Below are 72,089 nucleotides of genomic sequence, written 5' to 3' on the forward strand. Positions count from 1 at the left end.
GGTGTTTTTTTTAAAGCTCAAACTAGAGCATGACTCTTAAGAGACCAAGCAGCCTACAGAAAGGACATGCAGGCCGCTATGCATGGGGGTGTGGGGGTGACACTCCCTTCGTGATCCATTAAAAATAAAGAGAGAGAAATGAAGAGAAATAAAGCAGAGAAATGAAGATAGAGAAGGGAGAAGGGGCGAGAGTATGAGATGTGTCTCTCACACAAACTAAATACATCAAAAAGGTAACCAACCCCTTTAATAAATGACCAATATTCCAAAAGTGGAATATGCATTCAAAGCAAAATTTATTTCTGCGCAATATGACACCTTTTTCTATTTTGCTGCTATGGTCCTAATAATTGATGTCGTAGGGTATATTTAAATGAATGCAACCCAATATTTGAAAGCTGCAGCAAAATCCTATTGCCTTGTAGTCCTATTCGGTATCCATGGAAGGAAATCTCATTAAATCTCATAAAAAAGGCTATTATTCACATCAGTGGCTAAGGAAAATAATCCTTAGACATAGACCTCTTTTGAACACAATTTCCCCGCTATACGGGCAAAAAAATACTCACCATGTATGCTAATTTTAACCTAAAAACCCAATGGGTAAATTCGCGAGTTGATTTTGACAAAATTGGTAGTCGGAATTGAAAAATGGTCCAATCAAAACCGAAATTCTGACAAAACTATGATATATAGCTCAAATGTGCGTTAGAAAGTTTGGAAAAATCCTTCATTAGCGAACTATATTACTTTGTAAAGCAAAAATGTTGATCAAAGAAGAGCTCGCGGCCCAAGTTGAAGCCTATCAAAATCGAAAATCTTACAATAAATGACTGAATTTCGCGCCTATGTTTAACACTAGGATTTGAAAACAATAGTATCAAGCATTATAGCTTTTCGTGACATTTACTGAAAAAATGAAAATTATTGCTCTTTATTTGGAAGAGAACATTTTACATTGAAAAGGTGCAACTAAAAAGTATGCTCATTTCAACACCAAATTCGATCGTTTATGTTGGCTCATTAAATGACTGAGTGAGCCTTGTACAACAATAGCCATCGGTTGACTAGAGTTCTGCCTGAATCATGAGTATTTAATTACGAAATAAATCTCCCGCTCTGGTACATCTGTCATGCGCGTATTTGGTTGGGGGCTTTGGTCAATGCAGGAGGCTGCAAAAAGAGGTGGCGGCGGAAGATTAAGGGCAGAATGGTCGGCAAAAAGAATGATAAATTAAAAATGGCTGAAAATTATGGAAAACTAATGTAACTATATCTTTATGGTCGCCAACAGGGCCACAGCTCGAGACGGAGGGGGGGGGGGGAGGGGTAACACCTCTAATATTTAAATTAAAAAAATTAGCCCCCCTCCCTCCACTTTTTAGATTTTCTCGAGTCATCGTGGCTGGAAAATAAATGTGTCAACCTTTTTGGACTTTTTCTACAAGGGGCGGCAAAATTTACATTTTCTTTAGCCCCACCCCCCGGTAGGTGTGACCACGATACACGCATGTCTGTGTTGCCGTCAATAGAGAGCCAAATACAGTAAACGCTTCTCTGATTGATGTGTGATTTCAATGTATTTTGATTGTTTTTGTTTGTGTTTTGGAAACAAAAATTATTGGTTCAATTCAATTAATCACACCAACTTGAATTGTGTTGGAATAAACAGTACTACGAAAACCTGAATTGTGGAAATACCTGTATTTGCAAAATTGCTTCTTAAATTTACGCAAATTACATAAACCATGTAAACGGACAACTCCGTTATCTTTATGTTGAAGGTTTGTGTGTTTTTACACAATTAGTATATGCTTTATTCACATATTGTGTATATCTTACTTAATTTTTAAGGAGTTCAATTTTACATGAGATTATGTACAGGTTTTCGTGTTTACCCATTAGCTACACCATGTATATTTTGGTTGAAAATTTGCATTTACCAACATCCATCCTATTAGGAATTACGTGTTGTATAATTGAGTCGGGCTGATATACATAACGTAATTGTGGTATATTCCAGTGTAAATGCATACACCCCTATGGAAGAAATGACCTTAATCTGCCACACAGGTAGTGTAGATTTCAATATTCACCTATCCCTATGTGGAAGATTAAGGTTACGGTCTTCTATAGAAGACGTAGGGCCTATGGATTTCAACTGGAATAGCCCATTCTTCATCGTTATTAATCTGTGAAATTAATATACCAATACTGTTCACATTGGAATTGTGATTATATCATATTGAACAGCAAAAGGGCTACGGTACTATGATATACTTCGGTTCATTACCTATGGTATTTGGTCTATTATTCTTTTAACAATAGTTGGAAGGCAGTCAGACAGTTATTCAAATAAGTATTTCTTGCTCAATTTATGTACCATGGAAATCATTTCCAGGGTTAATGGTATAATGTCAAACAACAAAGCTCCCTTCTTTTATATATATATTTATTTGCCAAAGCTTTTCGCCATCAAGGCTTCTTCAGGGCAAAACTGAAACATGAAAAAAAGATACAGGAGAAAAATCAACTAATGAAATGCTACATAATATACGTTACAAGCAAAATGCGAATAATTTGGGTAAATACGCCTATAATACGAGAATGCATAATGACGTAACTTACAAGAACCCAAATAAGCATGGCTGGGATAACATACAAACAGAAAAATGTGTATAAACAAACATTTGAATAAAACTCAACTCACCCCTAAACGTGCAGAGAATACACGATACGACAAGATGATGATGTTAATAGGTAGATGATGGTATGATTAGTGCGGAAAAAGGGTGAAAAAAAGCGATGTGAACGGGTATGACGAGGCAACCGGGTAAGGACGGGAAACAAAGTGGGACAAAAGAAAAGACGTGGACAAGCTGAGGTTCAGCGATCGGCGTTGGTGCCATATGGTTTAAGAGTACGAAGTTTGGCTATCCAAAATGATTCACGTTTCAAAATGATATTCTCGTGGTGTTTGTTGATCATTTCAATACCCATCAAAGAGATATCGGAAATGGAATGGTCAGGGGAGCACTTAATATGCAGCAAATAGTGGATTTTAAGGTGATTTTCAGTAATCAACCCTATTTGACCCCTGCATGACCTTGAACTCAAAATCCATAATAACCCTATAGACACCAGCTAATGTAAGTGCATAATCAATCTCATCTCTGTACTATGTAATCTGTAGGAAAAGAAGCATTTTGAAGGTATTTGGTTATGTACCAAAAATCCCCTTAATGACCTTTGACCCCAAAACTGTTTTTAGCTTATAGACCCCAACCATAGTCGATGCCGATGACCAAGTCTCATTGCGTTACTATGTAATCTGTAGAAGAAGAAGCATTTTGGGTAAAAATCGCATTTTTAGCCAAAATTACTCATGCGTGACGTTTGACCCCAAATGGGTCATGCCAAATGTAGAGGCTGAGGCTGAGGTAGTGGAGCTTTTGCCCAAGTTTGATATAAAATTGAATTGATTGAGCCCATATTTATTGGTCTCGCTATGAGTTTTAAAATGTTTTAAATATTTAAAACTCATAGCGAGACCAATAAATCTTGGGCGTAAAGCATCCAGTTTTATCATTATTATGTTTTGACTGCAATATTGTTACACACTTGGATTCAACAAAACATAATAATGGTTATAATAGGTCAAATAATGAAGGAGCCAGAGCCAATTATGTCAAGGTTGACAGAAGAAATAAGAAACTGCCCAAATGACTAAGAAAGAAAGAAAGAAACTACTGAATGAAATACAATAGTCTAGACTAATAAACTACACAATAACTAGATATATTGCAGCCTCATAAGGCTACGAAGTCCAGCCGTGACCTTGAAATGACCTCTGATGACCTTGAAAAGATTTGGAACACAATTGCCTTTTAGTGAAAAATGTTGGCATTAAGTTTAATAACAATCTAGCTAATAAAATAATTTGAACTTTTTTGACCTCTGACCTTGAAATGACCTCCATTTTGTTTTAAATCATATTAATATTACAAATTCAAATTTATATTTATATTGAACGAATTTCGCAATTTGACCCATTTTGACTTTTGGTTGACCTCTAGTGACCTTGAAATGACCTCCATCATATTTTGAATCCTATCGTGATCACATATACTAATTTTCATGCGAATTGGACACATTTTAGAATTTTACCCCTTTTGACCCCAAAACAAACCTCTCCCCATGTTCAAGCCAAATCTGATTATAACCCTTATGCATCCAATGCTATAGGCATTTTGGCATTATTCTGATGATCCCAGCACTTAATCAGGGGTAGCGTTAAGAAGAAAAAGATGAAGAAGTAGAAAAGAAGAAGAAGAAGAAGAAGAAGAAGAAGAAGAAGAAGAAGGAGGAAGAAGAAGAAGAAGAAGAAGAAGAAGAAGAAGAAGAAGAAGGAAGAAGAAGAAGAAGAAGAAGAACATGATGCAGTTATGTCTACAGTAGAATTCACCTCGACCTTTGCAGGACTTAAACCCCATTAAAAGCTATTAAACCAAGATAACACTAATTGAAACAGCTCAACTGATTAAATCGGATCTTCTCTGGCTGTGCACATGCGTCTGTTTTATATGTGCGATATAGCAATGAGCTGCTATAATACAGCTTCAGTTGGGTAACCGATTATAAAGGAAACGCAAGGAAACAATGATAGTGGACCTTTGTTCACGAAATGAGACAATGGCCTGCTTTTTGTTAACCAGCATTCTTGAAAATGAGCAACATAATGATTGTTGACGTAACACGGTTTGGAAAAAATTTCTTCATATTTTTGGTGTTATCTGTCGTTTACATATCCTTCCTAAAACACAAAAGTGCGACCCTTTGTCAATCACCTACAGTACCCAATTTCGGCATACTATATAAGAAGAAGAAGAAGAAGAAGAAGAAGAAGAAGAAGAAGAAGAAGAAGAAGAAGAAAATACAGCTTGGAGACTCATCGCACCAATTTCTATTCTAAAATTGAGTTTTATATTTGACTCTGGACACGCAATATGAAACCTGCCCATTTCAAATGGGGTCAATCGTGGTTTTTGTTTAATGTTTGCAAACTTCTTTATGGGCCTACATACAATCAAGTATGTTTCCATCGATCGATCTTACCTATTTTCCAATAATATTTGTGACGTAGGTAACTTAGACAAATTGCAGGGTTGGCGCAACGTTGGTAGGCGTAGTAGTTGGCGTAAAGGTAGGCCGTAGCCATGTGAGCGATGGTTCGCTTAAAGGTCATATTATATATTGCTCGGACAACATCATATCATTGGCAAGCTAATATTATGAGGACAATGAAAATGACACTTTTTTGAGAAATAAAAACATTTAAAATTGATATTCCGCAAAAACCAACTGTAAGCGGTGAGTTCCTTCGAACGAGACAGGCTTGACCTAGAAAAAAGTTGACGTCATGAAATGATATGTGCCCGCTTTGAAAGAATGGACTGTAAACTTTCTCAATGCACAGAACGTATACTGTTGTTGCTCTCAGAAAAAAGTCTAATCAAGTGTTACAAATTTAATGGTTTTTAAACATATGGATAAAATCAGCCGCTTCTTTATTATATATTAGTAAATTGTGATATTACTATTCATATGTATATCACAATCATGAAAAATATTTGGACTAATAAATAAAAAAATATTCTCATTGTTCAATATTGTATTTATTATGCAAATAAACAATTTCAATGGGCCAGTAGCTAAGCCTTTGTTGACCATCGCGCATTTATACATGAATCATAGATCATCTGGATGATCTATGCATGAATGAACATGAAAAGAGCTCTAGGCCATTATGTTTATATCGTGAAAAAGCGCAGTGATTTATAGTGCGCTACGCACAGGCACAACGTCTAGACGTTGATCCACAAGCCTCAGCACACTTTACAGGTTGTCGCTGACCACTACGGCCAGACAGGGTCTAATTCTGCATAAAACCGGGCAACGTTATTTCTATAGATCTGCTGCGCATTCAAATTGCATTGTATTGCATCGTAATTTCATTTGTGTCTATGCTAATTATGTTTACACAACATGAACTCACGTGTTTTCAAGCAAATTCGCCGATAATAGGTGATCAAAAGCGATCGGAATGTTACAAAAGTACAGATCGCATTCAGCTTACTTCATATGAGATGATCTTGGGAAAAATACGGCATAATTTGCCTTCGTGCTTGCGGAATGCCATGCAGTAAAATATTAAAACGTTGCGGCAATTCATGATTGACAACTAGCAATCGGCGTGTCCTTCGTATCCTCCGCTGTCAATTTCTTATCCACTCACTAATCCTCACAAAAGCTTTGTGTTGATTACGTAATGTGTGGAGGCAAATTGCAATAAGTACAATGAAATAATGAGTAGGGCGGGCCCGAGGCGGGTTTCTTCTTCATCTTACGTAACAGTATTGTTCTCCAAAAAACCCGGAAGCTTGTCGTTTGGAGCTCTAGCTGAAATACAGCAAGATAATGTAAGATAGTAAATGTAAACCTGTATTTTAGCTAGAGTATCTCGAGCTAACTACGGCCCACGTACATCATTCCATAAACCATTTAACAGCATTGCAGGGACGTTGCTGCTTCAAGAGCGCACACCCTAGATATTCCACAAATAACCTTCGCAACCAGGATCAGCTCCTCCAATTTCGTACGGGTTACAACGAGTCAAATTAGCAGTGAGTTCCTTGTCCATGGGAATTTCAAGCTAACTCAATTTTAGAATTTTAGCTTAGAATTTGAGCGTGAGACTAGTATATTCAGATATTAGTCTCAGTGATCAATATTGTATTTATTATGCAAAATAAACAATTTCAATGGGCCAGTAGCTAAGCCTTTGTTGACCATTGAAGGTCGCGCACTTATACATGAATCATAGATCATCTGGATGATCTATGCATGAATGAACATGAAAAGAGCTCTAGGCCATTATGTTTATATCGTAAACATAGGGGAACGGCGGATAATCCCACTCTTGATATTGGTATGGTTTATTCTTACGTTGTTTTAATGTGTAGTATTATGCTTAAATGAAAAGATGTTCGGGATTACCCCACTCTCCCCTATAGTGTCCGCTTCATTTACTTACGTCATCAGCCCGCTGCCTTGACAATTAATTTCGCTTCGAACGGGGGAAGGACCCGAACGAGTCCGAACTTTACCAACACAATAATTTATCTTTTTTCAGGAGAGATACACATAAAAACATTGCAACGAGTGTCAACTTGAAATGTAATAATTATTCTCTTCGAATGGAGTTAAACTTGTTTTTGCAATAGATATGCCCTTTAAGAATTACGCCAGACCATAAGTAGTTGCCCGTCTGAACGCTTCCGCTTGGCACCAGGCATAATTCTGTCCTTTTCGTTGACCCGGCTTCCACACTAATGTGTGCGATTTGAATACTACCTGAAGAGAGTGCTTGGAGTCAGTTATCCAGCGCAGTGGTCAGAGTCAGTACAGTGCAGTACAGTGGACACGTGGTCTGATTATAATACATATAAACACAGCCAAAAGAAAGTCTCCAGTAGTGCCATCCCCATTTAATCAGATTCGGATGAGTTTATGGCAAAATAATTTATATAATAATTTTCTATACACCTTCCTGCGAAGATTGATACCAAATTTGATATCAAAAGTTTAATCATCATGAGCAAAGGAGCCGTTGTTTGGAAATTCGTGCAATTTTAAAAATGACAAATTACGAATTGACCACGCAAAAATCAATACATGGTATTAGCTTATTATGTGGCCTGAAGCATGCCCGTACAGGAATCATTGTACACTTGCCGGCGCACAATTGAAAGAGCGGGGTATTTGATTTGCATTTTGACATGCATGGGCAAACCTTTAACCTGCCGGCCTATTCAGGCGACGTAATTCTTGGCACTCACGCTAGCTCTGCTACGTGATACAATTCCCTATGTCATTTTTAAAATTGCATGAATTTCCAAACAAATATTTCTATGCTCACGATGATTAAACTTTTGATATTAAATTTGGTATCAATCTTCGAAGGAGAGTGTATAGAAAATTATTATATAAATTATTTTGCCATAAACTCATCAGAATCTGATTAAATGGGGATGGAACTACTGGAGACTTTCTTTTTTGGCTGTGTTTAGATTGTTATTGAAGTTATGGTAAGTTTAATCCTAGGAGATATTAGAGAGCTTGCGAAATGAAGTTACTTTAACTTTAACTTTAACGTCTAGAGGATTATAGAGGATTATGTATTCAAAACCACCTTGGTTTTGAATACATAATCCTCTATAATCATCTGGACGTTAAAGTTAAAGTTAAAGTAACTTCATTTCGCAAGCTCTCTAATATCACGTGAACACGACTCTTTTAGCACAATGAACCACAGTGGCAGTTACTGATTACACACTGGAACGACGCGGGGATATTATCAAAACACTTTTACCATTAATTTACCGACTGAGAAAGAATTATTATCATTGTGTTGGAGTTGTGATAAAGACTTTATGAATAGAATTTGTTAATAGAATATAGAATTTTGTTAAGATTGCAAAATACTTTGTGGTTTATTTTTTCAAACATAAACTCTCTATCAAATACAAAATGACAGGCTAGTCAAATTAAATTAACCCACCACTAATTGCAACAGAAACCATTTAATCACCATTCATATTTAATAACACATCAAAGGTCCCCAAAAATCCAAGTAGTGGAACAATGCCTAATTTTCGTAAATCCAAAATGGCCGCTTATGCAAACAAGGGTGAAATTTCAAAATTAGTCCAATCTTGGATAACAACCATACCAATGTATTGCTAGCATCGTAAGGATTCAGAAAAAGTATAATTTGACCAGTATCCGTTATTTCTTGAGTTATAGGCAAAAAGGTCAAAGGTCAGATTTTGGTCCACGGGCGTTTACAATTGAAATATGGTCCAATTTTAATCCAACTGGTCTCAAATAATTATGTTCCTTTGCAAAATATAAATCAAAATGATAAAAGTTGTATTGTTTTGGATGTTTTGTTACATAGCTAACACGGTAACACCACAACATAGATCAAGGTCAACACGGCTCAATGGGATTTGATCTTCTTTGACATTTTACAAGGTAACACACCACCTGAGATATGACAAACTATTTGAACCATTTGAAACTATTTTATCAAAATCAGAGATATTTTCATTTTTTGTCCCCCTGTGGAGTCCAACATTTGGCATTTGACCTTTCCCCTATAACTAAAAAAATGTACATCGGAGATAGGTCAAACTATACTTTTTCTATACAGTTGTGTAAGTTCATACTTTTTCTGAATACTTTTAACGAGAGCAATACATTGGTATGGTATTTTAGCAAGATTTGACCAAATTTGACATTTCACCCATACATAAGCGGCCATTTTGGATTTATTCAAATTAAGCACTGTTCCACTGCTTGAATTTTTGGGGACTATTTTGGGGACTTTTGATAATGTCTTTGTGTGAGCTTTTGGTAGATGGACACATGCAAAATGGATTCTGTTGCAATTAGTGGTGGTTTTTTTTAAATTTGACTAGCCTATTGTATAAAGGCCCGCGCTTCGGAATTAAATGCACATCATTTTAATTTGTTCCTAAACATACATGTAGGCCTAGTCTGTAAAAATCCATTAGATCGTAGGGTCATTAGCGCAAAAAAAGGGTTTGAGTTCAGGTTTAGGGCATTTTAGTTTAGGACTGGGTTAGTGTTAGGGATAAGGTAAGGGTAAGGCTAGGGTCGGAGTTAGGATTAAAACCAGGGACATGTTTAGGGTTATGGTTAGGGCTAAGTTAAGGGTTATGATTAGGGCTTGTGTTATAGATCAGGGTTAGGGTTTGGATGGCTGTTACACCCGGATGGCTGTTACACCCGTATGGCTGTTACACCCGTATGCTAAGAATGAATGGCCGTATGGCTGTTACACCCGTATGCTAAGAATGTATGGCTGTTACACCCGTATGCTAAGAACTGTACTGAATGTGCATTGGAAAGAACATATGTCAAATGCAGACCTATATGGAGATCTTCCCAAATTAAGCCACAAGATCAGGGAAAGAAGAACCCGGTTTGTTGGCCACTGTTCTAGAAGTGATGAGCCCGCATCAAAAATGGTTCATTGGACACCCAAGCATGGGAGGCGGACACCTGGAAGACCTGCTCTGACCTACATTGACATTCTGAAAAATTACACTGGACTGGAGGCAGCAGACTTCAAGACAGCAATGGAGGACAGGAAGTTGTGGAAAGCCATCACAGTTCGAGGACACCACTCGAATTAAGCAAGTAAGCAAGTTAGGGTTTGTTTGTTTTATCGGTAAGGATTGTGGTTCAGTTAATCAAATTATTAAGATTTCGGACTAATGACCCTTCGGAAATCGTTGAAATCGTGCAAATGTTTTTGCACAAGCGCAATGTGCAGTACACAACCCATCCACCATTAAAGTAAAATATTAAAGATATCCTTTAAAATAGTGAATAGTGAAATATTATGAACCTAACTTGAACTTTATTGTCATTTGGGGGTCATAATACATCTATTGACTATTAACAATTTCAATGCCATCGATTCCATGCTCATATTTTTCCACACATATTGAAATGAGGTTAATTTAAGGTGGTACTACACACCTTGATAAATTTGTGACTATTTTTACATTTTCTCAAAAACTAACTACACACTGGTAACAAAAGTGATGTATGTTAGGAAATGAGGTACATTCTGGCGGTACCCCTTTTCTTATCATAAAATGTACCGCTTGTCTTGAGGCACTGAAATTCCAGTGTAGTAACTGGATTCCTTGCCCCTATAATATACATAACTTTTGTTACCAGTGTGTTATTATTTTTTGAGAAAAATGCAAAAATGGTCACAAATTTATCAAGGTGTAGTACCACCTTAAATTAAGCAATACCCAAATGTATTGTTATTGCCTCTTAGGTGTATGGAACATAACAATGCCTGCACGTACCATACCTATAATGCATAAAAATTAAGATTTTCTTAAGGGTTGGGGTATGAACGTTTGGACAGTATTTATTGTAGGACATTAGAGCACATCAGACATATCGAATTGCATTATGAATACGAAGAATATCCTTCTGATATCAAATAATTTTGATTTTTTTAAATTCGCAATGTAATACACATTTTATGGCAAATGATTCAAAATTGATATTTTTGATATTTAACAGTTATTCGAAGTAAACTTTATAAATCTGATGATTTATACTTAAAGTGTATGTAGGTGGGATGAAAAGCCGACGATCAATTGAAAATGTTGACCTTTCGTATTGAAGATATGAATTTTTTTCCCAAAACACCAAAAACAATTAGGTCTTTTTGGAAAAAAAAACATATCTTCAATATGAAAGGTCAAAATTTTCAATTGATCGTCGGCTTTTTCTCCCAGCTAAATACACTTTAAGAATATATCATTAGATTTATAAAATTTACTTTGAGGACTGTAATATATCAAAAATGTGAACAATATCAAATTTTAATAATTTGTCATAAAATTTTTATTATATTGTGAATTTCAAAAAATGAAAATTATTTGATATCAGAAAGACATTCTTCGTCTGATCTCTCATGTCCCACAAAATACTGTCGAAACGCTCAAAACGCTCATTCCAGATCCCTTAACTTCCTTAACAGAAGATTGAAGCTTACTTCAATTTATTTGTCACACGGCGTTGCTTAATAATAGTTGTTAGTATTATCAGTAGTTGTGATGTTTTCCGACACCATTCAACATGCCCAAGCCATTGAATATTACCATCCCTATCGGGAACCATTTAGGTGCGAAAATGCATACAAATAAAGATTTCATTAACTTAGCATTACAGAAGAGTAAATCTTAATTTAATTTACTTGTCAAATGGCGTCGATTCCATGCTTATTTATCACTTATCAGTAGTTGTGGTGTTTTCCGACAGTATTGATCATGCCGAAACCATTGAATTGTTGTGTCTATTATTCCACTTAAATTGCCATTACGTTTGTGAAGGCATCCAGGTTTATTAAATATTAAGTTGGAAAATAAAATTGATCAACTGAACTAACATTTATTTGAGATGCTACAGTATCGCGCCTTATCCTAGTAGTGCATTTTCAAGCCTTCTGATGATCTGGTGGCAAAAGGTCGTTGACCTGTGACAAGGTGATAGTATGGTTGAAATAGGTGTCTCAAAATCAGAAAATGGCCTATAGATAAAGCCTAGATGTTTAATAATTGACTACCATCATTGGTTCACTGCACAAAATATGCAAACAACGATGATACCAAGGAGGTTATATAGAAAGGAGAGAAAATAGATTACGTAACGCCTATTGTTTCTTTGTGCCTATTTGAGTTGCCGAAACGCTATTCATCGAAAGGTACCTTTTGTTCAAGACAAAGGGCTTCCGCCATTAAATCGGTAACTGACCTGACAGCGTATTAACGCTATAATAGGCAGGCTACTGTCAATAAGTGATGAAACGAAAGTCACGTCCCCTTTGTTCTAATCCAACCCAAGGGTATGCTTGAGTTGTCGCATGCACACAAAACCAGGAGGGTGAAAGTGCATAGGAACAATGCCGGAAACTACGTCACGCTATTGTTCGACTTAAACTACATCATTTTTAACCCCTTCCGTTTCCGTTAATACAGCTTTAGTCTCCTCCACCTTCGCAACACGGTACGTGGAGTGACTGGAATCACAATGACAGCGGAGGAGAATACTAGCTGGTCAGACAATTTAATTCTATCAAGCATATAATACCTGAACAATCACCGTCATTTGATCGATTTACTACAGAATATATTGTATACACAAAATATAATTTTAAAATTGTAAACCTGTTAACTTATATACTTGTGTACTAAAGTATAAGGACACGTGAATAAAATCATGTAGAAGACAAATGGCCGCTAATCCGCCTATTGTCTAGACTTAAACTACATCTTCCGGTTTGTTACGTAATACTAGGATGCCATGCCCTGACAAAACAGAGGTTCGCCTACAATACAAACCTATTGCAGCGCCCAAATTGGTTTGGGCGCTCATTTGATTATACTCAGTGATTTATGTTGTAGGTTTCATATCGGGTTTTTTTTGCTGGCATGATATACGCCGGGGATATACGTGTTTATGCAACAACAATAACTAATGGTACTTTTGATATCAATATAATTTGCAAATACGTGGTTAATTTGAAGTTAGCAGACCATGAATTTATTTCATTCATACATAATACAGATTTTGCTAGAATTAGCAATTATTAATGAGGCATATGGCAAGGTGACACGGGATGTCAACATGCCCAAATAACATGTCAAACCAAATAATTGATCTACGTCGACATATTGTCTATCGGATAAGTGCATGACGAGCTTAAACTTGGCACATTGTTCAAATCTAAAATTAAATTATGTCTTTACTTTGATCTTTTCCTTCAGACATTACGACGCTAACGTGTAATTGTAAGTTTAGATTACTGGTAATAATAAAAAAATCTGGTAATAATAAAAAAATCTGCAACCCTTCGTATTGATCTTTTAATATTGCATCGCGTTCGTGTTTGTCTTTTCAAACTTTTTACAAAACGTTTGTTACAAAAATGGCACGCGATGCCCGGTCAACATGTTAAATTAAATGGTTGATCTACGTCAACATATTGTCTACCGAATACGTGCTTGAAGAGGTTAAATTTGGCACATTGTTCAAAATTCTTTTGAAAATCAAAAGTTAAATTCTGTCTTTATTTTGATCTTTTCCTTCAGACAATACAGAATTCGGTCATGCACTTCATGAACTTAGTTTGACTTCATATTAACTTAGTTTGACACTTTGCAATGATTATTTACCATTATCAATTATTATTACTATGGTGCTTAGGGTTAGATTACCAATCCTTCGTATTTATCTTTAAATAAATCGCTTAATAAATACATCGCTTTCTTGTTTGTATTTTAACACCTTTTACTCAAGTACGTTCATGTTTGTTACAAAAATGCAAACAAGTCTGTAACATGTAAAAGAAGAGGTGTGAAACATGATTATTATAAGCCTACCCTGACAGGGCCTTTTTCCTTGAATCCACCCAGGGGCGTAGCAAGAGTATCAGGGGCCCATGGACAAGGAGCAGTACGGCCCCTTTTAACCAGGGCAGGATTTAGCCTACCTTATTGGGGCCCTGGGCCAGGCCAAAATTTGGAGGCCCCGAATTCACGTGCCGCGGTAGGTATGTGCACTCAAGTCAGTGGCCAATTTTGGTTTAACTAATGGGGGACCAAGGGGGACTAACATATTGTTCAATTCAATTTCTGACTATTTTGGCCCCAGATCAACATAAATTTTGGTATTTGAATGCGCGCGAAGCTTGTAAAATTTTACAATTTTACAATTTTACAATTTTGCCCTATTTTGACCAAAAAACATGCTGCTATTGGAGTTAAAAGAAAGATGCATAGGGCAATTTTGGGGCCCAAAAAATTTGGGGCCCAAAATTGCCCTGGACCCGGGCCCACCTGGCCCAATGGTATAAAAATCCGGCCCTGCTCTCCATTATCAGCCCTTATTTAATTTTCGTTTTTGTGCTCGGGGCCCCTGAACCCTCGGGGCCCATGGACTTCGTCCACCCTGTCCCCCGCTTGCTACGCGCCTGAATCCACCTCTGTGTGCCCGTGCAACTGTGAGGCCATAGTTATACCCGAATTTGTGATCCTTGGGTTGCTTCCCCTTCTCCTCCTCCCTCATTAAACACACGAGTGTCAAGGCTAGAAATCCAGGCTCTACGTCTACAAAAGTCTCAGGCACTGTATGTACCACACCTAGGGCCCTATTCCGAACATGTGAGGAGAGGGGCCCAAATGTTATTCTATATACGGTGTGTACCGTTTCTCAGTCAATATCATCAGGACTCTGAGTTGGTATACTGATATCCCTAGAGCATTATACATTCACACAATATTAGGACCATACAGTTGGGTCATGGGCCCTAGGACTCCTAATATTAAACATAATCGGTATCACATTGAAAATGAAGGCTCGAAAAGTACAAAGGACCCATGGCCCATGGTAAAGGCCTCAACTCTTAGACGTGATTTCCAGTGGCCCAAATGACAAAACAAAGAGTCGGTGGTTCCTCAGTAATTAAAGAAGCTGGGCTCAACAGATATCACTGAGCATACATGAGCTCCAAATGGCCATCTATTTTAACATTTGGAGCCCGGAGCCCGGTGCCTAGGCCCCCAAATGTAAAAACAAAGTAATTAAAAAAATTATTGCATCTACATAATTCTGAGTTGATACACCCATATTACTTGAGCAGTATACCTTCACAGGTACATTGGCCTCGTATGTAAAATATTCTCATCCTACACAGATTCCCTTGACCAGTTGGAACTCCAACCCTTGAATGATAGAAGACTACATCTCTGTACACAGTTTGCTCAAAAATGTGTCGAATCTGATAGGTACTCAGAATGGTTTCCACACAATATGAGGACCCACAATATGACCCTTAGACAGTGCAATAAGTATCAGGTCCCCAGAACCAAAACAAAAAGATATGGGAACAGCTCAATACCCTATCTCACTCATCTACTTAATTAGTGCATCTCATTATGTTCATATTCAGCTGGTGTGTTTTAATGATTTTATGACAGCATTTTTATCTTGATGTATTCAATTTGTTCCTTATAATTTGGCTGGTCCAGTTTAAATATGTGCAATATTTTGTTATGTTATTTATTAATTACTGCTTTATAAAATGTAATTCTTTTGAGCATCTGTGGTGTGTGAGGGTGTGTGTATATGGAGGGCTGATAGTTTGGATGTGGGTGTATGTAAAGTGTGTGTGGAGATATAGGGGTGTGTGAGCTGTATGAGTGTGAGTGTGAGATTTTGCCTCAACAAGTGCAATTAATTTCTTTGAGTAATTTTTGGTGTTTTTATGTATATTTTATATGTGTTTTTTATGTCTTTTAATGTAAACAATGCAAATGTAATATTTCATGTAATTTGGCCTACGGGCCACGAATTTGAAATAAACTTAATCTGAATCTGAATCTGAATCTGAATCTGATTCTCCACGGGGCCGTGACGGGGGAGGCGAGATTGCCCTCTAACAAACTGAAAAAAAAGATAAATATTCTTTGTTCCTAGTACTGTTTAGATGCGCACACATTCGGTAAACACCTTGATGTGAGTACAAACTAAATTGTAAATTTTCGCACGGCTCGCGCGAAATGAACCCAATGTCTATCAACTTTTACTTCAAATAGTATGAAACGAAATGTTTTCGCGCGCTACTTGCGCAGATAGGCCGGAAAAATGCTCACTGGTCAAAATTTGTTTTCCCCCCTCCCCGATTACAAAAAATACAGGCTTTTTCCACTGATTTGAACTCCTTACTATCATGACTATAGGGCCCAAGGGCTATTTTGCTGACAGGGCCCTTTTTCTTAAACCCGCCACTGGTATTAGCTTGTTTTAACCAGGTACGTGGATAAAATCTTGATAAACGTATGCATTATTCATTTTCATGTTCCGTATTTTGGTTATAAAAGATCAATAGACCTTTTCAATCCGACTTTTAATAATAATAATAATAAAAAGACATTTATAGAGCGCAAGTAACAAGGTCTCAGTGCGCTTTACAGAAAACTCTTACTCTACAACAGCAAAAATATATATATAAAATACACAGAGAGGATTTTACAAAATCTTAAATTACAGCTGAACTACAAACATTTATCCTAGACAAAAGTGATAAAATACGCAATACCAATATACATAAGTTAAGAACATAAGTAAAAAACTGATAATAAGTCAGAGTCAAGATGGCCAGCATCGACACAATTGCACTCAAAAAACACATGAATTAAACTTGCAGGTATTTCACAGAAAATAAATGAGTTTTTAGCCGCGTCTTGAAGACTGTCACAGTTGGTGAAGCGCGAACAGTAAAAGGCAGATTGTTCCAAAGGGTGGGAGCAGCAGTAGCGAAAGCTCTATCACCATAGTATTTAGTGGATGACTTGCGAGTATAATCTAGAAGCAGTTTGGATGACGACCGGGTATTGTAACTAGGCTTTTATAGCAAGATGTTTTCAGCGATGTAAACAGGCGACATGCCGTGAACAGCCTTATAAGTGAGGAGAAGCAGTTTGTATATTGTTCTTTCATGTATAGGGAGCCAATGGAGTGTTTTGAGAACAGGGGTGATGTGTTCATGACGCGATATCCTGGCAACAAGTCTAGCGGCAGTGTTTTGCACTCTCTGGAGCCTGTTGATCTCCTGCAGTGGTAAGCCAAACAGGATGGAGTTGCAAGAATCAAGGCGAGACGTTACGAGGGCGTGCACAAGCCTAGCACAAGTTGCAGAGTTCAAGAATTTAACGATTCGTGTCGGTTAAATCTTCAGCCTCATGTGAAGTTCTTAATTGTAACCGGCATCATAACCACGATGAACTTTTGCGTTGTCAATTTTGGACGAGAGAGGTACTTACATACAATGGTAGATGAAACGCATTGAAGTTTTATAAAAAAATCTCTCTAATAATATCTTCCACACCTTTCTCTTTGGATCAACAATTATTTCTCAAGCAACAACTGCAGGGCTGGCCTTTATATTAAAGTGATTTTGTTTATACGTTTTGAACTGACCGCGACATCGGACGTTTATCCTTGGGGTGCACATCTGAAAGTGATACACAGCGACAACACCGGGTAAATAATTATATTGTACAGGTGGGAAACTAAACCAATACACGTGTATCTGCTATTACACCGCTAATCGCCATTTACAAAATAGAGTTGACATTTCAATTGGCTCATAATCAATGGTAACTAGCCTATTGTTAGTAACGACCAAACAGAATAAAAATCCAATTGTTGAGAGGACAATAAAATAAGCAGTGTCTCACTGTCTCTATATAGAGTTTAATTTCTGAACAATTATACCACATGGTTGCAATGAGATGTTTTGAAGTGTGCGCTCTTGTCCTTTCTAGGGGAATTTTGCATGTGGTAGAGTGGTGTATCTGCTATATAAAATTCAGACGATAGATCTTTGAATGATGAATAATTATCTCCCGTTATTTTTGGTTTCTATAAAAACCTATTGAAAGGCTTGCACTTGAAAATATGTGTTGAAAGAATAAGGTAAGCTTCAGTGTTGAAAACCAAGCCTGCGTATTGAAATCAAAAACTGACCAAAGTTTGTTTTTTCTGAAGTCATTAACGTTGCTATGCGTAGCCACCTATATCGTATTTTCTTATACTTATTTCTTTTCTTATGACGGAACAAAATGTCATGCGTGGCTTTTGAAGAATTAATGGATTCGCATAATTTCTGCCATGAAGATATCGGGTTGATGTCGCTGTGTGACACCGATATATAATTTTGGAAAACCTAAGCAGGGAATTTCATACACACAATCTGCTGTTGTTTTGGTGTCCCGTTTATCCTTCGGATGCAAACGGTCAAATTTGGGTGTTTTCTAAGTGTTTTGTGTGGTTAGTAGTTCGCTTGATAACCGTGTTTCTTGAAAGTTCGTCTTGTCTTTTCCGAGAGGCCCTGCTTATATGGAAGGAACACAAAACACGGCTTTTGGCTTGAGATTGTTTATTGACTTTTGGCTTGATAGGTTTCTTAACCGTTTTGATGGCCCACTCCCATAACTAAGATGTTCCTGAAAGAGCGCCACCTCCATTCCTATTAAGTTCTTGACTAGTCTGCTTCACATAGTGGGCGCTAAGAATTCCTGCTGCAATTGGTATCTCAAGCGCTAGGGTTTTTTAAAATCATTATACTGAAAGACAGAGATAGACTAAATCGCGTCAGGGCAAAGGCGCGCCGTGATTGGTTGGCGACCTACGCAGTACGGCATTTTCTGTCTAGTTGTCAGAATTTCAGACGCGAACTAGTCTTTTTTTTCATCTCTGTCTTTCATCATAAGAAACTTGCCTAGGTCTATTATTTATTTTTAAATATTGAAAAACATTTAATATTTGTTTCATATAACTCATATAAAAAATTTCTTCCACTTAGTTTTATAAATCACCAGAAAAACAAAATAAATTATATTACAAACTGTATTTTTTTATTTTAGAAGCTACACACATATCTATAATTGGCGAGTCGAGGTACTTCAGGGTCAAAGAAGAGATAAAATAATTATGTTCTGAATTCGCTTTGCAAGGCATGTGGCCAAAGCATCTCATCTCAAAGCCGACGTAACATGATAGCGGGAAATGTGCACCATCCCCTTTAAGTCATTTACCAGTGGGAAGCTATGCTAGACCAGCTAAATGTCATAAAATTGACCGATTTAAGTATTTTAGAAGAAGTATAGTATTCTGTGTAATAAGCTCGAACGTGAAGGTAATTTGTATTGAAGTCGAAATCAGTATCGGTTTTTTCTGTACGGTCAATATTACAGAAGTTTTTTGTAATGTATTAAACCAAACATCCCAGCAAACACAAAACGTTTTCGATCTCATTCGCAAAAGATTATAAAAGGTTGTCAGAAAACGTTTAAATGTCGGGTTATACGAGGGGCAGTCAGTATGTTTTAAGAGTTGACTCGTTACGTCATATGTGGATTGTTTTCATGGCATTTCTCAATGATTAATACATAAACACTGTACCTTTGTCTTTCAAACAACGCATGTAAAAATTATATCCTACACATGATTACGTAACAGCATTAGCATAAAATCAATAGACTAGGGACACTGCCAAATCACGCAAAAAGGCGGGCCTTTTAAATTACAGCAAAGACACGTGTTTAAAATGTCCGAGAACAGCAAAAGTACAGGGTGCATATGGCTAGTTTAAGGCGGGAATAAACACTAGGTCCTCAGTTTGCATTTGCTAAAATATGAGACTTGCCATTAAACTTTGGTGGATATGGGACGTCTGGAAACTTCAGCAACTTTAATGCTTGAATGGAAGCAAAATTATTCTGCAAAAATGGCGAAAATGAAAAAGCAGTTATTACACATGACATTAATTATCTCCAAAATGAAACAGACTAAAATATAATGACTGGTCACGTGTGAGAGCTGGTACTCAGTGCGATGATACCTGGTGCAAATCAAACAATAATCTGCGCATGCGTAGGTAGGGTGACCGATACAACATGGTGGAAATGCACAAAAATGGCAAAATTCCATGTAAATAGGGCCTAAAATATTATAAAATGCTATGAAAATTTTAATTTAAATATTCATATGAATTTTTATGGATGATCTCAACCTGAAATGAACAGAAAAGTTTTAAAAATAAATTTCTCATTCAAACGATGGCCTCTCTCTCTGTACCACTACTTTTGTATAAATGTAACAATGGTAGAATAACAGTTATATTTTAATCACGGATTCAAAGATTTTCTAGGGAGACTCCCGTTTCAATGTTTAGAGATTAGTCAACAGAACTGGCAAAAAAAATTAAATTTCCACGTTTGATATTTTTGGCAATATCAAGATTTTTAGAGAAAGAAAAGCCTTGTTTTTGTCAAAAATAAGACATATTTGACCACGCATTTTAAATAAACTAAAACCTTTACCGCCCAACAAACATGGTTTAATGAACTAATGGTTTGTGTTCTATTACTGTTCTAAAAGGCAGCATTCTCCATTCTTTAATTCCCGAGAAAATATAAAAAAATACAACAATACCTCATTTCAGCCTCTTATTTCACTTAACAAAAACGACTCAATTTCATTAGGTGACTCAAGACCATTGATTTTATGCTAATGCTGTTACGTAATCATGTGTGTGATATAAGTTTTGCATGTGTTGTTTGAAAGACAAAGGTACAGTGTTTATGTAATCATTGAGAAATGCCATGAAAACAATCCACATATGACGTCACGAGTCAACTCTTAAAACATACTGACTGCCCCTCGTATAAAGGGTATAAAACGTTTAATAACATTCCAAAACATTCATGAAAACTTGATACAAAACATTCTAAACAGAATGTTATTTTAGTTGAAAAAATATTTTGCGAAAAATGTTTGCCCAAAATATTTTCAATAACGTTTTAAAAACGTTTTCATGACCTTTATATAACCCGACATTTAAATGTTATTAAAAGGTTTTGGAAAAAACATTTTAAGAACATTTCTGTGTTTGCTGGGTTCAAATATTTTAACATAATGTTAAGTATTGATACAATATTTGACAAAATGTTTGCAAAAATAGTTTACAATAACATTTTTTGAACACATTTAAAAATATTGTTGTAGTGTGTTTTCATACAAAAACGTTTTAAAACGTTATCATGACCTTTATATAACCCGACATTTTAATGTTATTAAAACGTTTTTGCCTAAACCAAAAGCCAAAATATAACTTATTTAAAACGTTTTTAAAACGTTTTTGTGTTTGCTGGGATGATGTAATTTGGTTGAAATGACTTTACATGTTCAGCAATATCCCAGCGTCCATCTGAACAGCAAGCTAACAAGAAACCGGAATGTAGGTGGCGCTAGTATTCATCTAGTCATAAGGATTCAGAAAAAGTATAGTTTGACATATCTACGACGTCCATTTTATTATTTAATCATCTTTATTAACCAAAAGAAGAAGAACATATAACCCCAAGATCAACTGAGATCCATACCGATCTCAGGCAAGGGTAGACACAATTATTACAAACAGCAAATATACACATAAACAATGAGGAAATACATCATGGCGGTGAGAAAAAAGTTATATGACTTCTTGGACATTCCACTTTGGCTCATGTCTCGAGTTGAAGATTGAGTAAGATGGCATGAGAACGGACTTGGTTATTTTTTCTTTCAATACCTTGAATTTTTTGGGGGTGTTAAGTTGTTTTGACCCAAAAAGGTAAAATTGTGACGTCATAGGTCTAATTTTGGATCCATAGGAGAAAAAAAATGAAAAAATGCTCCGATTTTGTTGAAAATGGTCTCAAATTATTTATCTTTCCATTATAAATCAGAAAAAGAATAGTTTGCGCTATGTAGGATGTTTCATTACCTTCGTAAAACATTAAAATAGGACAATAGGACAATTATTATTGTGTTACCTAGATAAGAAAGCACTCTAGATAGTTTTAAATCAGAAAAAGAATATTTTTGAAAATTATTCTTTTTCTGATTTCTAATACAACAGGACAAATTATTTGAGACCGTTTTCATCAAAATCGGGGACAAAAATGCGGACACAAAATTAGACCTATGACGTCACAATGTTACTCTATTGCCCATATTAAACTCCATAATACTTTTAATCGTTATTGCTAGCGGATCACGATGGTGCGGGTTTTGAACAGGTTTGAGAATGTTTCTACTTTACCCTTTGTGCAAAGTTCAATGACCTTTTCCTACTAAATGGAGTTACTGTTAGAATGCCTCCATAACTTAGATTTATCGGTACTATAAGTGCTATTACTCTGCCAAATATGACAACTTTAGCATGCTTTACATGATTGTGGTGCATGTGAACTGAAATCAGTTGCACTATTACGGTCGTTTGATTTTATACAGTTCTTTTAACAATAAACTATGGTATATAGCTTTCACACAACAACACCGGCACCAACAAGCAAACACAAACCAATTTATTTATGGAATGAATGCTCTCATATAGTCTGGTAATACCGTATTCATACATATGTTAAAGTAAAAAACAAATCTTCAACACCAATAATACGCACGTGACCCCGTGGGCACGACATACCAAGACAAGGCAAACGTGACCAAATCCTCATGCATTGCCCACTATACAGAAAGGGATAGGAACTCTGTAGATAAATATCATCAAATTTAAATATTAAATGAATTTCAAAATTATTACACATTTTGCAATTCCGAATTTACTAGTCAGGCAGTTGCATGACTAACTTAAAGCTAGTCAAGCAGGTTAGTCCAGCCCGTCTGACCAACCTAACATTAGTCAAGCCCGTAGCTCAAGCTAGTCCAGCCTGCTGGACAAGCTTGCAATTTTGATAAGCTAGTCAAGCCTGCTTGACTAACGTGTAAGCGGTGATTGACTAGCTTACAATATCGATGGCTTGACTAATGTGAAGATACAAACCGGCTTGACTAGCTTTAGGTTAGTCAAGCCAATGACTTTCATAACTTTCATTTCACAATACTAAATTGCGCAACCGCTTTGCACGTGCATGTTCAACACATAGGAAATTGCTTTGAAATGGTTACCCCATATAATATTGTAGTTGTCTAGTAAAAGTTAAATCATATTATCGGAATGGATATTCACATGCGATTACAGAGTTTAAAATCTAAGGTAAGCATACTAAACATGATAAGTACTAATATTATGTTCCATGATTTGTAAATGCCTCCGTGGTCTAGTGGTGAGTGTATAGGGTTTGTAATCTCCAGGTCCGAGTTCAATTCCCAATGAAGGTAAGTGGTCATAAATGTGTTGTCATCATGATTACCAGGTAAGAGGATTTTCTTCAAGTAATATATCAGTTTCAAAACGCAAAACTATGAGAATAAATCCCACCAGACAAGATAAACATCCACATTTGTCTCTTTTTTTCAATTTTTTACCAGTAACGTGGTTTGCAGCACGCTATAGTCAAGCAAGCTAGTCAAGCAGCTGCCTGACTAGCTTAGAATTGCTTGACTAACGTTAGGTTAGTCAAGATGGACACCATGTGGACTAACTTAAAGTTAGTCATAAACTAGTCGAGCGACTAACCTAACGTTAGTCAAGCAGGCTTGACTAACGTCCAAGCTGTGCTTTTTATCAAGTTTAGTAAATTGCTGTAAACCTTGGACGAGAGTGTACTTTACTACGAACGTCAGTATTCACTGTGTTAGACGTACTTGTCTCTGGTTGGCTGCTAACACGATCTGCTGTCGAATTATGGCACGCCACACCGGACAAAAAACGGCGAGATTTAAAAATGACGTCCAGTTTAAAAATGACGCCGAGAATGAAAAAATGACGTCGAGAATGAAATGATAACGTCGAGTTTTAAAATACGACGTTGAGTTCAAAACGATGACGTTGAGATTGTAAAACCAACGCCGAGTTTGTAACGCCGAGTTTCTTCGCGTCCAGATTTCGCGTCAAGATTTTTTCGCGTCAAGAAGCGCCCTCTATAGTTTCTGATTGGCCATGTTGACATAGTCCAAATAGCTAGTCATTTTCAAAATCTGCAATGGCGGAAATAAAAGAATATGGCGAGTGTGGCAAATCTTATGAGTGAGATTCAGAGGACAGACATTGATTCCGAGGTTAATTCCGTGGAAAGACTAGGAAGAATATGGTAGAAGAGCATTTGTGTAATTAAGTTACGACCTTTTTAGCTGTATACTTGCCATAGTCAGTTCAATGGAATGACTCTTATGTCGTGTGAAATTTAAATCACCAGCATAACATGATATACAAGGTGTACCAGAAAATACTGGTGAATGAATTTGGACATAAGTCAAGAAATAGGCATCGGAAAAAATGTAAAAAGCGGCGTTTAGCTCGTTGTATTGTGCATCATATTATTATAATATTATTATGTACGCAAATTATATTTGATTCGGTTGACTGTTTGTGAAGAAATGAGCGATTAGGGCCTACATAATCATGATAATGCCCGCATCAATGCAATTTCCGCGGGGAAGTGACGCGTATGTAGGGCCATTAAGACTCCCTTTTCAGCACCGCAGTCACCCAAAGACCCCATTTTTTTATATTATCACATGCTCTGTCACCCAAATACTCCTTATATTTTCCTTTTGATCTGTCACCCAAAGACCCTTATACATGTATATCCATTTGAACAGCAACGAGTCATCTATCACTGATTTTGTTACTTATTTTGAAATAACAAAGCCATTTGAAGCCATTTAGAACTAGAAATTCAATTTTCGAGGGTCTCGTCCGAAGACCCTATTTTAAAAAAGGTCATTCTTACCCAATGCCCCGACTAATTTAGATCCAAACGCCAATATGTATGCTCACCCAATGACCCCATATTTTTTATATTTTGCTCTCACCAAATGCCCTTACTGTGAAAGTGTCAGCCCTACACCTATATCCATTTCATATTGAAGTGCCCCCCGCTTTGTGTATCTCATTAAATTTAGTCCTCTTATAATCCAACGGTGTTATGTTAATCCTGCTTTAAGCAGTCGCGGTGGAAGCATTAACATCTAGGGGGGCGCTAGTAGGGGACGAGCATTCCGGTTTCGCTGATGTGACTTTTTGTGCGCACGAAAATATTTCAATTTTGGACTATTTTAGCCCTAGATGAACGTGCATTTTGCTATTTGATGGGTCATCGCGCACGAAGCGAGTACAATTGTGTAATTTTACCCATTTGGGCCCCAAAAAGGTGCTAAAAAGGAAGATGCACATGGGAATTATTACTTTGTTTCTTCTATTATGATTTTTAAGGGGACGTGTTCAATGTGTTCTAGCCAATTTACAGTGTAATTGTTGATACTGTGAAATGTTTTGTTTAAAACTTTTGCATTCATTATTCAGGACAATTATTTAAAGTAACATTTTGTCCAGGAAAACTTTGATTTCTGCAACAAACTTATTGAACAGATTAAACTTATTAACAGATTATTTAAAGAACGAAAAGAATTTTACCAAAATATAAAGCCCATTGGCGTGTACTTTGTTTGAATTTTTGATATTGGCAACCTTAATGATAATAATAAGTTTATATTCATTATGAGCGATAATGAGAATGATGCCATCACTGATCTTGCTAATTTCATTCATTCTGCTTAAAAAAACGTTCTTTAAACATGTTAAATAATGATAGTTAATTTCTCATGTTCATAATAATATGTTGTATTCTCTATGTTCGATCCTGTATTTTCATTTAATGCCTAGTTTGACTTATACCTGCTTTGTTTGGGTGATTGTCTATAAAATGCTGATTCTGATTCTGAATGAACTTTCTTTCAAACTTGAAATGAAGTGATTGATTCATGCGTTGCAATCATTCAACCGATTCAAGTAAAATCATCGTATTATAATGGGCTATACGCTGTTTTTTAAATATTTGGATTCTGATGCCTATTTCTCAACTTAGGTCCAGTTTTTTATTTTTCTGGGACACCCTGTACACTCCCCAGAGCCAATTGGTCAAACATATGAATTATCACTCAAATTATTGTAACAGGTAGGCCTATAAATTTCATGTTTTGTCTTATGTTGCCTCCATACCCAATGTGTCTTTGTTAAGGGACGCACCATTAGATATTATCGGGGGGGCTAGGGAGTTTTTTGAAAAAAAAAGTTTTGCCTCACTGATGAGTAAAAAAAAAAAAATTTTGCCTCACTGATGAGTAAAAAAAAAAAAAATTTGCCTCATTGATGAGCAAAAAAAAAAATTTTCTACTACCCAGCTCTGTATAAAGGTATACATTAAAATTGAAAAATACAACTTCAAGCGCCAAAGGCGGCGAAAAAAAATTTTGCCTCCAAAGCCAGCGAAAAAAAAAAATTACGCCGCCTTCGGCGGCCAAAAAAAAAAATTTCTGCCTGACCCAAACTCCCTAGCCCCCCCGATAATATCTAATGGTGCGTCCCTAACCCATTTTGAACCTACCTGCTACCCATACCTAACATTAAATCACTGACCTTGCCCATTTCCTGTCCTATCCTTGCAATTTGACCTGATAACCATGGTAACCCACCCCATACTATGTGCTTTTTCATGTGCTAGGCAGTTCTGCACTGACCTCCACCAAGTCAAGACGATGCTGGATTCAACCATAGATAAGGAGACACTATCACTATCATGGACTTTAAACAAACACGCATAGCACTTACCTACAATGAAACATGAACAATATACTGCCAATAATCACAGCTCAAGTGCTATCTTTATCATTGTTGTTTCTTTCAAATATGAATAATATTAGTAAATAATCAATAAATTGCATGGTTTATAATAATTACTAGTATTGAGATATAATATATACAGAAAGACTATAGAGGGCGCTTCTCGGCGCGAAAAAATCTGGACGCGAAAAAACTCGGCCCGTTAGAAACTCGGCGTTGGTTTTACAATCTCAACGTCATCGTTTTGAACTCAACGTTGTATTTTAAAACTCGACGTTATTATTTAATTCTCGACGTTATCATTTCATTCTCGACGTTGTTTTTTATTCTCGACGTTAATTTTTTTATTCTCGGCGTCATTTTTAAACTGGACGTCATTTTTAAGTCTCGCCGTTTTTGTCTTGTCTCGCGTGCCATATCGAATCACTGAACTACGCTTCGTCCGCGTTGTTAGTTGAGCTTTTTCAATATCTCGAAAGTACGCCCTCGTCAAGGTTTACAATAATATACTTATACATGTATGCACAAAATGACACGTAGGGCCTTTAATATGATCCATGCGCCCATACTCTAATGTAATCCACCTGCATGGCAGCGCCCTCTCCGTTGTTAACATCTGGATTCCACGTGGGATACCATTCGTCTTTGGCTAACCAGAGATCTTTGGGTCCTGTTGGCGATGAGTCAACCCATGGCTTTGGATACGGTTGATTGGTATTACTGTCATCCCAGTAACCACCTGTGCCGCCCACAGCGACGTTCATTATGATGTAGAACTAGAATAAGGAAGTTAAACAATAAGTGTAAGCAAAATGATTATTATACTGACATGTCAAATAAATTTATATAATCATAAATTATACAGTGTACGATGCCACAAGTAGTTTAGGTTTATACCTGTAGGTCCTTTTACGCTTGCGTAATTTCTGATTAAAATGACAGGCGGGGGGGGGGGTTAAAATATTGTATTTTGCCAAATGAAACATGGCTAGTAGTGAAAAATTCAATTAAAGAAAACAGTCGTCAACAGCTGGCCATTCTCCTCCTACACTGTGTGATGAACGCACGCGTGTGCGTAAACGTGGAAATGAATACAACCCATAACATGCTCAATCGGAGGCTATTGACGGACGTGTTGATGCTACGCTTTATTCCGTACAGTGCGCGTATTGTCATAGAAGGCCATAGTATCGGCTGTATCCGCATTGTAATGTACAAAACGTAGCTTAGGTTCGAAACCTCAGATCGTGCACTGTCAAATCCAACCATGCCAACTCACTCATTATTGGTTAGTATTTTCAATATTGTATCCATGGTTGTGCTTTCGCGTTGTGTTCATTAAATTGGAATTTTACTGTAGTTCCTAATTTTTTAGGCCTAGCATGGTTGGTTCTAACTGGCAAATGAAAGTCAAATTTTAATATTTGGCCAGCTTTGAGAAATAATAACTAAAAACATGAGTTTTTAGGGTGTTTGTCGTATGCCATAACAATCAAGCCCACAGACTTGTACTAAGACTAATTTCAGGTTATGCATTCTTATTTGTCTGAACTAATGGAAGGATAAGTACACTCATAGAAATGACTTGTTCGCCTTGTTGGCGCAATTCAAAAGGAGCAAGTTTGGACAACTCAAAAATAGTGTAAAAGTTGCCAAAACAAAATTCATTTTAGTTATCCGAACTTAAAAAATGCTGAAAAAGCTCAAAAAGTTCCGTCAACTAATCAACTTTGTTGGCATTATTTAAAAAGTTGATGTAAGTCGTTGCGTCAACTTTTTAAGTAATGCCAACTTCTGAATTCAAGTTCAGGGAACTTAGAAAATAAACAAGGTTCAAAGAACCAATTAGTTGAGTTTTGTAACTCAACATGTAAGTTGATGTAACTCGTTCATATTAAGTGACTGGAACTTATTGTTTTGAGTTATTCCAATTTGGTACTTTGTTACTTAATTCACGTAATTGGATCATTTTCTGCACAATTAGTAGTATTCAAATATTTATTTTTGTAATCAGTGCAAATTTTGTATACTATAGCACACCTCTAGAAAATTATGCTAATCTAGGCTAGTTTCATTTTCTGAGTTGTAACAACTCAATAAAGTAAGTGCAAATTAGGGCGACCAACATAATGATATCGAGTCAGCGTTACTTAAAATTGTACGCGTTGGCATTACTCGGAAAGTTGACGCAACGACTTACATCAACTTTCTGAGTAATGCCAACGAACAATTTCTATGAGTGTATTTAGTTGTTTTTATTTGGCAAAGCAGGATAATATTATTTTAATCCAGAAAAATTACTTGGTTGTACAAATGGTTGTACGTATATTATGGACCGTTCACAAACACTTGATAGGGGGGCTTGATGCAAAAAAATTTCATCGCGAACATGTTTGCCCCCCCCCCTTTCAGATCCAAAAATGTCTGCCTCCCCTTTTTTTAAATTATGGGTTCACCCCATAGAAAACATATAAACTCAATTTTCCCAGGTCATTTTTTTCAGCACCTCCCCATAGGAGGGTCAAAACTTTTAAGGGCCCCCTTTTGCATCAGGCCCCCTAACAAGCGTTTGTGAACGGTCCCTTATGGACCCACTGGGTCACATGTTGTGACATATCACTCAAATTGTGAAGTGAAAATGAACACTTGGTTAATGGAAAGGTATATATAATTTTGATCCTTACATCCTGATCGAAGGGCGCCATCTTGTTGGGTGAGTTTGCCCATGGATTGTGTGTGTTAGGGAGTTCCTCTCCGAATTTCCCGAAGTCATAGAAACCATATGGACCAGGATCGGCTTTCAGAATCTCTTCATCATCAACGAAGAATCTAAGGAAGGAACAGCTGTGAAAGGTGACTAATAGTTCACTACGACATAACTTCAGATATTGGCCCAATGGGTACAATTTACAGAAATTCTCTATGTACACTGTATTTAAACCATTACGCGTCACTTAGGTCTCTGTACAGAAACAGACCCCTAATGAGCATATATCTAGAGGTAAAGACTGAAACCGGTACAGCTCCTAAAATTTCTTATGGTATACTGAGACAATAAGAGATCGCAATGTCTAACGCTTACGCTTACGGATTCCAAAAAGTAAAGTTTGCTGTATCTGCGAAGTTTAGTTACGACGCTATGGGCAGGAACGTGTCAAAGGTCAACGCACTTTAGGCTATTCCAACTTACTAATACGGTTAAGATTATCCAATTGAAATTGGACACTCTTAACCGTATTAGTAGATTTGCCCAGCCAAAAGTGCGTTGACATTTTTTGTACAAGTTTTGTAGTGTAGATAAACCGCCATTGTATGTGTGCGTTATTAGTATGAGAGCCCAGAAAGGTTCTTCAGTCGATAAATTCTCCGACCGATGTCCATATTAAAAAGAAAAGAATGTGTATGGGTTCACATGCATGTACGCTCTACGCGATCAACGTTATGTGCTCGAGATACACATCTACGTCACTACCAACCAATGTATACATTTTTGGATTCATTTATGGCTAGACGAATAATTAAACATACTTTTCAAAAGGATTAGGGTTTTTTTTTATTTGGACCCCTGTTAAACTTTAATTGACCCCTACCAAATTAGACAGAACTTTGAACAAATTGAGAGGGCAGACCAAGCCAAATTGTTCAACATTCTTCAGGCAAGTCAAAAACACTTCCGAACCTTAATGATATAGTCACAGAACATTACCACTGTTTCTCTACTATTATTATACAACATGCAAATACAAAAACAGCAAATGCAAATGAACTTTAATGCACACCCATTGTGAATAAGCACCACCAGCGTGATATCATAGTGGATATAGATAGATTTTGTGGGTTGTCTTAATTTCCAGGCTCCAACTCCTGCACACCCTCGTGATACTTAACAATTTATTCGGAAGTTGTAAATCATTATATTAAAATTTGGTTATTCAAAGTCTAGAACTAGATCTTACTTAATATTGAAAGGAGTCCACTCCAAGCCGTATTTGTGGAAGCCTTTTCCGAAGTGATCTCCGTTTTCTAAATTTCTATAAAAGAAAACAAAATCATTAATTTCAGTCGTAAAGTCATTTATGCAGGGTGAAGACGAATACTATTGCTTGAGGCTCTCATCTTCATTCATTTTAGTTAATAAATGTAAACTCAGTATAATCATTTTTTTAGTTATGTGACCCAAGGAACAACATTTGCCAGAAAAAATACCGAACTAATTTTTGTTCTTGTTTTGCCAAAAGAAACATAGCAAAACCCTAATCCTTAGTTATAACTGACAGTAAAAGTCACCCTTTTTATAATTTTTATATATTTAAAAAAAAAATTTGGTCAATTGCAGGGAAAATGGGCCAAAAACATACAATTTTTCACGTTTTTATACAATTGTAGTCACAAAATTCGAACATTTTGCATAAGTCTAAGCATTCAAAATCTTGAGTATTAGCTATGAGTTAGCTCAAAACCTATCTTTCAAAATATATAATGCATAACTTGAAATTAGTCTTTATACATGTCACACTATACAAAAAAGCCCTAAAAACACGTGTTAATTGAACCCTGTTTCGGAAAGTTAACAAAAATAATATAATGTCACTTTTTAATTAAAGGATTAGTATTTAGTATTTGACAAAAAAGATAATAGTTATTATTTATAATTAAAAATAAAACTAAGTGCTATATTTTTCTGGAATAGAAAGTAGGTTAGTTCTTTGAGGTATACCATTACAAATAAAGAATATCTAACTTACTTGCTAGCATGCGTCAATGGATATTTGTTGTTAGGATAAAATGGCCCCCAATGCATTGCAGAACCCATTTGATCAACTCCTACTGAGGTACCGCTAGGGTCAGTGTAAAACAGATTACCTGAAGAAAAAATAGCCCAAAATAATGGATTAACACTCGTCATCATTCTACGAAGGGGGGGGTTGTATCACCCCTCCCCGTGACTTCTCTTTAGTCCGAAGGGTCGCTAGTCCGAAGGTTCTCTAGTCCGAAGGTTCTCTAGTCCGAATATAGAATAAGGGTTGGGGTTAGGGTTAGGGTTTAGGGATAGGGTTATGGCTTAGGCTTTAGAGTTAGGGTTAGCGAGCCTTATTCTATATTCGGACTAGAGAACCCGATATTCGGACTAGCGAACCTTTTTCGGAATTCGGACTAGCGAATGGTAAACTACGTGTTCGGACTTGCGAAACCTCGGACTAAGGAGCCTTCGGATAAGGGAACCTTCGGACTAGAGATTTGTCACCGTACCACCCATAGACATATCACCTAGTCTTATGAGTGCCCATCCCTAACCACAGCGGGAGGTGAAGCCACGTCTCCATGAGCGCTTCAAATTGCAGTATTTTGGTGACAATCCTAGAAGAGATGGTGACAACACTGAGAAGATAATTATGCAAGGTCACATAGAATGCAGTCATAGAAGAGGTAGACTTAGGCATAGATGAATTGATGGAATTAAACAATCAATAGGCATTTCTCTCTCGTTACAGCTCACTGTCTTGCTGAAGACAGTAGTTGTTGTAATACAACAGGGTTATAAATGGTCAGGAAATAGGATCACGACGACGACGACGATCATTATTTAGGAGACAATACGGTGAAAATCGTATGTTCATATAATTTTTAGCCGAAAATAAATTTTTGAACAGAGCCAGAATTGCCCAATTCTGAGAAGGCGCGCTCCCATTATAACGTCATAGCGACTTTACGTGGACAATATTTGTACTTACTTTAATATCAATCAATATAAGATATTTGGTACCAAATATAACAGTATTATGACGGTTGGACGAGGGTTACAGGTTAATTATTGTGAATACTGTGTCTCACTTACCACGAGATTCAACGATATCGATTTCACCTGATGCGGGCCATTCTCCGTAACTGTTACGACGAGGTAATAGCCAAATAGCTGCAATGGAAGACAGAAACATTGAAATGAGGCCTTTATTATTTACCCGTCAAATAGTTCTAGTCCAAAATTTAAAAACGAAAGGGAAAATACGCACTCAATACATGGATCCTAAGTTTCTCTACTGTAAGTCAGTTTGCCGAGGTAATATGCCTATTGCATAACAAAAGACACAGCTTGTCATCTACTTTGTTAGGCAATACACATCGGAGGCACACCACCCTACGCCATCAGGGCCGGATTTACCTTTGGGGGGCCCTGGGCCAGGCCAAAATTTGGAGGCCTCCAACGCACCGTGAGGAAGGCATGTTTACTCAAGTGGTCAAGGTTTTAGATTTTATTAGGACATTTGTGCGTGAAGCGCGCGAAAAAATCAATTGAAGCTGATAACAGGCCAGTGCGTGCGAAGCGCGCAAAATTTTGTAATCTTTGCACCTTATTTTGGCCCCAAACATGGTGTTTTTCTGCTAAAATGGAAGATGCACAATTCACAGGGCAATTGTGAGGGCCCTGAGCCCGGGTCCATCTGGCCCTATGGTAAATCCGGCCCTGTACTCCATACATAAGGGAGCGATCGTTATTTATGGCAGGGGGAATGGGAAAATTTAGGGGGAACACGATATTATAGGGGGCTTGAGGGGGAACCTGTAATTTTTAGTTGAACCAGTAGGGGGATTGTTAAATTTTAAATGGAGAAAATAAGGGGGGACGCGAAAATTGTGAGTGAACGCGAGGGGGTAATACGAATTTTGTTGTCGATATTTTTTCCTAAATGCCCATTCCCATGATCGGATGCCTCATTTCCCTAAAATGAAATGAGGGCAGAGGTGGACCTCGAACCAATTCCGCACCCAACTCGCGTCCGCGTCGTCTGCGTGATTTACTTCGCGAGAGCAGCTTCCAGAACGAAGCAAATCACGCAGACGCGTCGGACGCGAGTTTTTAAATGGTGATGAACAACGGTGAAACATGATTGAATCCCTTTCAACAACGAAAAGAAGCTAAAGATCGTGTAATTCACAAGATTATTTCACGAGGAACGTCACTTAATCATTGCCACTTAGCCTTGTAAAAAGATCGGTGATTTCTCTGTTGATCAGCAATAAAACTACAAAATAAAACTGCAATGTTTAGCCGCTACCTCCAAAAATACTGAATTCAATTAGCATGCGCACACAGGTTCCAGGCATGACGAATTTATATACTGTTCTCTTTTATTAGTGAAAATTAGCTAATCAATTGGCAATTAAGTAATTAAATGTGGCGTATAATAGTAACAAAGTGAAATTTTGAGTTTTCTATAGTGGCGTATTGACCATACGCCACTTTTTATTTTATAATTAAGAAATATCGGCAAAAATGAACATTGCATGTCATAGTGGCGTACACCTCGCTACATGTCATAGTGACGTAATGGACCTATACGCCATTATGGAATGAAGCCGACGAAAAGTAACGCCATAGGGATTACACTGGGATCTAGGTGGCGTAAGGTTAACATTAGGTTAGGGTATTGCGTTTTGCGTATTTCCATAGTGACGTATAGCTTTGTACTATAATTGTTTTCAGTTTGCCAGCAATATTATGTATGTATTTCTTTTGATATATAAAAGTTAAATCTATTTAGTTTACTACAGAAATTTCACATCATTTACATAATATGATGAATATGATGAATGTCTCGGTTTTAAATTGGCATTTCTTCAAAACCGATTTTCTCGAAAGGTTGTTTATTCGCGGTGCCCCACTATACGCCACTATGGAATACAGTCGACGAATTTAGCCCCACTGCACCCACAATTGTTGAAGTCTCCCTAAAATGTTTTGAAAAAGTTTTGATTTTTGTTACATTAATGTGGTTACAATCTCAGCTTACCTGGCCACAACCAATCACCTACAGGCATCCTGGCCCTGACTTCGACTTTGCCGTACTTGAAGGCAAATGAGTGGACAGTTCGTATGCGAGCTGATTGAACCGGGTTGATATAGTTGACGTCATTACCCTGTCTTTGGCAACCATACCAGGCGTTGCCAGTGCATAGGTTAGCGGGAGATGAACCTAATAAAAACAATCAATTAAAAAAATGTACATTAAACAATTTTTTCTCTTGCCAGAAATACAAAAAGACGTAATATTGGTTTAAGTGCAGGCCCGTACGCAGTATGTAAGGGGGGGGGGGGGATTTTCAAAACGTGGAATGAAAAGTGCGCTTGCGCATATTGTTGGTTTTTTTTATTTTAATCGGACGTTTGTCCACTTGTCTCCCAACTATTGACCACACACCCCTCCTGCATAAAGTACGGGCCTGTATAAGTTTGTGATTATAAATTCCTAAATGGCGCGATTTCAGTGACAGCGCCTATTGATGTTAAAGTTTGACATTCTAGTTATGGTATAGTTTATAGTTTTTAATAGGCACACATGAATTCGTAACACTCTTATGCCCCTGTCATACTTGCATGCCGCTTGCTGCTGCGGCAAACGGCATAAAGTATCAGCCGATCATAAAATCTTGATTGTGTCCGTTTGGCTGCACTGCTCATGCGTCATACCTTTGTCTGAAGAACTTTTGTCCAAGTTTATGCAGAAGTATCAGAAATCCTTAATTCATTAATGAAAAACGCCAAATATTTGATCTGAGGTGAGCTCTTCACATTGACATTGTCGCACCAGGGATTAATATCAACGGAGGGTGAAATAGCGCACAGATATTGACAAACAACTGATAATATGTTTACATTTAATGCGAGAGTTCAAATATTAAACTCGACTACCGGACCCTGGTACACCTGTAAGTTTTTCACATTACACCACTTTCGCCCAATAAAATCACAGGCATATTACGAGTCATAGGCACATTTATTTATTATGTTTCACTTGTTTTAAAATTCACCTTTCCCTCACATTTCGTGACATTTATATGTCATAATCTTCTTTTGAATGGAACACTTTTTAATGAATACGTGCAGTCAAAGAATGAACTGTTAATTGCCATGTCACGTTAGGCATATTATTGAGTCCCGGGCGTGGTGTTCAGACGGGCACGAACATGTTAAGAAATCAGGGTTAAAAGGTAAACACATTGCACTGCATGCACTCCCAAGTTGTGTATTCCAGGTTTATTGTCCACACAATGGTCTCGACCACTAAAATTAAACCCTCCGAAGTCTATAAACACTATGAATTGGTGTATTCATAGCAGTCAAGTTAGCTCAATCGATAAGGCGTTCAACTTTGATGCGAGAGATTGCGGGTTCGAACCCTGGCGGTGCCTAGTACGCTCTCGTGGAAAAATTTAGTAAGCTTGAAATTTCCTTGGACAAGGAACTTACTGCTAATTTACTCGTTGTAACCCGTACGAAACTCGGAGAGCTGATCCTGGTTGCGAAGGTTATTTGTGGAATGTCTAGGGTGTGCGCTCTTGTAGCAGAAAAGTCCATGATTTGTTGTTAAATGGTTTATGGAATGATGTGAGACCATAGTGGTCAGCGACAACCTGTAAAGTGTGATGAGGCTTGTGGATCAACGTCTAGGCGCTGTGCCTGTGCGTAGCGCACAATAAAACACTGCGCTTTTTTATTCATAGGAAAGGCATATCAAAATATCCAGACTCTTGAAGTACATTCTGTGCGATTTACGGGTAATATCACTGAGTTGCACTAACACCATGAATTTAATCAAAATTCAGATTGTTATATGCTTTACAAATGGTATCAGGGTGTGTAAATACCCGTGTTGATTCAGATATATTGTTTTTGTCATCTTAATTGCCATTAAAAGGGAATTCTCAATTTGCCCATTACTCATCTTAAATTTAGACTCTAAATATGTCAAAGTTATAACAATGGTGGATAAGAAATGGTACTAACCCTTATACGGCCAAAATAACATATAGCTTATTTAGCCATTATCGCCATGGATTCAAATTAAAACCTCAGCTATTTGATACTTCACAATATGAAACATAAAGTACCAATGTTCGTCATATTTCCAGGCACAGAATTTGACTTGACAAAGTAACATCAATCTCTTACTGTCACAAATCACTCAAGTAAGTATCCTGCGCTCGAGCCACTTCTGGTCCCCGTGTCAATGCTCCCCCTCTTCGTAAGGCATGTCCTCGCGCCTTACTTCCTCTAACTGGTCGCCACAAGGAATACTCGGCCAGCCTGATCGTCCTTGCTACAAGGAATACTCAGCCGAGCATTTTATGAATGCCTAACCCTTTCCAATGGATGGATCTGCCTGGTGTTAAGAAACACCAGGGACCACACAAACCACTCACGGAAGTATCCTGCGCCTTCTCGAGCCACTTCCGATCCTGTAGGGACTCGAACCCACGATCTCGGGATTAAAAGACGAGCGCGCTAGCGTATACTCCAAGGACTTCCCCGTCATGTCTATAACACTAACGTATACCTCCGTGACAATACAACACGCTTGATTGTGCAATGAGTCTAGAGGGACTGTGTCTTAGTTTACTATAAAGCATAGATGAACTCCTGGATGGGGCAGCTTTAATTAGCTAGAGGCCGCATTGATATGTAAATAGTAGCGTATTGTTATTTAAATTTGTGCCCAGACGTATTGAGGGCGACAGTCATGTAATCCAGACGGAGAATGGCTGCATATGCCGGGCATGTCAATTTGCTGAGTGAAGGCTGATAATCACCTTTCTGTATAGGTAATAAGCTAGTATATTTCGTGTACCAGTTGGTTATAACAAAAAATTAGTATCATATTAAATATATTAAATGTATAAACTTTGAAAGTTACATGAATTTGAAGAGCAGAGCTTCGAAATCTAGCTAAGTCAGGTGATGTGAAATTCTGCTGCGTGACCCCCTCTGCGTGGTAGAATTATATTCATAAAACATTGAATTTAACAGATATCATGGACAGCCAACCACGATTTATCAGCATTTAAAATATATGTTAATTAACAAAGATAAATAATAAAGAGTACAAATGGCAATTAACTAGTAAACAAGCCTGAAATCTTAAAATGTTGCCACGTGATTTCCCGAACACATGATATGTCAACATGTGACCACTATTCAGATTTACCGTAAATATTTGGCGTATGCTTGCACATCATGCACATACACTGTGCATTTCTTTACCTCCGTATAAAATCAATAATTCATGCTGGGAGCCAAGTAACATTGTCTGCTCAGTGCAGATTGGTATTTTATTTTATTGAGAGCATGATAGAAATACATAAGACGATTCATGGCGCCATGATGGAAGGTCAGGTCGGGTATCAAAGGTTATTATAACTTAAACACTACTTGTATTTCCCACCTTGCCTCTGTCACATATTTCCTTCATATTATTGACAGCCAGTCCTAATTTTGACTTTGCTATTGCAAAATGTCATTCCATGTCAAATTAGTAGACTTTCTTTGAAAAACATATCACTGGTGCCTGATGGGAATACCCGTCCGCCATTTCATTAAACTGGATCGTTTTCGCCTGGTTTGTGCCCAAATGTATTGGGGGCGCGCTATACTCTCATTGAACAGGCAAAGTTTGCAAAACTAACAACGTTGTTATTTGCCAAACTCAATTAACATGATCCAAGGGGTCGAACATGAATTATTCATAACGAGCTATAACGGATCGATAACTGGCCTCACTTTCTAGCTAGTAAACCAGCTGAATTTTTCATAGATTTTGCGTTGCTAATAGAACAACCGTGAATTTAGTGTCACCCCCTTGCTATAAAGTCTAATTGACTACGTACGCATGGTTATACATTTATTAAACGTAGCAAATCTTACCCCAGAGACTGAGAGTTCCAGTATTAAGAAATCCTGGTCCGAAGAGGTCTTCTGTCAGAGTCTTATAAAATGGATCAAAAAGAACATAGAAGAGTACAAAATAATAGCTTGTTTATTTATTTATTTTTGTGGAGTTGGCATGTTTTTCACCTTTTGGTTTACAAACAAAATACTAATTCGTCGTAATATATTTACGAATTCTGTTACCACGAAAACAACTAAATGACATAAACGTCACAATAATTCAAGTTATGATTATTCTAAAGACATATTGTAACCAAATGAACAACGTCACAGATGATGGTCCTCCATACCCAACTACATCGGTATACTTAATAAGATACTATGGTAAAATTTGAATAGTAGTTTATTAGATACTGGTTGGGGTCCAAACTTAATATGGTAGTCAAATGAACCACATATGAAATATGTCTCCAAACGAAAGAACCGTATACAAACAACCTAACGGACAGATCGCCCTTCTACGCGTATTTTTACGCCCAACGGAATTAGGTTAATGTGATTCGAAACTGTCAGTCACCACGAAATCCATCCATCCTTACTCTCAACTTGAGACGGTTCATACTATAATGTTGCATATACTTACAGGCTTGATATATAGGCTACCATCACGCACGTAGCTGTTACTTCGGTTATTGATATAGTATTGGAACTCCCAATTCTGTTAAAGAAAGCAAAACAAGGATATAGATTTTACTTGCCGATAAAACATTTCTGCGTATTCTGCTTGATTCTATTTAAGATAAGATAAGGTGGATCCATTCATGATTACTTGTCCCTATGTATTTCATTGTTGTTTGCCTGTATTTCAATTTTAAAATTGTCACCTTTGCTCTGATTGGTTAAGATAGAGTCACAAATTATTATATTGGGTGCCAATATTTCTGAATGTATGAGTAATCGTTTTTGGTATTAATATAAGTTACATTTTGTTGATTACCAGTAGAAGTGATTAAAATGTCCTTAAAACAAAAATGAGTTTACGGTCAGTCATAAAGGGGTAGAACAATATAGTTATGTCTCATCCACCATTTTAATTTGTTGTTGTTATTATTATGCCTTTCCGATATGACTTCATCGCCAGACCAGACAGTAACGCCGTTACATTATGTGTACTTACCCCTCCACCACCAGCTGTAATCTCATGTTGCCATGTATCCAAGTTTAAGGTATCAAAGTTGTCTTCGAATATGAGGCCATTACATGGTGGTTTTTTCAGGTCACATGACACTTCACATGGGTATCTGTTACACGAATCTGGAACAAAATATATCGATAGAGAGTCATCGAGGAAGCATTGAATTCCTCTTTATTGTATATACCGAAAGCCTTTGCGATTGAAACCAGGAATACGTTACATCAATGCGCATATCAACACTGCGCAGGTTTGACTGAGTGCGCAGTGATGATGTGCGTGTCGATAATCTCGTTGTCTCGTTTCAAGACTTCGGGAATTACCGCAAAGGCCAATTAAAGAGGCTATGGATGACGACAAATATATGGAGAGTTGGCCAGTTCCAGGTGTAGTACAACAACATTAGCTAGGAGTTGTTGAGGTAAAAAAAACCAGTAGGTTATGTTGCCTCCAACGGACGATAATCTTGTCTTTGTCTTGTTCCCCATAACAAGTTAGTATACCTGGCTCGAATCTTTCGCAGTTGTTGAGGTGTAAGAAAAATAAGCATTTACTTACCATATTAAGAGTTATATTTAGGCAATAAATAATCGCTTAATCAGAACGTCGCATGTCATGTTGTCATTGACGGAAATGAAATAATATCACCAATGATCATGATTGCTTTAATATAAAGACTGCACAAAAAGTAACGCAGCTGTTATAAATACGCCTATTGTTTTCACAATATTGCAAAAAAAGAAAGGAGGGCGATTTATTTACGCGCATGTTGATACATCATTTGTTCAATTTCGTTCAACATTAAGGGGGTACTACACCCTTCGATAAATTCGTGTCTATTTTTGCATTTTTCTAATAACACAGTGGTAACAAAAGTTATGTATATCATTGGGGCAAAGAATCCAATTACTACACTGGAATTTCAGTGACCCAAGACAAGCGGTTTGTTATTTATGATAAGAAATAAGGTACCGCTAGGATGTACCTCGTTTCCTATCGTATATAATGAACCTCTTGTCTTGAGTCACAGACATTTAAGTGTAGTAATTGGATTACTTGCCCCAATAATATACATAACTATTATTACCAGTGTGTTATTATTTGATTGAGAAAAATGCAAAAACAGTCACAATATACCACAGGGGTGTAGTACCCCCTTAAATCACAGCAGTGTTTTTAAAAAAAGATACCCGACTCTAAAAGCTGCAGTTATTTGTATTGATTTGAAGTCAGCGCGAAGATAAATGGAGGTTTTACGTGCCACAATGCTTGCGTAATAACCATTGATCGCTATAAACTGCAACTTTTAAATTCGGGTATTTTTGATTTTAATATTGAATGACGTTTGACAAATGGGGTATGCTATCAAAATGCGCGTAAATAAATCACTCTTCTTTCTATGTTGAAATATGTGACCCGGCAGCACAAATGAGCCGTAAATTCCCTAAATTGTATTCTGAGTTGCGATGTAAAATGTGTACGAAGGTCGTATTCATCGGTAACTTAAGCTGGCCCGACATCCGTCTCATTTTGATAGTAAAAACTAATCAATAATCCTATTGTTGAAGTGGATAATAAGCTTCTACCTTAGATGGCTATAGAACTTTTAATAGCTCTGGTCTTTGTTTGCTTTTGCTAAATCCTGTTCAAGTGGTGGGTTACCAGGCATTGTATTTTGTACAGGTATTCATAACCAACAATTAACAATGAGAGAACTTTCTTAAACCTCGTTGACTTGGGGATGATTTGAAATGACCGCCAATTATGACTGTTTGATATTTATTGCCAGCAATGTGGAAAAAGAGACACATGTAAAAACGTAAAAAGCTACAATTTTGTTGACGGAGCAAAGTTTAACAAACCATAACCCCGCTTCTGGATATCGTTTGAAGTCAAATGATATACCATTTTTAAGTTTATGATGTTTATTTTTTTTTTTTTTATTAAAACAAAATTGACCGGCGGAGGAATTTACGGCTCATTTGCCGTGGACGGTCACATATTGTGAAAAAAATATTAGTTCTAAAGCTATAGGTAGCTACGTTACTTTTTGTCCAGACTTTAAGTACACGTGTCATCGCCGTGCTACTGTATTAATGAAATGTTGCCATAAGACCCATTGGCGCATGACAAAGTAAACCAGGAGTGAACATGCAAACGTGGCACAAGTAAAGAGGCTGTGTACCTCTTATTCATTTCAGATATTTACTAATTAAACAAGTAAGTTGGTGAAAATCTTATCGCAGTTAGAGTTACAGCATAGGGTTGAATAAAATGATCACGACAACAGTAAAGAATTGAAAAGTTATGTTGACTACAACCCAATCGGTATGATCGTGTCAAAAGTACCATGGCTAATGTTGACTCTTCTGACAAAGCTCTGTCTTTGTCAGTGTGATATATACAAGTGTAATGTAGGTCAATTGTTCCCAGATATGTATGCAGGCTACCAGGCGAGCCCTTGGAGTTCTTATTGCCAAAAGCAGAACAACATTTGATATACTTTTGCAGAGACTCTCGGATAGAGAGCTGCACCTGGATACACACACAAATAGAAGGCTCTTATTGACAAACATTTTTCCTACCAGTAGCCACCATAACCACACTAATGTGGTATGTTATGATGGTTGCAATTATTTCAACAAGCGCGCTCAGATTCCATAATGGTGTTAAAACATTATGTAAATCTTAATTTTTCCTTCCAAGATATCGCATTAGTCGACTTGCTCACACCATTTTAATCTGAAAATAATTATTAAAAAGTAAGGTTAAAGTTGGGCAAAATATTTAGAACCCCATTCGTTTGATCAACAATATTGTTTGCTGCCACTAATTTGTGCACTGAAAAAAGATGTAGCTACCGAACTTGTACATATCAATACAACTTGACATTCTATGCATGAGTGATTTCGAGTGACGAGGCATTTTGGTAAACTGGTAAATGGCAAAAAGGTAAAATAACCTTTGTTAAAGTAATATAATGAGATCTGCCCTTTTATTCAAAGGTTGACTGCTTTGGCAGCAATGTTTGTGCTACAGAGGAAATTTGATACAAAATTCTGCAGAATATTGTTTGCTGTCGTGGTTTTGTTGTTGCTGCTGTTGTTGTTGTTGCAACTTTTGTTGTTGTTGTTGTCATTGTTGTTGTTGTTGTTTTTGTTGTTGTTGTTGTTTTTGTTGCTGCTGCTGTTGTTGTTATTGTTGTTGCTGTTTAAAATCCGGTCATCCAAAAAAGGAATGATTTAATATGAAAATTCTGTGCATGAACTACAATTGTTGAAGGGACAAAAAGGACAACAACCTTTAAAGTAAAATTATTGGGATCTGCATCATTAAACGTAATTTCCCAGCAAACACAAAAAATGTTTTTCAAACGTTTTTAAACATGTTACATTTTGGGTTTTAGTTTAGATAAAAACGTTTTAATAACATTAAATGTCGGGTTATATAACGGTCATGGAAACGTTTTAAAACGTTTTGTATGAAAACACACTGCAACAATAGTTTTAAAATGTTTTCAAAATCTTATTGTAAAATATGTTTGCAAATATGTTTTGCCAAATGTTTTGTTAACACTTAAATAACATTATGCTAGAATATTGTAGAATTAAAAAAAAGGGAAAATATGACACAACATCAAATGGGGGAGTAACATAAGACGTATAAACAAAGTTAAAAACCCGACGTTTCGAAAAGACAAGACTTTTCTTTCTCAAGGGATAAAATAAGAGACCTGCTCTCAGTATAGTATCTCTCACTCTGTACCAAAACCTTTCGCTTGTATAAATGTAACAATAGTGGAATAATAGTTATATTCTAATCACGGTTTCAAATATTTTCTAGGGAGACTCCCATTTCAATGTTTGGCAATAAGTGAACATATTTGGCCAAAAAATTAAATTTCCACGTGTGCTATTGTTGGCATATCAAAATGTTTATAGAAAGAAAAGCCTTTTTTTGTCAAAAGTAATACATATTTGACCACACATTATAAATAAACTAAAACCTTTCCAGCCCAACAAAGGGGGTTTGGTATGAGCTTGAGGTTTGTGTTCTACTAATATCCCGATGATTTTATGCTTATGCTGTTACGTAATCAAGTGTGTGATATCATTGGTTACATGTGCTGTTTGAAAGACAAAGGTACCGTGTTTATGTGATCATAGATGCCATGAAAATATTTGTTGGCAAAAAACGTGGTAACTCGTTCTACAATTTGTCCGCCCAAAAAGATGGAAACGAATTAAGTAATAAGTACATAACAACATAAAAAACCTATGAAAAACATCATAGAATATGTACATAGTCAACTATTTATTGAACAAAAAACATGACATGAAATAAAACTTTGATGAAGATGTGCAAAGGTATCCAAAGTGTAAGAGGACTTTAAAGAGCATGTTAATCTCTTGCATTTTTAACATTTGCTATTGCCCATGCATTTTGACCCATTTTTGACAATTTGTGTCTAATTTTCCACTAATTTCGCCTTATACCCCTTCCCATCCGTGTAAAATATTGGCGTCCTTCCTGGTGCCTTAGCGCGGTTGCGCCACAGGTGTCCCAACAAACCGCCCTTGTACGCATTTCTCAGACAATCTAGCCTACGCTCAGCCTGGATTTGGTCACGAGCGTTTCAATACTGATACCAGGGAAATATGCACAAGACTCGAGGTGAAATGTAAGATCTATAAAAAAGTTAACATAATCATTAGCCTGAAACCGACCTATAAATGTATACCAAAATAGGTTTACTTACCACCACGACGGTATTGTTCACTTGTGTCACCATTAACTGGGTTGCTGGTCCCTTTCTGTAGCAAGCTTACAACACCAATAATAACGGCAACTATCGCAAGCAATAGCGCCAAGACGCTCAGAATAATTGGTACTACGTTACTTGAGCCATTAGATTTACCCATTTTGCTTGCGTGCGTCTCGCGTTCTCTCAAGTGATAACTTGTGGGAAAATTAGCGAGATTCCCAACTTTTAACTATGTTAACACGCTCCTGAAGCATGAACAACTCAATAACTTTTCATTTATGCAAGTGTTCAAGTTCATTAATTCTGTACAACACGACTAAATGAGACAGGTGGCGGTAGAGGGTAAAATGTGCATGATGATAATAGTCCTATTCCTATTTTCTTGATACAACTGACAATAAATATTTTAATGTAGAAATGGATGTTTTAAACAGTATTTAGCCTTGTTACAAGGCTTCGGCACTTCACCTTTTTCAATGTTTAATTATTTTCATTTGATCACTACATGTACTTTTCAGTAGGCCCATATCATATTTAAATATCACATTTAATCCATTTGCCCATAATGAGCTGTGTAAGTTCTAAAGCAGGACCTTCCGAGATCATTATAGCATCATTAGAAAGAATAAGCATAAGACGTTTACGCGGTACCTATGCACTGAACCATAGATGTCAAAGAACAGGGATAAAGACCTGGATCGTAATTCTATAGAATATTCATATCCTGCTGATCACTCGCACCTGTACGATTAGTTTCTTTGAAAAGAGTGCAACCTGCTTGTAGTGCAGGGCGATATATTCAAAACTGTTTTCGGGGCACGGTACTGTGTAAACGTGCCACATAAATGTATGCTTAAAATTCGAGAACTGCTGTATATTCATGTATTTAGAGACGCACAATTTGACCAAAAATCGACAGTGTGTTCCTTCATATTACTACATTGATTCTATGGCGGATTTAAAATCGAAAGTATGACTTTATGTCAAAATTGCTCTGTTGACCACATCAAATTTGACTGATTCCATTTTGGTGCAAGTTGGGACATATGTAAACATTACAATAAAAAATGCCAAAAATCAGGTTACAAAAATTACCAATTTCATATTATAAAATCGTACATCATGGCTTTAAAACAAACCATTGCACTCTTTAAATTCAAACACTTGAATTTAGATGAACCATCATTATTACGATGATTCATCATTATTGCGATAAAAAGATCTCAACCGAACCCGGCTTTCCCTTTTAAAGGGAAATTTATTATGATATGGATACTACAATTATACCCAAACATAAAAATTACTGACGTCTTATTCACTGGCGTTGTGTCACAATCGCCTGACGTATGACTATGAATATGAAATTCTCAGGCCAGTAGTTCTTTTGTGATTTTTGTAAATACAGACCTCGGGATACAGACCTAAATTTAAGTTTTATTTCATGTTTAACACGGTTTAAAGACCTTTTTAACACTGTTTAAAGACCTTTTTGCTGCGTATCATAGTACAAGTTGCAATCACCGGTACATAAATGATTTGTATTTTTATGATTATTCTCTACGCAAATTAAACTCTTTTAGTCAGAGATAAAGATTTTGTAAGAAAAATAGTTATATATCTGGATTGATCCACCTCTGTTTAAATTATAATGTCTTTACTGTTTGTTTTCAAATCATTTTTCGTGTCCTATATTTTAATACTGCCAGTTTGTTTTGCTTTATATGTATTGTTGCTACTTAATTTATACATGTATCATTTATCACTATTTTATACATGTATCATCGTGGAAAGAACATAAGACCAACGAATTTGTAAGAAACCAAATTGGAGACCATGCTTCCGTGTCCAAAAAAATAGATCGTTTTAAACTGGCGTATTTTGGCCACATTTCTAGAAGAGATGGTGACAGCATTGAGAAGATAATTATGCAAGGTCACATAGAAGGCAGTCGTAGAAGAGGTAGACAGAAGCTTAGATGGACTGATGGAATTAAACAATTAACAGGCCTTTCTCTTGTCGCAGCCCACTGTCTGGCTCAAGACAGAAGCTGCTGGAATACCATCATCAACAGGGTCACAAAGGGTCAGTCATGACCCATAGGACCACGACGACGACGATCATTAATTGCCTTTCTAGGTGTGATTAATGTGAATAAACTGGATGATTTAATAAAACATATTCAACAGTAACAACCGTATCCAGATAAGCTTATTTGATATTACGGCAAGCTTTTTTTGGCCGATAATATGGTCCAGGACCATGGTATAGGAGCATGTTTGACTTATAAATATTTTCGATTTAAGTTCATGCTCCAGGAGCAGGTTTGACTACTTATAAATATATTCATTTTAAATACGTGCTCCAGGAGCATGTTTGACTTTGAATGCTCCAGGAGCATGTTTCGGGAGCATGTTTCTAATTCAAACATGCTCCTGTACCATATGGTTCAGGACCATAATGGTGCAGGACCAAATAGTCCAGGACAATATGGTCATGGACCATATTATCGGGCCAAAATCGCACAAAAGCTTACGTCAACAAGTATTAACCTAATCGGCGATTGGTATATTGAAAAAAAATATACACACTTTGATCACAGAATGCAGTCTGGAAAGAAAATGATAGAAATTGAAACGTAAACAAGTCGTCTGTATCCCATTGATATAGCCGTGAATACGGGAAACACAACAATTTACCGGAACTACATACCAAGGATAATAGAAATCAGGATGTGGCAATAACTAATTTGCATGTGTCCAATTCTTATGTTAATAGCGTATTGTTATTAAAATGACGTCGTGATCTTGCTAGGGATATCCACAAACAGTGCTTGACTCGAATTCTATATAGGTTAAAAAAAGTGGTCGCTCAGGCCTATAGTAATAACCACAGCTTGACAAATATTGTTTGTATCTAAAACAAATATCAGGTCCAGAGCCGATTCGCTGGTATCTGTTACTCTGGTAGATTGATTAATCAACTTAGTGATATCAAAAGTGCTTCATTGCCTTAACAATACTGTCCTTAGTGTTTGTACTTAAAGCATCAGCATTAAAGTCACCGAGGATTATAACCTCTTGATCATTAAAACTATCACATGCATTACAAGAGTCTTCAAGATCACTAAAAACTTATGATGTTTTTGCGGACGGTAACATGTACCTACCAAGATAGGTTTTGTCTTTGGAAGGAGAATACTAACCCATACACTTTCCATATTTGCATTACTAATGTCCGATCTGATATAAAAGGCTAATTCAGCTCTGATATATATGCAACCCCCTCCCCCTCCCTCTCGATTACGGTCATTTCGCACAATATTATAGTTAGGTATGCTAATTTCAGAATCATTTATTGTGTCATCAAGCCAGCTTTCAGTCCCCCCCCCCCCCCAATGACAGCAGCATTTGAATTACTTGCAATTAATCTTAGTTTATATAATAGGGATGGATATGTTCCCTCCATTCAGAGACGCTAAAGAGATAGATTTGACTAAGAATATTTATAGCGGCAGAAATATGCAATCCTTCAAGTTTGGTAACAGACTGCGTGCAATTTATGTGAATGCAGTGTAGACCTCGCTTTTTGAAACAGTTAAATGTATCCGGCTGAGCCCTTGACGGACGAGTCACTCGATGAATTTCTCCCGCTGGTTCCTCGATGTCTTATGGGCAATTGGGCAGTTGGGCAACTGGGCCAACATACATTTGCGGCATTCATAATTGAAATCATCTTCAGATCTGATCAAGTCTTCATGTTTTTCTTGAGAAAAACTACAGCACTTAATATGTACCCAATTGTCACACGTGTCACATGACAGTGCTTTACTAGATTTAATCACCGCCTTCTGACACAAAATTCTTGGTCCTGGGCATGGATGTATGTCACCCGCTAAAAGCAGCCCCATAAGTACCGCTCGGTCCAAACCATGGTGTTTTGGGGAACATACCTTAGGCTATTTTAGGGAGCCTGGACCCGTACCCATCTGGTCTAATGGTAAATCCGGCCCTCAGTTTAAAATAGCTCAATGGTAAATGACTAAATCGGCCAATTTTGTGTCGATACTGAACATTTTCGGTTGGGGCATGCAGTACAAGAAACATGTCGGACACAGCCTTCTTGACCACCTTTTTCGACTTTTCTGTTTGGGTTGGCCCTTTTATTGTTTTATTTGTTTTAGTCAATATACTGCTCCTATAGGTGCTTTTGTGCAATTAGCATTTCAAAGGATTTCTTTTTCTTTGTCTTCAAGAAGTCATGTATATTGTCGAGTATATTGATAATATTAAATCGTATGACACTACATATCGTATAGGCCTATTGATTCCCTTCTTTTTTCTGCTAGACGAGAACGCCCATCATTTTGTACGCAAAAACTGCGCGCGAGTGCAATTATGCAATATTTATACATCCGCGTATTTTGTTAGCGGCTTTTCTGATTGGTTATGTGGTTGAAGAGTGTATGAATGTATAATATTATATACAAGAATAAATAATTGACGTAAATTTCGTAATCAAAATATAACGGTTGTTTTCTATGAAATTGTAAATAGTAATGTGTACAGCATGAATATGAATATATTTTTAGCCTGCAATTATTAAACTGAAACTGATTTTAAATAATTCGTAATAAGTTTTGTTTTTGTTTAATAAGCGAAGGTCAAGTCATGTCCATATATGCGAAAAATCCGAATAAAAGAGCTTTTCCGACAGTGTAACCTCCAAAACGCATAAAAAATGTATAAAGCCCAATACGTAACAAAAAAATAGAACTTCTCGATTTTTTTCTTTCTTCGATAAAATATTAACTTAAGGTCAAGTCATGTCCATATATGCGAAAAAAATCCGGATAAACGAGCTTTTCCGACAGTATGAGAAAGGTTTTTAACACAAGTCAGCACATACATAAATGACAGCCAGTGAAAAAACTTCACTGACCATCCAGGATTTGAACCTGGGACCTTCGGATCACCGGACCGATGCTCTACCAACTGAGCTAATGAGTCAGATGGAGAAGAACAGTGATGATATTGTCTATAGGCCTTCAGTTCAATACCTTCAGTTCAATGTTCAGTTCAACAATTGTGTTAAGGGGTCGATCTTTTGTGCGTAATTATAGAGGGCCAGGGGATTCACTCTATCATTAAAAAAATTATTTGAAGAAGTCAAAGAGCCCTTGGAATAAAAACTATATTGTAATTCACACCAGATACAATTTCTTTATACGACAAAAATAATTTTTGTAATCGATCAAAAAACAAACGTTTTATATCAATTTTAAATTTAGCCTGAATCCGTAAATATGGTACCTCTCACCCTTTTTTAGGTCAAGGCTATTTTTACCATTATGCAGCGAACCATTGTTGAAGCTATTTCACATACATGTACAAAACATTCTAGAGAAAGAGTGTTGAAATATCTTTTGTTGATTTCGAATGATAATGTTATGAAGTCGTAAATTTTAAGGTCACATTCCTAAAACCAAAACAAAACATTGCGACGCAGATAATTCCCGACTTACGCAATTTCATCATCACATCAGTGTCTTTATTATTTGTTTGAAACCTTTCCCAAACGTTCGTGCTATTTATGCATAAAACGGCTAATCTATCTTTATAAAACGTGTCTTTTTTTAGTAAACAAAAGGCTATTTATCTTTTATCATCACACTCCTCAGCTCAACTGCCATGGTGGCCGAGCGGTAAAGCGCTAGACGCGTAATCGAAGGAAGTTTAGAATCGCTGGTTCGAGTCCCGACGAAGCCTGTGGAAACTTTTTTTTCTTCAAAATTCATGATCGCATTCCGAAATGAGTCACTTGTCGGTAAATCATATATCGTATCCTTAAAACCCTTTCTCATATTTAATTTACCACATAGTTTGACTTTATTTCTCCGTCTTTTCCGACAGTGTAACCTCCAAAACGCATAACGTAACAAAGAATTAGACCCACTAGATTGTTTTTCTATCCCCGATAAAAGAACATTTCCGATATTGTAACCTCCAAAGCGCATAAAAAATGTATGGAGCCCAATACGTAACAAAAAATTTAATTCTAGAGAAAAAACACTGTCAAAATTTGTTTTCTAAAAAGACTTAAAATTGGTTACTGGGTCAATATAAAGTAATTCTATAACAAAAACATGCACCTAATACTTTAATTTGCTTCAAAAACAACCGGAGCCAATACGAAACAAAAAATGTATGGAGACCAATACGTAACAAAAAATGTACAGAGCCCAATACGTAACAAAAAAATCAAAGTATCCAGAGGAAAAACACAGACAAATAATATATAAGTAATTATATGACAAAAGCATGCAGCTAATAACCATAATTAGCTTTAAAAACAACCGGAGCCCAATACGTAACCAAAAATGTATATATAGATGCCAATTCCAGAGGAAAAACACTGACAAATAATTTGTTCTAAAAAGACTCAAAATTACTCAAAATTAGTTACTGGGTCAATATAAAGTATTTCTATAGCAAACACATGCAACTAATACCCTTGATTTGCTTTTAAAACAACCAGAGCCCAATACAGAGGGAGGGAGTATGAATAATGCAATTTTAATTACTATTAAATTTAATAATTTTTTAGTTTTGTTACATATTGGGCAGGATGATATATTTTTTTGCCAGTTTTTAGTATAGGTTGAAGAAATTAAACCAATACGTATCAAATTGACAGAGGGAGGGAGTCTGAATAGTTTCATTTTAATTAGATTTTTAGTTTTGTTACGTATTGGGTGGGATGATTTATTTTTGTCACTTTTTGTTCTAGGTAGAAGACGTTGAACCCAATACGTATCAATTGTTACGTATGGCTTTTGTTACGTATTGGGCTCTTACATACGTAAACTGTGTGTCAAAATAGACACTTTTTGCAAGTAAATCGATAAATAGCTTTGCAGCTTCCATTAACTTTGCCCCTTTCAGATCTCTTTATTACCATTTAATTTAATGCAAATGGTAGAGGTAAGTGTCTTTGGATTACCAAACATCAGGACAACAACCTGAAAATATTACCAAGTAATATTGATTCTTGAAAGTTATTTTAAAACAACTTCGGGGAATGATTTTAGACACTCACGTCAGCTTTGCGAATCAAAATAGACACTCTTTGCAAGTAAATCAATATACTAGTGAAGCTTCCATTAAACTTTGCCTTTCAGATCTCTTTACTGCTGTTTAATTTCATGCAAATGGTAGAAGTGCGCGTCTTTGAATTACCATACCAGGACAACAACTATAAAAGTATCACCAAGTAGTATTAGGCAAGTTATTTTAAAACAACTCCCGATCCCGATATTTTGTTTTAAATTTAATTTGAAAATCAGATATTTAACTCAGGAAAAAAAACCACTCACCGCACACCACGCGCTCACCCAATCAGAATTACGAGAGTGATACTTGTATCATGCTGAAACGTCTGTCGTTGAACTTACAATTTTCATTTTTGTGCGTATGTTTCAACCAGTTACTTGATGCTAAACATGCTAAATATCAGTCTTAAAAGGTGCTCGTAAACTGTACTTCACTGACTCGTATTACTATAGTTGAAGATAATACCAGCTTGTCGTAAATGAGACGAGATAGAGGCTACCATCAAAAGAAAAGTTTTTTATCTATAAAGAAACATCAAAATACGGATTGTGCACTGTCAACTCACACCGAACTGATGACGCCTTATACTATAAATGATTACTTGTGAATTTCTTTGCACCTACATGATTTTTGTAAAATACCGTTTTGATTATTGAGCGCTGTTTCCAGTGAACATCCATGTACATTGACTCCGACCAGTGAACATCCATGTACATTGACTCCGACCAGTGAACATCCATGTACATTGACTCCGACCAGTGAACATCCATGTATATTGACTCCGACCAGTGATTTCCGATTTCCGTGTTTTCAGACATTTCAGACCTAATATTTATATTTATATGGAAAATCATGGACAGAAGAGCACTTATCATGCATGCACTGAAAATTGTTTTCTTAACGGCTCAGTTCCATATTAAGTGAAAATCTACATTTAATTCGACTATCAACAAGTACCAGTCATTTCTAATTTTCATTTTTCACCATCTATAATGAGAAACCAACGCGGGCAGAAGAGTACATATCATGCATGCCCAGAAAACATCAACTAGCGACAGAAATCCTGATAATATATCCTATAACATTTTAAAATTCTATTAAAATTCGAACGTCGAAGAGCGCGTACACTGCATGCCCAGAATGGTACAATTTCGCAGACCAACAAGCTAAACAAATTTAAAAGCAGTTGAATATGAACACTAGTTGAACTTGGTTTATTGTTCTTCAGCACAAGCAGCAAAATGGCGAGGCATGGATACCTGTTTTATTTTTAGAATCGAACAATTTTGTTATGAGTTGTCGAATGTGCTTTAAGTTTCTTATATCAAAACTTAACCTAGCACGGCGTGCTTAGTACATGAAATAGAGTATATATCCCGGTTGATCTTTCGCGAAGTCGCGTGGATGCAGAAACGTAATCGCATTCTGTGGCATCGTACGAGTGAAAACAATCACAAGTAGGCCTATACAGTGTCTGTGATTTAGATCATACCATACGTGAATATATTGAAACAGGACTGAATGTTATGGATTTGGGAATGGCCATGCAGGACGAAAGGACTTGGCATGCTGTTGTAGTTCGAGGACACCACTCATCTTAAGCAAGTAAGCAAGATCAAAAAACAATTTCCTAGAAATGGCTGACATACGCAAAATCAATTATTTCCGTTTCATCTTTAGACTTTCTGTCATTATCATGACATTGTCGTTTAACAACAACACAATAATGAATAGAATGATCGTTACGGCTCAGATGTTGGTTGAACCTGTTTGGGATGGAGACCTCAATGTAACCAACCCATGCTTTGTAGATAACCTGGAAGAGACAGACGGAGTTTTCTTCAAAGGGAGCGCTGATCACATATGTATCGTTCAAGTAACAGCATCACAAGGAACCCTCGTTGAGCTGCAAATACACGGATATAATGACTCTACAGAAGCGACGTTTCTTTATATTGAACGAAATGGAGACTCAGAAGACTGTATGAATAAGTATGTAGTATTAAATGTACAACCAGAAACGTGTAGTTCAACATTGTTCGAGTCCAACTTCACAGTTAATTTGCAAGGTAAGACAAGTCTTAACATAGATGTGGCACTTACTAATGATACCTTATTTGAAGATGAGGAATGTATACAGAAAGAGAACCATGGTAACAGAGTAAGTAGCAACCGATGTAGTAATATTAAATGGTACAATAACAAAATTATGTGTGATCCAAAAGTTATCAATAAATGTAAGCTCAAGTTTCCACCAAGTTGTGCAGCTTATCTTGGTACCAGGGAAGTAGTGTTTGATGATTGCGCACATGCTCAAAATAGCACGGCTTTGATTACCTACCCATTTTACACAAAAAGTTTAGATGTATCAGGGAATAGCATTGTGCACGTGTCTGAAAACTTCATTCATGATTTCAAATATTTAGAGGTATTAAATCTGGAGAGTAATCGTTTGTTTTTGCTTAATCCCAAAACATTTGTGAGGTTGTCATATTTGGAACAACTTAACCTTCGTAAAAATCAGATATCAGAACTGAAGGTAGAATCGTTCCAAGGTTTGTACAATCTCAAAATACTGCGGCTTGATTACAATTGGTTAATCACATTACCTCATGAATTATTTCAAGATTTGAAGAATTTGGAACACCTGTTCCTTGATAACAATCAGATTTCAGATCTGGAGATGGCTATGCTTCAAGGTATGAACAACCTTAAAGTACTGCAGCTAAATAACAATTTCATAAGTTCATTACCCGATGAAATTTTCCAAGATTTGATAAACCTAGAACAGCTGTACTTGCATTATAATCAAATAAAGAAGTTGACTGCTGACAATTTTAGTAGATTAAGTAAACTTAGCGTTTTGTTTATTCGCGGTAACGAATTAGAGACACTACCCATTGGGTTATTTCAAGGTGTGATAAATGTGAAAAGACTAGATCTGCATCAAACTACATATCAGAACTAGGCATATTAATGTTCCGAGGTATGAATAATCTCACAATACTGTGGCTTAGTGATAATTTCGTAAGTAAATTACCTAATGGGATATTTCAAGATATGGGAAATTTGGAAGAACTCTATCTTAACTTAAATCTGATATCAGATCTGGAGGTAGATATATTTCAAGGTATGAAAAATCTTAAAATACTGCAGGTAAAATACAATATTTTGAGTGCATTACCTGGTGAAGTTTTTCAAGATTTGATACATTTGGAACACATTGACTTGACTTTTAATAACATAAAGGAGTTGGTTGCTAATATATTCAATGGTTTAAGTAGACTAAACGTTCTTATACTTCGCAGCAACAAATTAAATACAATACCCATTGGGATATTTCAAGATTTAACAAATTTGAAACGACTAGACCTCTTTGAAAATCAGATATCAGAACTGGACACACAGATGTTCCGAGGTTTGGGGAATGTGACATCCCTCGTACTAATCCATAATTCATTGAATAATGTATTACCTGGTGAGGTATTTCGCTATTTGATACATTTGCAGGGTCTATGGCTAGACAATATTGGGATATCAAATCTGGATGTAGAAATGTTTCGATATTTGACAAAGCTCACAACACTTTCCTTGAGTACAAATTTATTAAGTAAATTACCTGGTGGGATATTTAAACATTTGATATATTTGAAGCAACTAATGCTCTATAGAAATAGGGTATCAGAACTGGATGAAGAAACGTTCCAAGGTTTAAACAATCTTACCTATCTCAATCTTAATTTTAATTTTATAAGTAAATTACCTGTTGGGATATTTTAACATTTGGTACATTTAAAATCACTGACCATCGCCGATAATCAGATATCAGATTTGGAGGTAGGAATGTTTAAAGGTTTGAAAAATCTCACAGGACTCGGACTCGGACTGTTTGGTAATGTATTAAATAAATTACCCGGTGTGGTATTTCAATATTTGATACAGTTGGAGAATCTTAACCTCGGCAGAAATACGATATCAGATATGGATGTAAGGACATTCGAGGGTTTAAACAATCTCAAAACACTCAGTCTGTCGGGTAATTTATTGAGTAAACTGCCTGGAGAGGTTTTTCAATATTGCATACATTTGGAGCGTCTACGCCTCGATAACAATCAGATATCAGATATGGATACAGGAATATTCCAAAACTTGATACATTTGGAATTTCTAAACATCGGCACAAATCATATATTAAATCTCGATGTAAGAATATTCGAAACTTTAACGAGTCTTACATTTCTTATTCTTTCTGATAATTTATTGAGTAAATTACCCACTGCGATATTTCAATATTTGATAAATTTGGACTATCTATTTATAAATAAAAATCATATATCAGATCTGGACGAAGGAATGTTTCAAAGTTTAAAAAATCTCAAAACACTCAGGCTTGACGGAAATCGAATATCAGAAATTGATGTGATAATGGGTCCGAGTTTGAAGAATCTTGACATACTGCGGCTTGCTGATAATTTGTTAAAAAGTGTACCGGATGGGATAGGTCAAATGTTGATACATTTGAAAGAACTTTACCTTGATGGAAATCAAATATCAAAAATTGACATGATGTTTAAAAAATTCAAAAATCTTAAAATACTCGGGCTTTCTAATAATTTGTTAAGAAGTGTGCCTGATGGGATATTTAAAATATTTGTACATTTGGAAGAACTTTACCTTGATGGAAATCAAATATCAAAAATTGACATGATGTTTCAAAATTTGAAAAATCTTAAAATACTCGGGCTTTCTGATAATTTCTTAAGTGTATTACCTAACGGGATATTTCAATATTTAATCAATTTAAAAGAATTGAACCTCGATGAAAATAAATTATTGAATCTGGACTTGAGAGTTTTCCACGGTATGAAAAATCTCAAAGTACTGTCACTTCAATATAATGTCTTAAGTTCAATACCTGAAGAAGTATTCCAAGATTTATTTAATTTGGAAGCACTTCTCTTGAAGGGCAATCAATTGACTTTTTTACATAGAGGATGTTTTAAAGACTTAGGCAAGTTGTATTTACTATCATTGAGTGAAAATGAAATTCTCAAATTTGATGTGGATTTATTCTCCAATTTAAAGTGGCTAGCCATACTAGCAATCAATGGAAGCAGGTTAACTGAACTCCCTAATGATATCTTCAAAAACATGTTAACTTTGAGGACACTCTACGTTCACTATAACCAGATACGATCGTTGAACCAAAATGTGATGGGAGGTTTAGTGAAGCTAGAAGTTCTCAATATATCCAACAATTTTCTAACACATTTAGATAGTGACATATTTAAAGACACAGTCAGACTTCTTCTTGTTGATTTGTCAGCAAATAAATTAAAGGAAATTCCAAACATACAGCACCTGGTGCGTCTGAGTTCCTTAAAGCTCGTAAACAACTCGCTAACCAGAATAAATCGCGACTCATTTTCTTCCTTGTCAAATAGGTTAGAATTGCTTGTTAGTCAGCATGAAATATGTAATTGTTATGTGCCTGATCGTATCAAATGTATTGCTACAGGGGATAGATCACCATATCTTACATGTGATAGTCTACTTTCGGATAGACCGTTGACGGCGATAATGTGGCTCATTGGTTTTAATGCACTTGGAGGTAATCTCTTTGTGCTAGTTGCCAGAAAAAAAATTGAACAGAAAAATAAAGTGAATGCAATATTGCTGAGTAATCTTGCCGCATCAGATTTGCTTATGGGAATCTACTTGATTGTCATTTCTTCTGCTGATATATATTTTGGTGATTATTTCCCAATGCAATCGGAAACCTGGCGATCTGGCATTACCTGCAGAATTGCAGGAGCTTTGTCAATAATATCTAGTGAAGCTTCAGTGTTCTTTGTGACATTAATAAGCATAGACAGGTTTATTGCTGTCAGGTTTCCTTATTCTACTCGCAAATTAAGAAAAAAATCTGCCACATTTGTTGTAATTTTGACATGGATTATTTCATTTACATTAGGAGCTGTTCCATCTGCTTTGTCAGAAAAAAGTTTTAAATTTTATGACAATTCTCATGTTTGCATTGGTCTACCACTAACTTTGACTAAATTATACCGGACCGAAAAAAGTGATGCTATACGGCACACTGTGGATTGGAACTGGCATACCCAGGACCTTTTTAATACCGAATTCAAGGGTCAAACTAATGGTCTCTTTTATTCAACAGCCGTTTTCCTATGCCTCAACTGTGTGTGCTACCTGGTAATATTTGTCTGTTACATTGAAATAGTGAGGGAAGTTCGCAAATCTGCCAAGCGATCTGGACGTACCCTTGTAATGGCAGAACAAATCAAGCTCACAACAAAAGTATCAGCCATAGTTGCCACGGACTTTTGCTGTTGGGCTCCTATAATCATCCTCGGAATCTTGGTTCAAACCAGGGTAATTACTATGCCCCCAACTGTATATGCATGGTGTGTTACAGTTGTGTTGCCTATTAATTCTGCCATTAATCCATATCTGTACACCATTGCTGACCTCATTTCTGATTATAGAGATGAAAAACGGAAATTAAAAACACGCCACATGTTAACACGAACAAACACAGTGAGTGGTTTTTAAAGCTACGATGGGCAAACTAGTTGGATATCCATATTTCGCGGTTAGCGGTTCTTTGTGGGTTTAAAGATCTTCTTGTTGTGTCCTCTTGTGCTGCTGTTTTCATCCACCAATTGAAAAAACTTATCTGCATTTACCTTCTCTAGCCCATTCATGATTTTGTACACCTCTATCAGGTCAACGCGCAATCTTCTTGTCTCCAGTGTTAATAGACCCAGTGCCTCTAATCTTTCTTCATATTGAAGATCTTTCAGTTCTGGAATTAATTTGGTGGCTCTTCTTTGCACTTTTTCAAGAGTAGTAATATCTTTCTTCAATCCTGGATTCCATACTGGAACACAATATTCAAGATGAGGCCGTCAGAGTATCCCTGAAACGCGTACGCATGTTGCTGATTTGCCTTTTTGGGTGGTAATCACATAATTATTTCAATCGAGATATATTAAAGCTTTGACATTAACAAACAAATTATGACAAATTTATCTTGTGAACTCAGAGTATTGTATTTCAAATATACTGTTGTACATTAAAAAACGCAATGTTTGAAGTTGCGTTATCTTGTTTCTTTATCTGCTACTGCATAGAATATTTACACATTTTGTATTATATGAATTTGTTGTAATTGTATCACGAAAGTGTCACTAGGGGATTCTAATTATATTGCTAATATAATAGTTATTTTAACGACTTCCAGGACAATACGTTATCTTGATAAATGAAGCTTATCATCTACTTGCTATTACCTGTTGTATCATTCGAATTTGATAAAGGAAATGCACAATAATAATAACGGCTGAGAGTTCAGCAGCATTTTGTTGTATATTTATATGACATAATATAATAATAAAAGTTGTTTTTACAACATATAACATGTATGATTTGTTTAATAGTATTTGTATTTGTCACTATTCTGCGAGGTGCAGGAAATTGTAAATAAATAAATAAATAAAAAAGAAAGAAAGAAAGAAAGAAAGAAAGAAAGAAAGAAAGAAAGAAAGAAAGAAAGAAAGAAAGAAAAAAAGAAAGAAAGAAAGAAAGAAAGAAAGAAAGAAAGAAAGAAAGAAAGAAAGAAAGAAAGAAAGAAAGAAAGAAAGAAAGAAAGAAAGAAAGAAAGAAAGAAAGAAAGAAAGAAAGAAAGAAAGAAAGAAAGAAAGAAAGAAAGTCCTAATTCCAGTTATAATCGTTCATTTGATTTGTTGGAAGTTTCCTTTCTTTTCCTTGCCCTGTTTCTTCAATGTCAGAGGGGGTAATTCTATATTGATGTTACGCTTCAGGGAAAGTCGAAATAATAAATAGGCGGAACGGACTTACGACACACCGTACATTAGCTTTGAGGTAGGCTTTGAGGTATCTTCTCCCTACAGAACGCGGGGGCGATTTATAAAATCCCCTGCAGGGACTGTACTGGTACATATATTGGAGAAACCGACCGTCCGTTCTGCGTCCGCTTGAAAGAACACCAAAAAGAGGTGGATAAACTTGAAAGCAAACCATATACAAGGGTGTATCAAAATGATTGGTACCGGGCTATGTGACATTTTCAAAAATTAATCAAAAATATAAAATTTCTAATTAATATAGTTTTTGTACTATAAATAGATATGGGCATATGATCCAATAATCTGAAGTTGATAGGTTGATGCATCTGGGAGCTATTGTCACTTAAGCGAAGATCGACGTAATCATGGTTTTACTTACACAACACAAGATGAATAGGTTCACTGCTTGAATCATTCATTGCATACATGCTCTTCAATATCTCACTTCAGTCTACATAACATAAAATTGCTTTACACATGCTTTTAGAACGAGAGTTCCTGAAGTCCCTGCCTTACGACCCTGGCAGAGGTGAAGCCCTATCTTGAAAGAACTTAACACCTGGGATGGATCCATTCTGTAACTGCAAGCCCATATCAAATTTTGAAACATTGCAAGTTATAGCTTGTTTGCATGGGATACTCCTTGCGCTTGGCAACTGTCTTCTAAATCTTCTCTGCACTTCTCCATAGCTTCGTGTCAACCAGTCATTCTCAACTATGAATGCACACTGGAATACTGTGGGGCCATTCAATAACCTTTACCAGGTCTAAACTAAAATACGCGGTCTGCCACACCATCTACTTAGTAATCTCAATACTGCAATTTAAATTACCGGCCTACAAGGTGTTGATACAAAAACTTCTTTCACCCCACCTAAATTATTCAAGTCAATAATATTACTCTAAACCAATAAAATATATATCATGAATGAAAAATAGGCAAGGAAAAGATTAAACGTTTCCATGATTTTCAACATAGGGGGCCAATTAGTCTCACAAGGTATTTACAGTAAAATAGAGCTTTGAAAATGGTGCGCTACTGATCCAGCGTTACGATGAAACGTGTAAAAACAACTAATTTCCTTTAGAATCTTGTAACTTCTGAACAGAATGTGCTATCGTTATGATCTAAAATTCTTAGAGAAGATAAAACTATTATAATTACAAATATTTAAACAATTAATCCCAAACTGACACAAAAACTAGTAAAACAATTCGGCAAAAATGAGAAGTCTTCGGTACCAATCATTTTGATACACCCTGTACTCGAGCTAGCCGAAAATCATCTATTACAGACACCCACAAGTCATCTATCATTCCCAGTGGCGTAACTAGGGTTGGTAGCGCCCGGGGCAAGTAACAAAATTGGCGCCCCTACCCCCTCCCCCCAAGAATATCTTAGACGCAGGCACTGGCGTAGCTAGGGGCTAAGGATACATAATGCCCCCCCCCCCATTTTTGAAACAATTGCGCGCGGAGCGCGGGAAATTTTGGACAAATAAGGCATATACACTAATTAATTTTGGTTACTAGAAGTTGAATATCGGTCTTAAAATGTTATATCTGTTATAATTTTGACTTTCATCGCTTGGAGGGGCGCAGAATCGATACTGAATTGGTCAATTTGGCGCCCCCCTAAAGGTTCGTTCATACTACCACCACATCTGCGATGCGTTGCTTTGCGATGCGGTGCAATGTCGCACTGCATCGTACTGCAAAATACTTCATTGCGATATCGCAATGAAGTTAAATACATTTTAACTTCGAAATGCGACGAGTTGCGTTGAGTTGCGGCAAAAGTAATCGATATATCGGCATCGCAAAGCAACGCATCGCAAATGCGGTGGTAGTATGAACGAACCTTAAGGGTAGCGCCCGGGGCATGCTGCCCCCCTCTGCCCCCCCCCCCCTCCCCCAGTTACGCCGCTGATCAATTTAGAGGACTTAATTGGTATTAACGTGAAGTTGACAAGGCCATCTGGATACGCCGAAAAGGTAAAGACATTCTGAACAAGGACGAGGGGGCCTATTCACTCAACAACGTCTTTGACCAACTCATCACGCCCTCAACGGTTCCTGTTGCCTATAAAAGGAAGCAGTCAGATGTGTTGAGTTGACAGTCTGATGAAACCACTAACGTAGTGATGAAACGCCATTGAAATGTGAGTAGTCAAAAAAATTTTCACTGGAATTGTTCACAAGGAACTATGTTAACAACCTGTATACCTGATTACCTGATAAAGAGTACGGGTCACATCAAATACAATGTTTTGAACAAATATAAAATAATTTTTGATCACAGGGCATGGTATGTACCCAGCAAAGAAGTTATATTTTGGCTTTTGGTTTAGGTAAAACGTTTTAATAACATTAAAATGTCGGGTTATATAAAGGTCATGATAACGTTTTAAAACGTTTTGTATGAAAACACACTACAACAATATTTTTAATGTTTTCAAAAAATGTTATTGTAAACTATTTTTGCAAACACTTTTGCCAAATGTTGTGTCCATACTTAAATAACATTATGTTAAAATATTTGAACCCAGCAAACACAGAAATGTTCTTAAAATGTTTTTTTCAAAACATTTTAATAACATTTAAATGTCGGGTCATGAAAACGTTTTTAAAACGTTATTGAAACTATTTTGGACAAACATTTTTTGCAAAATATTTTTTCAACCCCAATACAATGTTTTGTATCAAGTTTTCAAGAATGTTTTTGTAATGTTATTAAAACGTTTTTATACCCTTTACATAACCCGACATTTAAACGTTTTCTGTAAAACGTTTTTTGTTTGCTGAGCAGTAGATTATCAAAAATGTTTTTTAAGGTTATGAAAACGTTTTATACTCTTAATATACCCTTTATATAACCCGACATTTAAACGTTTTCTGACAACCTTTTATAACATTTTGCGAATGATGTCGAAAACGTTTTTTGTTTGCTGGGTACATATTTTCTATACTGGGAATATTTATGATTCTCTACTGGAAATATCTAGGACACCACCAACGCCCAGATTGGGTAGAAGATCAACTAGTCAATATTCAGCTAACACCCGTTCATGGCAAGCCATTAAAATCATAACGTGCGGGTAGCTACGCTCAGCTTATTTAAAGCTACGTGCAGCAGTTTGACCAATCAAAATCATCGTTAGCGCTTTCACAATTCGTCGGCAAACTGCTACACTACCGTAAGTGACATTTTTGGCCAAAATGAGATTTTGACGAATTATGCAAGGCCATATAAAAGTAAAATAGGCAAGACTATCGTATGTGCCACTTACGATAGTCTTGCATGCCAATTTTGTTTTTCATTTGCTGCAAGACCATCGTATGGTGGCACATACGATAGTGTTGCACTCTACACACATTTCTATTTTAGTACAACACTATCGTATGTGCCACATGTACGATAGTGTTGCACTCTACACACATTTCTATTTGAGTGCAACACTATCGTATGTGGCACATACGATAGTGTTGCACTCTACACACATTTCTATTTGAGTGCAACACTATCGTATGTGGCACTTACGATAGTGTTGTACTAAAATATCAGTAAATAATTCATCGATTATAAACTTTAAAACCATTTATATATTTGCTTAAAAAGTTACCTTTTTCAGAGTCTTCATTGAGCAGCGACGTAGCTTGCGACACCATCACGGCGTCTTCATTCAGCGTAGTGATGTTTTGTTTACAATCCTCCGGTCACATGACCACCCAACAGATCATTGTAGATGGCGGGCAGGTCGTATCCGGCGTCCCTGTTGAGCGTGGGTCTTTGTGTCTTAATCTCTATGGCTTCCCTGATCTTTCTGTTCCAAAAATGGTCTTCTCTGCCGATGACTTCCACATCTTCAATACTAATATCATGTTTATGATCAGCTTTGTGATCACCGACTGCTGTTCGGGGGCAGTGGTTCTAGTATGTTCTTTGAATGAAACGGGTGCCGAGAGATCTGCTTGTCTCACCAACATAAGTGTTCTCACAGTCGGGGCAACTGATTTTGTAGATTACACCACATTTGTTGGGTTTTGGGGTTTTGTCCTTCGGATGTACTAGGAAAGATCTGATGGTATTGACCGGTTTGTGGTAAGCGTTGACCCCGTGGTCACGGAAAATATAGGATAGTTTCTCAGAAAGTCCTTTGATGTATGGCAGCGGGACATTGATTTTTCTCTCATACTGTCCAGTTGTTTCTTTGCGATCTTTCTTTTCTTTGGTTTGGGGTTTTAAACATCCAGGACTTATAGCCGTTTGCCTTGAGTGCAGATTTTACATGGCTCGTTTCCTGTTGTTTGTCCTCCTCTGTAGTGACTAATTTGTCCACTCTGTCTATTATTGTTCTAACCACTGACCTTTTGTGCTCCAGATGGTGGTTCGAGTCAAAATTCAGGTATTGGTCAGTGTGTGTTGGTTTGCGATATATGGTGACCTTGGTGCTACCGTCATCCTCAACATGAATACACGTGTCCAAGAACGGGAGTTTACCCTCCTGTTCGGGTTCGTTTGTGAACTTAATGTTCTTGTCTAGGCTGTTGATGTGCGATGTAAATCCATCTATGTCATATTCGTGGATGAGGACGAACGTATCGTCAACATAGCGAAACCATTTCGACGGGGGGGGGGGGCGAGGGGCTCTAGCAAGAGCCTTGACCTCGAAACTCTCCATGTATAGGTTGGCCACAATGGGAGAGACGGGGGAACCCATCGCCGCACCATAGTTGGGTGATCTAGAGCAATTCCGTGACCGTGGAGAGCGAAGGTTCGTTTTCAGTGGATTTGTCTTCTATGAAGGTTAATAAAAAAATTTAGCGGGGGTGCCCCTCGCGAAAGTGTGGGCGGAATCCGTGGGAGCCCAAAATCCAAAATGGCCGCCATCGGCCATTTTAAAAATTATTTTTTCAATGGTTTGGCCTACAGTGCTGTTCAGTATATGTTTTCTGAGGTTTTTTGGGTCGAGGAATTCATATCTGATAATCTGATGTCTTTTTTATGATATTACAAACTTTTGACCTTCAAATCCAAGATGGCCGCCGATTTTCAGCTCAGAAAGGTCAAATTTTCACATTTGTCGTAGAGCGTTCATAATAGGCTCTAATTAAAGTTCTCCTCATGCCGAGTTGAGTGATTGACTCTAAAAACTACCAGTAATAATGATTTGACCTATTTTTGACCTTCAAATCCAAGATGGCCGCCGATTTTCAGCCCAGAAAGGTCCATTTTTCACATTTGTCGTAGAGCCTTCATAATAGTCTCTAATTCAAGCTCTCAACATGCCGAGTTGGGTGATGGACACTAAAACTACAAGTAATAATGATTTGACCTATTTTTGACCTTCAAATCCAAGATGGCCGCCGATTTTCAACTGATGAGAAAGGTAAAAATTTCAAATTCGTTGTATAGCCTTCACTGATAATATACTCTAATTAGAGCTCTGAGTATTAGAGTCTTCATAATAGCCTCTAATGAATACCTACCCCATTCTGGCATACACATACACCCCCGCACACCTACATATACATTATATTCATATTATTTGAATGAGTTTAGTCGTTATTGGTTTCAGGTCTACGTGTGTTTTGCTCTGCACCCTATCAACAAAGAATGAATGCAGCATCAATGACATTTATATAATTTTATGTTTAGAAAGAAACACTATTCTATGAGACTAGTGCATAGATCACCTATAACACTACTTGTTGTTACCTACAGCAAAATCATCCCCTATCAATGTCTACTGAAATGTAGCAATCCGTGTAGGCCCTAAGTCCACCATACTATTGTCCAAGGTAAATATGGTAAATGGGAGAGTTTACAAACAAAAACTAAACACTGGTCAGGACTTGACAAATTTTGACAACACTTCTTCATGGAAATATGGGTCTAGAAGTCATTACATACATCACATGTTACATTATATCTTAATTGCATCTTCAGACAGGATTGAAAAGGCTCAGTATTCAAGTAAACCACCAAGTTCTGAAAGTGATGATGAGACAGAGGGACCATTGGCACCCAAGCGCCCGCGTGGACCTCTTCACGAAAAAACTAAATGTGTATGGTGCATGTGGGGTGTGGATCTGAAGCACCTGAATAGACCACAGGGTTAGCTGTCCATAATCAACACACACTCAGCATGACGCTCCTTTAAGCGCCACACAGTCCTCGTAAAACATGGGGAGCTGAGGGGTCGTCTCACACAGCTTGTTGAGTCCACATCAGCACTGTCAAGTCCTTTCGCAAATGATATCATGTACCAACAAGCCTGTTGGTTGCAGCACGTCAATCACACACAATTAAAGTTAGATGATGTAATGCATCATCAGAATGTGTGTCTCGCAGAGCCAAAAAATTGCTCTTTAGACACGTGGATGGATTCGATCCTTCACCGAGCACGAGATCCGTTCACGAGACCCTCTTATTCCCTCTGTTACTCCTGTTGCATTGCCTGTTATAGTATCGATCTTGAAGTCATCAGTGTTAACGATAACAATGGCTGGCTTGCTGTCTGCAATCTCCTGCTGGCAGGTTGCCTATGCTTCAACGACCATTAGAGTCCAGTGATCTTAAAATCAGCATAGCTGATGCAGACACGACTCTTGTGTAGAGTTCCACCAGATCTTGACTCTTCGTTATACAAGGAACATTGATGCCCAGGTTGATAACAGTGGTGGTGATCTGTCCAGTGATGTGATCATGGATGCCAGACTGAGTATGGAATGGTTGAGATCGACAGTTTTCTCTGAGGCTGTTTTAGCCAAGTCGGCAGCTTTAACTGTTAACTAATCAACTCACAGAACTCTTTGTGTTCTTCAAGATGATCGATATGAGGTGGGCAGGCGGCAGTAGATGCGTCTTTGATCTTCTTAGACAGCCGCTGTGCCAGGTTCTTCTGGAGGATCTGTTCATTACTGATACCAAGTGATGAAATGGCAGCCTCAGTGTCATCACCTCTTCCCCCAATATCATAGACCCACTTACCCTTGTTATCTTCTCATTTCTCTCTTTGAAGCCAATTGTCTCTTGATACTCATTAATGCGAATTGAGCAGGTCCTTGAGATTGGACGATTTTACAGCACCCACTGCATAGTCATAGTCACTATGCATAGCATAGTCATGCGTTTGTAGTCTGCTATACAGAGGGGCTGCAGTGAACAGATCTTGTGCTTAGTGAAGATGATCGAATGCATGTGTCGAAAGACCAAATTCTTTACCTCTGCGAGACACACGTTCTGAAAACACATCGATTTGTGTGTGGTTGTCATGGTTCAACCAACAGGCATAGTGATACACTCAATATCAATTTGCGAAAGGATCTAACAGTGCTGACGTGGACTCAACAATCTGTGTGAGACGATCCCTCAGCTCCCCATGTTTTACGAGGACTGTGTGGCGCTTAAAGGAGCGCCATGCTGAGTGTGTTTTGATTATGAACAGCTAACTCCGTGGTCTATCCGGGTGCTTCAGATCCACACCACGCATGCACCATACACATTTAGGTTTTTTCGTGAATAGGTCCACGCCAGATGAACGCGGGCGCTTGGGTGACTTGGTGAGAACTTGGTGGTTTATTTGAATACTGAGCCTTTTCAATCCTGTCTGAAGATGAGATTGAGATATAATGTAACATGTGATGCATGTAATGATTTCTAGACCAATATTTCCATGAGTGGTGTTGTAAAAATCACCATATTTGTCAAGTCCTGACCGGGGTCCTGACCAGTTTAAATATTGCGGCTTGATTACAATTGGTTAAGCACATTACCTCATAAATTATTTCAAGATTTGAAGAATTTGGAACACCTGTTCCTTGATAACAATCAGATTTCAGATCTGGAGATGGCTATGCTTCAAGGTATGAACAACCTTAAAGTACTGCAGCTAAATAACAATTTCATAAGTTCATTACCCGATGAAATTTTCCAAGATTTGATAAACCTAGAACAGCTGTACTTGCATTATAATCAAATAAAGAAGTTGACTGCTGAAAATTTTAGTAGATTAAGTAAACTTAGCGTTTTGATTATTCGCGGTAACGAATTAGAGACACTACCCATTGGGTTATTTCAAGGTGTGATAAATGTGAAAAGACTAGATCTGCATCAAAACCACATATCAGAACTAGGCATATTAATGTTCCGAGGTATGAATAATCTCACAATACTGTGGCTTAGTGATAATTTCGTAAGTAAATTACCTAATGGGATATTTCAAGATTTGGGAAATTTGGAAGAACTCTATCTTAACTTAAATCTGATATCAGATCTGGAGGTAGATATATTTCAAGGTATGAAAAATCTTAAAATACTGCAGGTAAGATACAATATTTTGAGTGCATTACCTGGTGAAGTTTTTCAAGATTTGATACATTTGGAACACATTGACTTGACTTTTAATAACATAAAGGAGTTGGTTGCTAATATATTCAATGGTTTAAGTAGACTAAACGTTCTTATACTTCGCAGCAACAAATTAAATACAATACCCATTGGGATATTTCAAGATTTAACAAATTTGAAACGATTAGACCTCTTTGAAAATCAGATATCAGAACTGGACACACAGATGTTCCGAGGTTTGGGGAATGTGACATCCCTCGTACTAATCCATAATTCATTGAATAATATATTACCTGGTGAGGTATTTCGCTATTTGATACATTTTCAGGGTATATGGCTAGACAATATTGGGATATCAAATCTGGATGTAGAAATGTTTCGATATTTGACAAATCTCACAACACTTTCCTTGAGTACAAATTTATTAAGTAAATTACCTGGTGGGATATTTAAACATTTGATATATTTGAAGGTACTATATCTCTATACAAATAGGATATCAGAACTGGATGAAGAAACGTTCCAAGGTTTAAACAATCTTACCTATCTCAATCTTAATTTTAATTTTATAAGTAAATTACCTGTTGGGATATTTCAACATTTGGTACATTTAAAATCACTGACCATCGCCAATAATCAGATATCAGATTTGGAGGTAGGAATGTTTAAAGGTTTGAAAAATCTCACAGGACTCGGACTGTTTGGTAATGTATTAAGTAAATTACCCGGTGTGGTATTTCAATATTTGATACATTTGAAGAATCTTAACCTCGGCAGAAATAAGATATCAGATATGTATGTAAGGACGTTCGAGGGTTTAAACAATCTCAAAATACTCATGCTGTCGGGTAATTTGTTGAGTAAACTGCCTGGAGAGGTATTTCAATATTGCATACAATTGGAGCGTCTACGCCTCGATAACAGTCAGATATCAGATATGGATATAGGAATATTCCAAAACTTGATACATTTGAAATTTCTAGCCCTCGGCACAAATCATATATTAGATCTCGATGTAAGAATATTCGAAACTTTAACGAGTCTCACATTTCTTGTCCTTTCTGATAATTTATTGAGTAAATTACCCACTAGGATATTTCAATATTTGATCAATTTGGACTACCTATTTATAGATAAAAATCATATATCAGATCTGGACGAAGGAATGTTTCAAAGTTTAAGAAATCTCAAAACACTCAAGCTTGACGGAAATCGAATATCAGAAATTGATGTGATAATGGGTCCGAGTTTGAAGAATCTTGACATACTGCGGCTTGCTTATAATTTGTTTAAAAGTGTACCGGATGGGATAGGTCAAATGTTGATACATTTGAAAGAACTTTACCTTGATGGAAATCAAATATCAAAATTGACATGATGTTTAAAAAATTTAAAAATCTTAAAATACTCGGGCTTTCTAATAATTTGTTAAGAAGTGTGCCTGATGGGATATTTAAAATGTTTGTACATTTGGAAGAACTTTACCTTGATGGAAATCAAATATCAAAAATTAACATGATGTTTCAAAATTTGAAAAATCTTGAAATACTCGGGCTTTCTGATAATTTCTTAAGTGTATTACCTAACGGGATATTTCAATATTTAATCAATTTAAAAGAATTGTACCTCGATGGAAATAAATTATTGAATCTGGACTTGAAAGTTTTCCACGGTATGAACAATCTCAAAGTACTGTCACTTCAATATAATGTCTTAAGTTCAATACCTGAAGAAGTATTCCAAGATTTATTTAATTTGGAAGCACTTCTCTTGAAGGGCAATCAATTGACTTTCTTACATAGAGGATGTTTTAAAGACTTAGGCAAGTTGTATTTACTATCATTGAGTGAAAATGAAATTCTTAAACTTGATGTGGATTTATTCTCCAATTTAAAGTGGCTGGGCATACTAGCAATCAATGGAAGCAGGTTAACTGAACTCCCTAATGATATCTTCAAAAACATGTTAACTTTGAGGACACTCTACGTTCACTATAACCAGATACGATCGTTGAACCAAAATGTGATGGGAGGTTTAGTTAAGCTAGAAGTTCTCAATATATCCAACAATTTTCTAACACATTTAGATAGTGACATATTTAAAGACACAGTCAGACTTCTTCTTGTTGATTTGTCAGCAAATAAATTAAAGGAAATTCCAAACATACAGCACCTGGTGCGTCTGAGTTCCTTAAAGCTCGTAAACAACTCGCTAACCAGAATAAATCGCGACTCATTTTCTTCCTTTTCAAATAAGTTAGAATTGCTTGTTAGTCAGCATGAAATATGTAATTGTTATGTGCCTGATCGTATCAAATGTATTGCTACAGGGAATAGATCACCATATCTTACATGTGATAGACTACTTTCGGATAGACCGTTGACGGCGATAATGTGGCTCATTGGTTTCAATGCACTTGGAGGTAATCTCTTTGTGCTAGTTGCCAGAAAAAAAATGGCTCAGGCAAATAAAGTGAATGCAATATTGCTGAGTAATCTTGCCGCATCAGATTTACTTATGGGAATCTACTTAATAATCATTGCGTCTGCTGATATATATTTTGGTGATTATTTCCCAATGCAATCGGAAACCTGGCGATCTGGCATTACTTGCAGAATTGCAGGAGCTTTGTCAATAATATCTAGTGAAGCTTCTGTGTTCTTTGTAACATTAATAAGCATAGACAGGTTTATTGCTGTCAGGTTTCCTTATACTACTCACAAATTAAGAAAAACATCTGCCACATTTGTTGTAATTATGACATGGATTATTTCATTTACATTAGGAGCTGTTCCATCTGCTTTGTCAGAAAAAAGTTTTAAATTTTATGACAATTCTGTTTGCATTGGTCTACCACTAACTTTGACTAAAGTATACCGGACCGAAAAAAGTGATGCTATACGGCACACTGTGGATTGGAACTGGCATACCCAGGACCTTTTTAATACCGAATTCAAAGGTCAAACTAATGGTCTCTTTTATTCAACAGCCGTTTTCCTATGCCTCAACTGTGTGTGCTACCTGGTAATATTTGGCTGTTACATTGAAATAGTGCGGGAAGTTCGCAAATCTGCCAAGCGATCTGGACGTACCCTTGTAATGGCAGAACAAATCAAGCTCACAACAAAAGTATCAGCCATAGTTGCCACGGACTTTTGCTGTTGGGCTCCTATAATCATCCTTGGAATCTTGGTTCAAACCAGGGTAATTACTATGCCCCCAACTGTATATGCATGGTGTGTTACAGTTGTGTTGCCTATTAATTCTGCCATTAATCCATATCTGTACACCATTGCTGACCTCATTTCTGATTATAGAGATGAAAAACGGAAATTAAAAACACGCCACATGTTAACGCAAAGCAACACAGTGAGTGGTTTTTAAAGCTACGAGGGGCAAACTAGTTGGATATCTATATTTCGCGGTTAGCAGTTCTTTGTGGGTTTAAAGATCTTCTTGTTGTGTCCTCTTGTGCTGCTGTTTTCATCCACCAATTGAAAAACTTGTCTGCATTTACCTTCTCTAGCCCATTCATGATTTTGTACACCTCTATCAGGTCACCGCGCAATCTTCTCGTCTCCAGTGTAAATAGACCCAGTGCCTCTAATCTCTCTTCATATTTAAGATCTTTCAGTTCAGGAATTAATTTGGTGGCTCTTCTTTGCACCTTTTCAAGAGTAGTAATATCTTTCTTCAATCCTAGATTCCATACTGGAACACAATATTCAAGATGAGGCCGTCAGATTCCCTGAAACGCGTACGCATGTTGTCGATGTGCCTTTTTGGGTGGTAATCACATAATTATTGCAATCGAGATATATTAAAGCTTTGACATTAACAAGCAAATTATGACAAGTTTATCTTGTGAACTCAGAGTATTGTATTTCAAATATACTGTTGTACATTAAAAAACGTAATGTTTGAAGTTGCGTTATCTTGTTTCTTTATCTGTTACTGCATAGAATATTTACACATTTTGTATTATATTAATTTGTTGTAATTGTATCACGAAAGTGTCACTAGTGGATTCTAATTATATTGCTAGTATAATAGTTATTTTAACGACTTCCAGGACAATACGTTATCTTGATAAATGAAGCCTATCATTTACTTGCTATTACCTGTTGTATCATACGAATTTGACAAAGGAAATGCACAATAATAATAACGGCTGATATTTCAGCATCATCTTGTTGTATATTTATATGACCTAATATAATAATAAAATTTGTTTTTACAACATATAACATGTATGATTTGTTTAATAGTATTTGTATTTCTCACTATTCTGCGATGTGCAGGAAATG

General features: G+C 36.7%; 1 protein-coding gene across 1 annotated transcript; it reads right to left on the bottom strand.

Annotated features, from left to right (window-relative positions):
* Positions 1-27,233: 27,233 nt before the first annotated feature.
* Positions 27,234-44,696, bottom strand: LOC140145604 (beta-1,3-glucan-binding protein-like). Its single transcript, XM_072167301.1, has 10 exons — positions 44,423-44,696; positions 39,649-39,785; positions 39,115-39,189; positions 38,508-38,568; positions 34,600-34,782; positions 32,646-32,723; positions 31,555-31,672; positions 30,766-30,840; positions 29,494-29,638; positions 27,234-27,585 (listed from the first exon to the last, which is right to left on the bottom strand). Exons 1-10 carry the CDS (start codon positions 44,583-44,585, stop codon positions 27,355-27,357), a joined length of 1,266 nt encoding a protein of 421 aa, XP_072023402.1. The 5' UTR covers positions 44,586-44,696; the 3' UTR covers positions 27,234-27,354.
* Positions 44,697-72,089: the final 27,393 nt, after the last annotated feature.

This window comes from Amphiura filiformis, chromosome 2 (assembly GCF_039555335.1).
Source record: "Amphiura filiformis chromosome 2, Afil_fr2py, whole genome shotgun sequence".
Taxonomy (NCBI): Eukaryota; Metazoa; Echinodermata; class Ophiuroidea; order Amphilepidida; family Amphiuridae; genus Amphiura; species Amphiura filiformis.

Bases quoted from the DNA above. Each gene is read 5' to 3' on its own strand.
- LOC140145604 (XM_072167301.1), bottom strand. From the start codon at position 44,585: ATGGGTAAATCTAATGGCTCAAGTAACGTAGTACCAATTATTCTGAGC. The intron at 39,786-44,422 runs GTAAGTAAACCT...ATTTTGTTCCAG, and splicing joins TGAACAATACCGTCGTGGTG to ATTCGTGTAACAGATACCCA. The intron at 30,841-31,554 runs GTAAGTTAGATA...TTTCTTTTATAG, and splicing joins CCATTGACGCATGCTAGCAA to AAATTTAGAAAACGGAGATC.